This window comes from Agelaius phoeniceus, chromosome 2 (genome assembly GCF_051311805.1).
Source record: "Agelaius phoeniceus isolate bAgePho1 chromosome 2, bAgePho1.hap1, whole genome shotgun sequence".
In the NCBI taxonomy this organism is placed as follows: Eukaryota; Metazoa; Chordata; class Aves; order Passeriformes; family Icteridae; genus Agelaius; species Agelaius phoeniceus.
The window spans coordinates 69,608,933-69,670,680 of NC_135266.1; the positions used below are offsets into that span (position 1 = coordinate 69,608,933).

A 61,748-nucleotide genomic window follows, 5' to 3' on the forward strand; every position below is an offset into this window, starting at 1 on the left:
GCAGATGTAGGGAAATCAAAATAGATTCACAGCTCTCTTTCTTGCTCGTGATCAAATGTGGGCCTCAAATACTTCATCACTCTTTATTTACATATCTGCTCTATTGAAGGCACAAGGGAGTTTTTTGGTTCCTGGCAGATGAACCAACCAAATTATCAAAATAATTTTGTGAAAGAAAGATCTTAATACATGGAAAAAATTCATGCTATAAACATTAAAAACAAATAGTCAATAATGATTCCCAGATTTTCTTTTTCATGCCACAACCTTGCAATGTCCCAGAAAAGGAAACGTCAACCAGTCAATCAACTTTGCAGACCTGTTTAAATCTGCCTGTTACCAAGTGACTTTGAATGCCTCTTCTATTAATTTTCTTTAACATTACACCATTTATAATCCATTTAATTTTCATTAGAAACATTAGTACTGTTCAGGCTCATTAACACAGTTTTGTCCTTAGGTTTCAGCTAGTAACAGTCATCCTGAGTCTTCTAAAACTCAAGTTCACATAGAAGGCTTCATTTCTTGTTTATATAAACTCTTTGTGATCTTTTGCTTGAAAAAATCTTTTTTAGGTGCTGGACTAAAAGGTCATTTGTTTTATGCTGCTGCAGTGTCTCAAAGTCAGAGTTTTGGGGGAAAAATACTTGAGCAAATTATGGCTTTGTTGCCTTCAAAACTGTGGAGACTAAAATAAGAAGTATGATGCTTACAAATACCTCCAGAAACCTTGCAGTAAAACCAGAGCTAACAGCAAGGGAAAAGATGGACTTTGGGACAGCTACTACTACATTTGTCAAACCAGAAATAGAAGTCAAGTCAGCAATCAATCAACAAGTCAATGACTTCCCACATCTAAACAAGCAGTCTAGAGGTACAACACAGCCTGGACTCAAATCTAATCATCTTTTGTTCATCTAGTCTGCCTCCAGAGGGCCCAAGGAGAGATTAAATATCACCAGTTGGAAGCTGGACCTGACTGGACTGAGTTGCAAGATCTTTGGAGAACTTGATAGTGAAATATGTTTTGTGACAGCATCAAGGCTCCCAACCACAAGGTATTCATTGAAACAGCATTTTCCATTTGCACAAAACTAGAGGCTGAAAACTGACCTAACATGAAAGTCAGGACAGAACATGAAAAAACCCCAAAGATTATGCTGCCTTTTAATAAAACTGACAGTAATTACAATTAATGTGATGAATTTATTTCACTGATGCTTAAAGAATCCTGTACTTGGTTTGCAAAGAGCCAGAAGGCACAAAAGGTTAAAGAATGCTTTTATTCAGCTTTCAGCTTTCACAGTTCTAAACAGTAAGGATAATTAACAATTCACCAGCAGTATCAGAGAACATAGTCCTGGTATCAGTAAAATGTCTACTGTATAAGGCACTGGTAGTGGGAAGAAAAAAAGACATAACATGGATTGCTCTTTCTTAATTGGAATTTGAATCTATTATGATTCAAATTCAAATATATGATCTAATATGTGCTTGCTATTCAATGCTTAGAAAACCACAAGCTACATTCACAAACAAATGTTTAGACAAGTTCGGTGATTACCGAGACAGGAATCAGTGGCTCCCCTACTTCAACTCTAGAGCAAGTACTGCTTTTCTTTGGAGTGGAATAAATTTTTAACCTACTAAAAGGAACCAAAACATGAATTACTTCAACAGTATGGCTTTAAGACCCTGTATTTGGTTACAATATAGCAAGCCAAGTTAAATAACAGCATACAAGTGCCATATACTGTCATTTTAAAAGAAGCAGTTTTACAATATAAAAATTAGATTAGAACATACTAAAGCCAGTTTTTTACAAACATTTTTACAAAAATGAATTACTAAAAAAAATTCAAGAATGTTTTAAATATGAATCACACTTTACATGTTGTATACATAAAATTACTTATCTTGATGATATAAATTAGGGATACTACAAAATATTTAAAGCTGGCATTCATATGCTACTGAAATGCACACATCAGAAATACTGATGTGTGCATTTCAGAAATACTGAAATGTTAGTTCTGCAAAAATCCTTAAGAGTCACTTTTATGTTTGCCAAATTGATGCATGGTGACTTGGGTTTCTAAAAGAGCCACAGTGACCTCCCGTGGCCACCTCAGAGATCCCTATCCTTAACCTTCTTTTCCATTTTGTACATGACATTCCACACAAATGCCAATGCCAATAAACTTGTAAGGTACAACAGTGGTTTCATGCCTGGTCCAGCTACTCCAGCAAAGGACAGTATTTCTATCAGAAATGAGCATAAGGAGCACAACCTTCACACAATCTAGCTCCTGGTCACAGAAAAAAAGTGAAGTGTCCTCCATGATTTATGAAGAAACTGTTCCAGAACCTTTTAGAGAACTGTTTTCTGTAAGACAGTGAGAGATGATGTTGAATAGATGTTCAACTCTAATTCAATATTAGGCTCCCAAATACATAAATTCAGCTTTTGAGAAAGCAAAGGAACAGAATGTAAATCGATGCTGCCTGAACCAAGTCCAAAGCAGAACACAGGTAAAGTTGTACAAGATTCTTAAATGTGAGTCAAGTTCATTGGTATACAAAGCCCAAAATAATTCTAAAAAGTAAGCAAGTGGAGGAAAAGAATGCAAAAGTCATTTAAGTGCCTTCTTCCATTGTTCTGAAGGGATGCAACCAACAGGAACAAAACAGTGTCTTCCTATGTCATGAACAGATGAGCAACGTGAAAACAAAACAGAAGTCACAGTAGTGACTGTCTCTCAGCTGTAGAACAGTAATTAACACTTACATTCTTCTACTGCTTATAAATCCTCTCTGTTATATCCAACTTTTTTCCCATTGCTAGACTCTTCTGTGTTTGGTGCCAACCATGTGAAATACACCTTCACTGGATCAATATTCCAATGCTTGTGAAATGATACTGGAATTTGGTGGGAAAGGTAGTCTTTTGGGTAGTCCATTGGCCTTGCCTAAGATGGAAGAATAAAGCAAAAGCACCAGTATTAATGATCAGTAATAATTTTAAAAAGACATCACTGCTCAATGGCCCCTGTGACACAACAATGTGGCGCTGACAAAATACACAAGATGGTAACAAAGGGGTTTTTACATCATTCTATTAAATCAATTGACACACCATTAGATTAAATCCTCAACTCACATGGCAGTCATCATGCTAGGAATGCAGTACACTGACACTAAATATGCCCTGTTTCTCAGGATGAAATGGCCACCATCTCAGAAATCAAGTGATAAACAGTGTAGCTGGTATGAAATCTTTTTAAATATGCAGTTTAGGCTCAATAATGACAAAATTATTTTAAACTATATTCTCTTCCTCCTCTAATGAGAGTTGTCAGCACTGCCACTGTGATTGTAGGATTCTAATAAGGCCATAAGCAGCCAAAATATACAGAGTTTATGACAGGTAAAGGTTCCAAACATGGGATACATTGTGGTGCCAGAAAACTGTGTTGTTATTCTTTATCAGGCTATATCAAACCAGACAGAATTACAACACAGCTACAAGATGCAGCTGCTGTCATGATGCTCCACATATATTTCATTTTCTCTGTCAGTTCAATGACACTGAGTACATCATTAAATGAAAAATTCCCACCTGCAGTGGTCCCTGGTAAAATAACTACATTTTGCCATTAGAGTTTTTGTAAGAAAAATGCATGGAAGGCAAAAATTTGTGTTTTACATCTAGGGGAAAAACCCCAAACAAGAAGAAAATGGAATTATTTGGATAACAAATAATTGATTTGATGCCTAAGCTGGTAACCGAATCAATACTGCACGCTTCACCTACTTATGGTGGTATTTATGAATTCTTCATGCAGTTCTGTATACATTACAGTCATAAAATTAGGCAACAGAATTTGACATGAAATCTGAGTATGTGTTGTTAGCATTTTGGGTCTTTTAATTCTGATATTTAAAACACAAAGTGCTTATTTTTAAAAATTCCACTGGAGAAAGCAAGAGGGAATCTGTATCCCTCATGACTTTTGAAAAACACTTTGAAGAACATTTAGGCTTCAAGAACCTGAAGAATTTATTTTGGATAGAGACCATTTTTACACATCTGAGACCAAGGATTTTTGCTGTTTGAAAATGAATCAGCTTTTTATTAAGCTATAGACAAAATTCTGGTGTTTCAATAATTCTAAAATAATGATACCTACTCTAATAACTGTAATTTTTTTGGGGCTAACATTTGTATTTGGTGTTCTAGAAAAGTCAAATATATAGCTTTAGCCCAGATTTCTTATTTAAGACCAAAATTCTGGATGCTACTCAACATGGGAAGGTTCCTGTTCTCTTTAAGAGTCCGATCATGTCAAAAACCTCTGGAACAGGTTACAGAATATGTATCTACCTCAGCAAGCAGGCAGCAGGAAACCAGTAAGACTGAGCAAACACATCATAGACACTCCAAGAATGAAGATATCTTTGCTTCTGTTTCATAATCTTTGTCTCAGTACAATTTTAGATTCACATACTTCAAGGAACATCACACATCATAATATTTCAGTCAAGTCCTTAGAAAGTTCTTTTCTGGTTGATGGAAAATCCAAAATTGGTTTTCTCATTTTAAATCTTTTTTTGCACAATAGTGAATTTAGTAGATTAAGAACATTCAATTTTTATTCAGTGGTTTTCCCTCACAGGTTAATTTTTGTTCAAGGAACATTAAATTAGAACTTGTTACATGCAACAGTAAAGATGAATTAGAAGTCAAGTGCAATTTTCTGTGTGGAAAATCAAACTGCTAGGATTTCACTTTCAAAGTGATTCAGTATCAAATGCACACTATTAAGGATTACAAGGAGGTCCTTTTTTTTCAATAAGAATAATTCTTACAATTTTGGAGAATGAGTTCTGTTCTGACTCTCCTTTAATTAGGCTAGTTTGTTGTTTTGGGTTTTTTTAACAGCTGTGCAAGCAAATTTATTCAGTAACTGTTGAATTTATAATATGCATGACTTGTTTTCTTTCTATATTGAACAGAGTAAGCAATGATAAACAGAACAGGAGAGTAAACAGATATAATTTTTTTATATGGACAAGGAATTAAAATATTGAATAGTATGTTCTCATCTTCCCATTTCTCTAAATAGTAAATGTAATCAGAAATGGAATCTTAACATAGGAAAAGCTGATCATTTAAATAAGAAACTCCCCCTCTCCATTGACAGCTGCTTTGACCTACAGAGTAATTTACTAATTCTCAAGTAGCTTATTATCCTATTCTCAGCTCATATTCAGATATGCAGGTCTTCCCAGTTTTTCAACTAGATTGACACCTCAAAAACATCAAATGCTACACTGATTTTAAACATTGACTTTTAAAAAAGTTGTGCACTGTTTGGGAAAAAAAAATCTTTAGTGCTTCTTGTTCATACCATGGAAGGATTTGGTTTACTTGGCTTACAAGGAAGAAAATCTCTATAGGCCTAAATGCACCATGCTTTCCACTGTGACACCTCAGTTAGCTTGTTAAATACTGTGGGAGATAGAAACAAGATTCAAATCTACTCCAGCCCTTTTCTCCCAAACTCACATGAAAATTATGTTTTGTAAGCTCTCTTTCCCATGTGCTAGCATAGAGCAATTTATTGTACTTATACCATTCTTCAGAATCCACCATAAAAGTAATAATTTAATATTTTATACCTTCACTAATGAGGTATTTCAGAATAGTAAATACTGAATCAATAGAAAAATCAGGTAAGTAGAGCAGGTGGATTTATTGAAAAATTTTACACTCAATTCTCCATTACCTGCATAAAAACGTATTGTGTTGTAGGTTTCCTCCCTTAGACATATGACAACTATTCAAAGCATGTGGCTCCTAATTCTATTTCTTTTTCAAAATCCTCACCTCTGACTGCATTTCTAATTAAATGTAGTTATAGGTTAGCTAAAATATCACATAAACTAGCAAAGCATTGTAGTAATCCATGGTAAGAGAATGTTCTTATTTGATCAGTCTTGTTCTGCTGAAAATCAAGGTAAAGCAGCAGCAGCATCTTGGTTAGTGTTATTACATATTGATGGAATTTGAATATTTATGACTGTTTTATGTGTACACTTCAAAAATGAAATACATTTTTAATACTCAGAAATAGCTCTCAGACCTGATGAAAGAGAGGACTGTGTGTTATAGGGATTCCTAAGCCACTGAAACACATCCCAAGGACCATATCATCGGGTGCATCCATGCTGTAACACCGGCACTTGCTAGCAAGTAGCTTCTGAACAGCTGTTCTGCTGAAAACCATCCTGAATTTAAAAAAAGCACATGAAATGTATAAAAACTTCTAAAGACACCAAATATCTGTAATTAGTAAATATTGCTAAATTATTAAAAACTGTATGACTGAATGTTGCCCTCTGATACAACACATTTGAAATTCAAAATTTAAGGGGTAAGAACTGACAAATAGTGCAAGAAGCATTTTCTGAAAGACAAATAATTTTTATACTGGAAACTAATTACACCAATTATACCCATTGTTGTTATTCCAACAATAATTTAGCTACAAACCATTTTTACTACAATTTAGAATTCCTCCTAAAATTGGCCTGGACTCAAAAAGGGTGTTCTCCTCTATCTTACTCAAATGTAAGGGAGAAGAGTTGGGGACTTGAGACCAGCATGTGTCACTACACAGAAGGTGTGAGGTAAATTGCACACATTTGGGGAAAACATCACTGTTTCTGTTGAAACTGATTTGGGCTGTAATTTAAAATATTTGCAAAACTCAAACCAGGAACGAATGCAGATCTCGGTAGGAACTAAAATAAATTACCCTCCTCCACCAGTGATATAACTGTATCCTCCTGTTCCCAAGCCGTAGCCATACCGCTCTCCAAGGAATACTGGTTCATTTGGGTCATAGCAGCTGAGCAATTTTCGGAGCCTGAATATACTATAATATGAAAAGCCATTAAAAAAAAAAATCTTGTAAACGTTCTTTTTGCAACAGACATTGCTACCCTCAACAGCATTCTGTTAAATAGCACAAAGATGACAGGAGAAATTCTGAAATTCTACCCAAAAAAACCTGCCCCAGAGATACAAACTGCTAAAGAGAAATTTATGATGGATAATTTACTATGAGATATGACTGTGCAATTTGGTCAAATGATGAACAAATTAGCTTGAAGTATTTTTTAAGTAGGCAGTTTGTCAGCAAAAGTGCATCTCATCTCAGAGAAAACATGAAATGACACTTTCCGAGCAATATGATCTTTGCAAATTATCTATGAACATTTACAAATTGAAAACTGAAAAGGCAGATTTAGTTTTATGAATGTTGCATTACCCACAGTTACATCCTCTCACTGTTTCTTCTTCTGTCACATGATTTAATGTAAAGTCTTGAACCACTGTTCACGACCACATGATCCCGCACACTGTTCATTATGCCTTTTTTTGCTTATGTTGCAGTGTCAGATTTTACGAGAATGGGATCTAATTTTACAGCAAATGCAAGTTCCAAAACACCATTCTGGGCAGCTTAGATAACTGACCTGAGCTTGTGGAACCTTTCTTCTGATACATTTGTCTGAGGAACACATCTTAGAAAGGTTATTAGCAAATGACTAAACCCTATCAGCTCAAATGTACCTACACAGAGGACTCACAAAATGTGGCGTATTCAGACCATATGATCACACAATAACACTGATATGCACAGTTTTAACCAGGCCACAACATTGTTTTTAATATCTGTCAAAAGAATACTATGGGAAGTGACAATGTTTTTTCTTCAAGTAATATAAAGCCACATGACTAATACAATAGCTGTATCTCTTAAATAAAGGATAGGTGAATATTGCTAAATCTCTTATTGACAAAAGAGTGGCAGCTCCTGAAGTAATGCAATATATACCTTATCAGTGTGTCATCATCCACTACAACTAACCAAGGGGTTCTGGGAGAAGTATGATTCAAAAACCTTTCCAAAATGGCAAAAGTTTTCCCACAGTGACCTAAAAAGAAGATAAATTAACAGAATATATACTTAAATAAAACAGGAATTAAATTAAAAATCACCTTTATTCCAGCTATCTGTCAAGCTGTTGAACAATACTGGACTAACTGCTACTCCTAATTTAAAGAGCTGTAAAAATGAGGAGACTATGATAGAAGCAAATGTTCTGCAAAATACTCCAAGACACTGTCACAGCATTTCAAGATGCATCAGGCAGATCCATTGCTTTTACAGAAATATTGAAATCTATTTTAATCTACTGTACTCCTCACTGGCAACTCAGGTCCTGATCACTGCCTCCAAGGAAAGGTCTGAACATTTATCACAAGATTATAAGGAAGTTCAGGAGGTAAGACACCCTTTGCTAGGAGTGCAGAAGTGAAAAACCCTTGTTCAGAATAAGCAGGACCTGAGAAACAAGAAGTTTCAGACTTCTATGGAGTTTTTTTTACATCTTGGACAAACCTCATTTCAGTCTTTACTCATCACAGTTGATTGTCTAAAGTAATTACTGCTATCAATATTACATTTAGTAAACAACCACTCAAAATAACATTATATTTGAAGACACTTTTAGTTAAAATATTCTGTGAGAAAATGCAGTAATTCTATGCTAAAGACATGAAGGAAGTCCTTGCTCTGGTGATTTTGTGAGACTGTGAATTTAACACAGACTGATATCTGAACATATCCAAAATTAAACCCAAGATTTTTATATTATACTCTATTTAAAAATGTGGAAGCTTCCTGGCACCACTAGAGCTACTGGGCATAGCTCCTAGCACTGATCCATGTGTGCCCAGCAGGCTTGCTGCCCCCTGAAAACTCTCATGCTTGCTCATGTCCCACTCCACCTGTGCACACAGAAATCCCTGCCTATGCTCTCTCTGCCTCTAACAGACAAAACAAAGGGGCAGAAATAACCCAGAGGTCAGAACAACTGACCTAGTGGGCCAAGTAAGGCTAACAGGCCACTCTGCCTGGACACCTGTAACTTCTATAATAATAGAAATACTATTTCAGAAATACTAGAAATAGTATTTCAATTATTATAGAAAGAAAATATCAGCCTAAGAACAATATATCAAATGAAAGAAAATAAAAATTAACTTACTCAAGGAAGTCATCATACCCATAGCCTTTTTTATATTCAAACACAAAGTAAATTGATTTAAGTGCTTGTTATTTGCTATAGAAAGGTGTTTCAATCCTAACATTCCGTTTTTATGCTTAAATCAAGACCTGCAAGGCACATGGATATAATATATGAATACCATATGGCAAGCAGTTTATGCTTAGTAACCACTTGGCACTGCCTGAGGTCTTTTGAAATAAATTTATGTCTTCTTCACTGTTAATGATCCTACTGAAAATCATAAATAACTGTAGAGTTATTACTCTTACCCCAAGTAATAAAACCATTTTTTTTCTCTTGGAGTATATCAGTATACCATGCTTCCATAATCTCAGTATCTGGGTTTCTGCTTAAAAGAACATATTATCTACACAGGGGGACTCTGAATGTACTCTCCATCCATTTCCTGTGTGAAGAGCATTCTTTAGTTTAGGCTGCACATATGTGCTAGAGAAAACCAGAATTTCTACATGACATGCTTGACATGAAAAACACGTATCATCCATAAAACTTCACTTATTGATTCAGTCATTTGTGCAAAACTGACAAAAGCTCACCTCTGTCAGTGTTAGGTATGCCTAAATCTATAGTAGGAATGGAGATGTCTGCATAATCACTGTAGTATTCAATAAGGGCAGCTTCTCTTTCCCAGGTCTGCTTTACAACTGGTACTGCAAAACAATGATTGGCATTCAAACACAAGGAACTTGATTAAAATAGATACTTGATCCAAACATTCATGTTAACCACGTTTTGTTGGCCACATTTCTTCACATGGTTATAAAAATGCTGCTTCAAATACAGCATCATGATTCTAAATGTCCATTCTATTTTCATTCCTATAATATTTAGAGAGAAAAAAAAAGTTTTAAATTTTATGAAAGCCAGTCAGAACAACTTTATTTAAATTATTTTAAAATTATTAAAATATGACTATGGTTTCATGATATTATTATTAATATTAATAATTGAAAACTGTCATATTTACATTTTTCCAACCAAAGCATAACCAAAGTATGGAATTCTGCTTTTACACTTGCTATTGTATGATTCATAGAATACATCAGCACAAACACTATCAGAAATTAGTCATTCTTCCAGTATTGAAATGGCACATTTTAATCCAATTGTAAAGTCTGTAACATATTCTGAATCAGAAACAGACCAAATGTACCTTTTGAAATACTTTACTGGTATTATACACATCCTATCTGACAGCAAGATCATATTAATGCTCCAGAGTGTGTCTCTGGAGACACACTCACAAGACATTTTATAACCATTCCTGTTATAAACATATAAATATTTATGTTTCATTTATAAATAAGAAGTATTTGTTTAGTGTAGTTTATAAATATCACACAATCAATTTTAATCCCATGGAGATTCTATTCAAAGGAGGATTGCTTAATGCTTCTCTAAAAAAACCACCTTTTTCTTACCAGTTTGCCATTTCACATCAGGTTTTAGAATTGATCACACAAAATTCTAATAATGATGCCATGAGTGTTTACATTACATTGAGAAGTGAGTAAATTATGGGTAACACAAAAACAATCCAACCATCTGCAGGGTGTTCAGAAGAAAACCATCAGATTGAAATAATGATGTCTCTTCATTCTTAAAAATGAGGAGGTCAGGCCTGAGATGAGCAGGGACTCTGCATTCTGCTGTTACTGCTTCTCTGCTCTACGCTCTCTGACACCATCCAGGAGGTCTCACCAGGAGCAGGTAGTGCTTCAAATGGAGGAAATATTTCCATAACTTCCCTTTGCTGCTGTACAACCCTGATGCTTGTGAACAACTCACTTTAGCCCCTTGCTAGAATCATCCATCATCTAATTTGATGCTTGTTACCTACCTAGTTACTCACTTCCCTCTACTCTGAACACACAGAATTTACTACTCTTGATTGATCAACACTCAGTTTGATAACAGTTACCTTTTAGTGTTAAGACAGAGTAATAAGAACTCAATGCACTAATGGAAAGACTTTAATGTTTTGAAAAGAAAAAAAACCACTTTTGTAGCATATTGCAATGGTCCATACTACTTTTAAAAGTTCTTAAAAAGCATTCTCATTTCTTCATAAAAAATCAAAAAATTAATTACGTACAAAAAATGTATGGGCAGGAAATTAATTTCTTATTTTGTTGAAATGTTTTACTTAAAAATGTTTCTAAGCAGAACAAAACCAGAAAGCTTTCTGAAAACAAGGCTTCAGAACAGAAGAATCACAAATACACAACAGCATCCAAACTTCCCCTGGCAGAAGAGCTGCACCTGTGAAGGTTGTTTTTATCTTTCTCCAAACAAGGACCTGAAACTCAGCAGGGTCCCTTAACACACAGAAATATTTGCAATTACAGCTGAGCTTCTCAATTCCTTTGGTGGAGCCCCCCCTTCTTTCTATAAATGAAGAAAAGTTTATTGAAGCAAGGACTTGAGTGTCATCTCAGTTAAGAGCTCTGGGAAGGGGCTGCTGCCTGAAGTGTCCTTGTCTTTCCCTTGTTTGTCTTGATGGAAGTGTCACCATGCAGATTAATGTCAGTTGTAAACTGAATCCCACAATACTTTGTTATTTCTGGCAAATTGTATCTTCCAAAGAAAACTACTTGAAATTTTGGACTAGATGATGATGCAAATATTTATCAATATGTATTAATACTTGTGATCACACCAAAGTTTGAATACCACTAGAGATATTTAAAGGTCAGCTCTAAGCTCTTAATGACATTTTATTCCTGCTCTTTCTAGAATTCTGATGCATGTTTGCAGTCCTGAAAATTTCTTTTATAACTACAGATGGTATGTGCAAGAAGGAGAGTTGTATCTGAAGTAAATTCTGAGGTAAAATTTAGCTGCTTTTAAAAGCACATCGATTTCCAAGCCTTAGTGCTGCATTAATGTAGTTTTTGGCATACAATAAAGAATGACTTACCAGGTAAAAAGAGCTCTCTGAAGCTGGCATCCATTAATCTTTCAAAATCTGGAGTAAGATTATCCTCTATTGCATAACACTGGAAGCTGTGAGGAAAGTTCAAGAATTTTCCTCAGTCTTCAACAGGTGTTTCTTGAAAGATGTTTATGCTATCTTTTTGAGGCCTTATGTTTCTTTCTGACTTTCTAGGTTTTTGGGTTTTTTTTCTTCTTCTTTTAAATTTTAATGTTAAAAAATTAACATGGATCCAGGAAGGAGAATCTTCAGTGAACTCCAATTACAGGACAGTCAATTTTGTTTTGTCAAAAGCTACTTCAAAGATAACCTAAAAACTACATGACTAAAACACTACAAATGTGCTTTCATCAGGTGTAGTAGCATTAAGAGAATAATTCCATAAATCTTATTATTAAAAAATCCCACCTGTTTTTAACTAGACTTAGTTAAGAAAAGAGCTTTTACTTTCATCTTGTCATCTGACAACAGGTATGGCAAAAACCCCTCAAAATTTGGTACAACTACTACCCAATTACTTGATTTTCAATTTTTTTTGCCAATTATAATCCCTTTAAATTATGCTTATAAACAAACTAAGTCTAATGGAGAGACTATTATGCTCCTGGAGTATTAAAGAGCACACAAAATTCAAGCAAATTCCTGGAAACAAATCTCTTCCTTAGTAACAAAATGTCTAAAAGCAAACTAGAACAGACTGGTAGGTGGCATCAAGTAGGTGGAATGTCTTCTGTTCAATAACTGGATTTGGAATTTTTCCTTCCAAGCTTTGTTGAGACTTGATCTCCCTCAACTCAGCTGAGCATTACTATGTGTTAGCAGAAGCTGAGAGTTTCTCTGTGTCTGTTTTCTGTGCCTCTGAGGAGGAAGTTAATGCTCACTGTGTGTATCTTGTTGGGCTGCACTAAGGCATTTTTGTTTGTTGTTTTTAGCATGGTGACTACAGCTGCTTGTGTAACTCTACAATTTTCACATGAACTTCCAGGTGAAATATGCTATCGTGTTTCACACACTCCTGATCTGGGCCACTGGTTGCACAAAGTACTACATATGACCAGATTTCTGGAAGGGACAGATTTTCCCATTCCAACCATTACAAAGTAGATGTGCATGTGGAACAGCTAGGAGCAACATGACAGCATAAGCTGCTCAACCTTTTACTGGAGAGGAGGGCAGGACAAAAGAAAGGAGGAGATGAGGGACCTTTCAGCTTGTTCAGATTTCTAAGTCAGCCACCAAAGAGCTGCACGATTGTCACTGCTGGCACAAAGAAAAGAAGTGAAGCAATTATCTGGGGGAAACTCACTGAAGGATATTAATAGCTCCTGGATTAATTCAAATTGCAACAGTTCCAGTTTACAACAATATCAGCTAATCCTATGCATGTTTTAATTTAGGTATTCAATTCCAAGTTTTTTGACAACAGTCACCACTTTTAATCTTAAATGTTTAACAGCACTCCTGAGGACTCTGAACAGCAAAAAGATTCTACCTGAAAGATAAGCTGTTTATAATTCCAAAAGTTTCCTGTTTCTGACTCAATTTTGCAAACATTTAGTCCCAAGAGCTGCAGAGACAGCATATATCAGCTTGCTTTTTAAATATTCATTTTATGAACTATATTGCAACAAACTACTACCTTGACCAGCCAACAACTTACTTCTGTCACCATGAAATTTTCGACATGTTTTTACAGCAACAAAAACATCTTCCTTATTCACTGGCTCTCCCTATATGAACAAAACAAAAAATAATCTTTTAAGTGCAGGCTGTGCCTGTAGTATTTTATAGGATATGTATGTCCTTACATATAATAAAACAGGAAATAGCTTTTCATTGTATAGCCTATCAAGCAGAATAGTGTTCTCGTGACACACCAGGAAGTAAATTTTTATATCTTGAAAAAAAAGGCATTGGTTGTTTAAAATTCCTGAAATAACATTCTTGGAAAATTTTTCCATTGATGTAGTACTCTGACAAGAACTAAAACACCTATCATTAGGAAAAGACCGTGAGTAGAAAAACTTGAACTAAGACTTACTAATCTGAAAAAGAATGTTTTCCTAATTTCTTTGAAATCAGTCACTATGAGAACACAAATTGTATCACACTTGGAAAAAACAGCTTAAATGATACACACTAGAAATCTTTTAATTTCCTCAACTGTAATAAACCATTTGACCACTTTGATTTGTTATCCTTTTTGGCACCTAGAATTTTGCTCTCCTGGAAGCATGGAACACGTTCTGGCCACGAGCTACACTTAACTCATAATATAATAAATGTGTTCTCCTAGAGGTGGAAGAGATGGGTTGTACTTTAAGGCAGCAAATATTATATTACATTTTATCTCTAGCCTCAACAAGTTTTAGATTCCCATCTGTGGGGAAAAAAACAAAAAAAGATCATCTATACTTCAGTATCTCACTGTGTAAGGAGTGTAAGGATAAATAATTTATAGATCATGAGCCAACCAAACATTGTGGTATAAAGACTCATTAAAGCATAGACAATATTAGTTGCCAGGAAATATTCTGTGCCACAGAAGCCTGAAAGCATATCCAAATTACATCCTAGATAAATGTCAGAACAAACTATTTTGTTGGGGTATTTTTTAGTTTACTTTAAAATATTTTCTCAAGTTTTGAGATTTTTGAACTCAAGTATTACATGTTTTAGTAAGAGTTTTACTTTTACTAACCAAATGGTATTTAAAATATTGTACTTACACAAAGTGGCAGAAAATTACTGAAAGTTGTTGCACAGTGATCAACCTTATATGAATTCACATCATCTGTGCAGAACTCAGGCACTGGAGTAAGATGTGGTCCTTCCCCTTTCTGCCAAATGTACAGGGCAATCTATCAAAATTGGAAACATCCATATCAGTAACTAAACGAAATAAAAATTTTCACAGCATACAAAGAAATCATATTAACAAAGAATAAGAAAAGTGGAAGATGTGGGATGGTGTAGCAGATTTGTTGCTGAGTTGATTAACTAATTCATATTCTGCTGGTGGCACCATGCTCAGAGCCAGGTATTGGTTGCTGGCTCTTCCTGTCACTCCCTCCAAGTGGAAGGATAGAGAACAGTACTTGTGCTCCTGGGTCCTTTAATCTATTAGTATTAGTTCAGATTTCAGATATTGTATTAGTTCAGATTTCAGATATTCAGAATTAATATCTATCACATGAACCAACAAAGAAGCAATGCTCCTAGACAACAAAGAGTATTTGACAACTGTAACTTATCATTAATTATTTCTGAAAATTCACAATGTGCTAAAATTTCCCACTGAAAAATGAAATTTCAATAGAAAGCCTTAGAATGGTGTGAAACTATTTGATTTCAGAAGTGAGGTCAGAGTGCCATTTTGGGTTGTAGCACAGGATGACACAAGGTTAATAAAACAATGGAAACATATTTACAACACGAAGACAAAAACAGTCTTAGTCCTAGTTCAGACCTAATGCTAGATGTATAAAAAAATCTGTTATTCAATTCCAGCTTTGAATAGGCATCAGGGAATATGCTATATATTGTACAGTTACAAAAAGTCTACTCAACAACCTACAAATGAGCAGCAGCATGACAAAAACACTTTACCACATCTGGAGGATATGAAAGTGATATAAATGTTATGCATATAAGGAATAGGGACTTGGAAAGTAATAAGGTGACACAAACAAAAAAGAAATAACAAAAAGGATGCAGAGCACAATAAAAAACCAAAGACTAGAGGTGTATGTCATTAGGAGTCCCTGAAACTAAAATATTTCTTACAAACTTTAAGATTATACACAATCATAAAAAACAACAGATTATATTCTTTGATTTGTTGTCAATCTCGATTCACACAAGAAGAGCATAGACAAAAAAATTATTATTTAAGACAGAGAAGATGGTGATTTATTAAATAAATGAGAGGGAGTGAAACTGTCTCTAGGGAGACATGAGACTGCGCAGAAAGAATAACTCCAGGGCTGAAGCAGGTTATCAATGGCAATAAATTTGAAATAAAACATATGCAAAGACCTGCTAACAGAATAATAAGTGGATGGAAGTAATTTTGTTGGTCGAGTGATTAACTGTTTCTTACTAAGCAATCTGTGGCACATAAAGAAGCGGCTTTAATGATCTTTTTTTTTATGACAATATGTTTAGATATTTTTTAATGCTGAGGTAGACTGTCATACTGGGAATATATGAATGATTTTGTCTGAAAAATAACATTAAAATAAAATGACATTGTGAAGCCCAAGGTCTTGCATTGAGAAAAATTAACAAGAGGAAGAAAACACCTTCCTGTCTTGTTTCTCACAGCAAAAATGAAAGCTGAGAGGGATTCAATTGTTTTTGAGAAAATGAGGGGAAATTACATAAAAGAATGGTTTTGCATAAAACCAAATTTATTTAAATATGCTACATATCTACACTCTATAAATACACCATAGATTTATGTTGTAAATGAGGTCTATGACCATTATGAGATCTGAAAAAGTAGCAGTAGTGTTATGTAAAGGTGTTTTTTTTTTTCTGGACCAGAACTACAATTTATAGATGCTTTTCAGGAGTGTTAAAATGATTAAAACTACTTCAGGGTCACTCAATTTCAGGCCAAAATCTTAATCCCATTCTTCCTTCCTTCTGCCTCACATTCCTTATCCGAATCTTAATCATGTTCTTATTTCAGGCCAGAAGCTTATTCCAAATTCATCCTACTTACTTCTGAACCCCTAGTTCAGAAGTTCACTTTGGGGACAGTACAAAACCCTGGACAGCACAAACACTTTAAATGCAGAAAAAATAAAAAAGGCCTCCAAAAAAGTAGCACAGAGACTCTTTTAGAGCCTCCTTCTCATGTTCCTTTCAGTCAGTTCACTCACTGTCTGAAATACCTTCTGCCAACCTTTTGAAAGTGTGACACACCAGAGACAAAAAGAAGACTTCCAGACTTCCAAGCTGCAAGTTGCAGCACTCCTTGTTCACACAAAGGTAGATTCTTCAGAGTATTTAATGCAAACCCCACCATATTTATCTCTGAGAGTCTGATTCAGAAGGTGAGACTGGCTAGAATTGAGCTACTACTCACCTCAGCTTATGGTTCATGAATTGGAAGTCCCCCTCCTTCCTTACAGAGCAATCCTTAGAAGATACCTTAATGTATACAACTCATTCTTATATGAGTGCAAGCTTACTAATAAATTTTTCTGTGCTTAAAATATAGTTCTAAAGTATTGCAATATTCTAAAGGAAGGAAAAGAAATCTAGCATGCCATTGCAGTCAAACTTTTTAGCAATGTTTAAGAATAATCTCTTTATTTCCATTATGATTTAACACCATTCAAATATGTAACTTTGAGACCATTTTTTCTTTCATCACACCACTGCTTACCTCATGCTTTAAATCTATTGTAAAGTCTGATTTGAGTGGTTCACTCTTCAACTTCTTCGCAAGCCTATGCAATTAGAGATGAAGAAACTTAAACATAGTAAAAAACCCCAATCACTAGTGCAGGCAGGAAAGTGTGGCTGGTACTACTGACCATCTTATAAGGGGAAAAATAATAATAAATCACATTTCTGTATTTCTTGCCTCAAGAAGCAACTTGTATTTATCATATAAATCCTTTTTTAAAAAAATCTGACAATGTCATGATGTTAACATTAATTTTCAACACACACAATTTGATTCTTCCTACACAAGAAGAAAGTTCTCATCTGGAGAAGGTAGAGAGTCTGGCAAAAATTTGCAACAGATTAAAAGCAGCAGCACATTTGAAGCTCAGTATTGATCAGCATCTCAAACTATAGACAATATTATCTTTCTGTGTATTTCAAAGCATAGTGTTTAAGAACTTTTCAATTCATGAGGACATCGATCCTTGCTATGGTACAACTCTGAAATGATGATTTCAACTTCTGAAATCTATGAACTTTTCAAAACTCATTTGAAAGCACCAAATAAGTATGTAGTTTGTCTGTACAGTATGAGAAACACTTCTAGAGGGCAATGCAGCACTCTACAACCCAAGAATAAAACCACTGTCTGGGGGAGAATACATTCTTAAAATTACAATACAGAATTGAACTACTTAAACAGTTAGTACTGGATTAGCTACCTGATGTAGGCAGAGTGAAGCAAAATAAATCACATGCAGAGCAATGATACAGAAATCTATTTCTGCACTCTTGTTTAATTTTGAAGTGTTTATAATGATTATACTTGGAATGTGCAGAATAATGGCAAATAAATGGGAAGTTACTTAAAATTCAATTCTTACTTGTTAACAAGTGGAATGCTAAGTGCCCAACCAGCAGCAAAATCCGGATATTTAAAGACTGTAGGATTTTCAGCAAAGGCATAATGGTGAATTATTGTAGATTCTTCATCATATAATGCTTTACCTAAAAACCACTCCTGTAAAGGAATATAGGAAACAATTTTGTTCATCTACAGCATCCCTTTAGTGAGGTTGATGACTGCATTCATGCTGAATAAAGCAAACCTGAAAACAAAAACAAGGGAAGCACATTGTTCACAATTAATAATCTGGACAAAAATTGTACTTGGTGAGAAATGAAACTAAAAATTGTTCTCTGAAATCAAATACAGGCTGTATTTTCAAACTCCAGAACATGCCTTGGCTTCCACCTGTTCAAAGAACACTAAATCCCAGAGTCATAGAATGGCTGAGGTGGGAAGAGGCCTCTTGAGATTACCTAGTCCAATTCCCCAGGAATCAAGCAGGATCACCCAATGCAGGCTGCCCAGGACTCTGTCCAGTCATGTTTTGAGTACATTCCACAATCTCTCTGGGCCACCTGTATACCAACTTTTTATTATTATGCAGACTGCTGAGACTTTAAAATGAATATTGAAGGAGCTCTGATATAAATCACCTTGAATTTCCTATCTGATGGACTACTACTGTATATAAGCAACCAGGGATGGACTGTTAAACTAAGATGACAATTACTATGTACAAAATCAAAGTGTTTTATCTCCTTTTATTGTGGGTTGGAATTTGTTATTTTATTAGACTCTGTATGCAATGCAAAGGAGAGAGTAGAACTGGCAAAAGGACAGCATCTAGAACAAAAATGTTCATGTTTCTATTCTGAGAATATCAATTACAAGTAGATGTTTCTTAAACAGAAAAAAAAGGAGATTCCAAAAGTCTTAATATATTCAGTCCTCTGTTTTGAAGACCAAGTGTTTCAAAAGGTAAGACCTCTGAATTGTTATTATTATTGCCATTTTAGAGAAGAACTGTGAGAAAACACATGGCCATGTGCCTGAAAAAGAAGTAAGTACGCTAAAGTGAGTCCTGAAGCAGAATTACAATAAAGAAGCAAAACATATTTCACACAGGAGATTTTGGCTTCTTTGATTACAAGCAAAGGACTGACACCAAGGTGGGGGTTTTTTCTGAACACTGAAAATTCTAAATATTAGCACCTTTCATGTCAGTTGCATTGCCAAATTTGCTTTGCTCCTTGGTAACTGTACTTCTATTTTGTTCTACAAGTCTTTTGGTGTTGTTTTTTTTCCAACAGGTACAGAATATTTATCACCAAGACAGATCAGAAACAGAATGCAAGGAAAAAGCCCTACTATTTTACATCAGAGACAAACTAACATCAGTCATTCCATCTGATGACAATCAGAATTGATAACAGAGAGGAAAATGGGGAGAAGGGACCGCAAAACAGACTATATTAATCTTTTTATTTATGGTACATAATTTTCAGGCTATTCACAGAAAAAATGGTTTCTCTGCTCAATTTTAACAGTTATTCAACAGCTATACAGGCATTTGTACTGCTTCATGTTAAATACCTTGCTTTCAGCCTCAGCAACAGAAATCTATACCCCTGTTTTAAGGTGTTTGGACACATCTTTTCCAGTATTTGGCAAAACACACTCAATCTCATTCAAAAAGAAAGTCAAATCTCTAAATTTTTATTTCACCTTGGACTTGTCAAATCTTCTGAGTGTTTCTACCAGTTTTACGACCTGTATTCTTGTATCTTCTTCACAGAAGAAAATCCATGAGGAGTTCCTACCATAGGTAACAGAGAAGCTAAAAAAAGAAAGAAACATTTTACTAATAAGGTGATTTATGAACAAAAATGGCAAATTCAAGGCACATTCCACAAAATAAATAATTTGTCATCAATTCTTCATTTACAGAGAAGTGAAAAATTTTACAACTGATTTAGAACCACACATCAAAGGACTATTGTGAATGGATAAAGATACTGACTCTGCTGCTATCTATTTATAAAAAAAACAGTTATTCCACAAAGAAGGGAACAGAGATACATAAAGAATTTCCATTCAGAAATGTACAAAATATAAATGTAATGTAAAAACTTCATTAGCTTTTCCAGTACAGTGAACCTGTACAGACTGAAGGGAATCCTCAAAGATAGCAATAATCTCAATGCAGGATTCCCAACTCCTTCAGAAAAATGACATTCCCTGTTTCTCTGTTCCTCTAGCCTTAATTCTTCCCCTACTCATCAAAAGAGAGCCATATTAATTAATAGCATCCTAATGGAAAAAAAAAACCCTACTATATTTATTTTTCCAGTTTCCTTTGCGTGGCTTTTGGGAATGATTCCGAAGGCTGAGTACTTAAGACCTCCAAGAGAGTCTTATGGAGACTTCAGAGCACAAATGTTTGGAGTTCAGACTGCAAGGAGACCTTGGAGATACCATGGTAAGATCCTGTTTTGGATAATTTTTAAAAAAGGGATTTCTTCTCTGCTGAATGAGATGAAATGTAGCAGGCCTTCAGGGCACAGTAAGGATACTCTGTCATGAGACATCCACTGAGTGCATCTTCTGAAATTAAATATTTTGTCCAACTTAACCTGTGCCCAAGAACTAAAAATTAAAATTTTTCACAACTGCTTAGAGACCTCCTTAAAAATGTAGCTGAGAGATACAGGACTGAGAAATCTATTCTTTGGAAGCAATTTTCTGATATAGATGCATCTTATATCACAATTAAAAGCATCATCACCTACTACAGGATGGCCTGAACTCCCTTCTTCCTCTTTTGTCCATTGAGAAAACAAAACAATACAAACTTCAAAACATCAACATACTTCTAAACTCCATGTCTTCATTTCCAAAAGTAGTAAGTGAAACAGTACACACAAGGAAACTCATATTCCAGAAATCTCAAGATGGAAATCCTCTACTTAAGATTCCTCTTCTGATTTCTAAATAATCTGCTTCTGCTTTCTCACACAAATGAGCATTTGTATTTTTTCTTTTAGTTTTGCTATATTATAAGAGCTGTATCTGTAAACCTTATCACCATGACATAAATAATTCAGAAGAGGAACCACAAGGTCATTGAAACAGGAGCTAAGCAGGGAAGATGATTGATAGCTTGAACATCATCTTCCAGTTTTCAATTTACTTCAAATCTCTTCTGCTATTTTTCACAGTTTACATATATCTCACAGACAGCTGCTATACAAGCACTATTTACATTTTTCTACACACAAAGTAATGGAAAGCAGAAGGAAAAGTATGCTGTCCTGCAACCACTCTGACATAAAAACCTCACCCTGAATACATCTAATAAATTATATTAACTAAGTTAAAACTCAGTAGGCTGCAGATTTCAAATGCAAGTTTCAGGCAAAAGATAGTCTTCAGTACCAGGGAGCTTCAGGATTACTAAAACAATTTTCTGACAGTTTGCAAGATACTACCATGTAAATGCAGCATGTCCTCCTTGGAGCCACCTGCATAAGCTAAGAAGAAAAGATATTTGAGACTGCCTGTCTTTTCTTATCATACTAATATGAAAATTTGCCATATAAGCATCTAAAAAGATAGTGAAAGCTAAAACTTCTCACTAGAGAGATATACGGCCTCTTACAAACTCTATAAGCAATAAAAACCCAAAACAAGTATTATGATCTATTTTTTTTTCATTTATTCCACTTTATTCAGTCAAGTAATCTGAAAGATCAAAATTTCTGTAATACCTCACACCTTACACTGTAAGAAGTGGGGACCAAATAGAAAAATACACATTTAAAAAGGCCATTTCTTTAGACTAGCTTACTTCCCTAATAATTTTTAAATGCACCATGATTTGAAGAAGGTTGTTGCTCAGTTAAATTCTATTATTACTGTTCTTTTATTTTAAATAGGCTTCTCTGATTTAATTAAGTTTATCAGAAAATTGCTTTATAAAACAAAAAAAAGTACAGTAAGATAGTTAAAATATAAAGTTGCAACTCTCATTAAAAATTTTTTGCTTCTGAAAACAAAGGTCTGAGTAACTAATACATATATTCTTGGTTACAAAAACTTCTGAAAGTGACTGGCATTCATTACACTTACTCTGTCATTAATGGCAATATTGTCCATGCACCTTCATGCCTGTCGATCTGATGTATAAGCAGAACCGTAGGCAATTCCTTTAAGAAAAATAAAAATATTCCCATGAAACTTGAATTATATGTACTTTCTTCCTAAACATCAATCAATCTTTAAAAAATTATTCTGGAATAATTAATTAGTTTTCCAGTTAGTTTCTAGGTTTTGACTGGCAAGCAGCCCTGAAGAATAGATAACTTAGGATGGTATGAAACAAGGTGAACTGCAAGTTAGGGATGGTGCTTCTTCCAACGTGTAATTTTGTAATTGCCTTTTCGTTATAAAGCTAACAGACTTTGAGTTCAATGCTTTGCATAAGAACCCATGTAATCAATAGATCATAGTAATCTCCTTTCCATACTATAAAATCCCATGAAGAAATAGTTATAAATAATGAAGGGTGTTCTACAAAGACTCCCATTGGACAATCACGTTACACACAGCTTAAGTGAGAGTTCCAACGCTCTTTACTTTGAGCTGAGCTTTGACTTGTCACACTAACATCACCACAAAACCCGATGGATTTACAGAAAAATCAAAATGAGGAGATAGCATTTTTTTCTTCCTGAAAGATCAAAGAAGCTTTCCTACAAAGGCAAATACTTAAAAATTCCTTTGCTCTTTTGTTACTTGAAACTTCTTTGATGTGGCAGATCCCAGTGTCTAGCAGATAAGCTAGAATTCTGAGGTAGTTTCCAAGAGAACACCATTTAAACGCAGCCTTCCAATAAACCAAAGTGCACAATTTGTAATACATGTGAAAAGCTGGATGCAGATACATCCCTCAATACACAGGCAGTACCCTACTCCTTCAGTGAGTGCAATCCCCCACTGCAGCATCATTCTGTCCAGGTGTGACACCAGCTAAAGATAAGGGAGAGGTTCCCTGCTCACCTGACAGCCTGACAGGGGCTCACTGCCCACAGGAGCATGGGACTCACCACAGCTTTCAGGGGAACAGCACTTTGGGTTAGCACAAAATGTCACATGAGATGCTTAGGAAAGAGCACAAAGTCAGGAAAAGAGGGATCATGGTGTTTGAGGAGTGATTTAAGCCCAGCTGGAAATTAAGCACCATACAGCTGCTCACTCAACCCTCCTCTTACCCTACCCAAGCTGAAACCAAGACAAGGAGGAAAAAATCTTTGTAAGTACAGGGAAAAAAGGGAGGTGGTCACTTCTAACAATTTGCTGGGCAGGACACTTGTCTGGCCATGGCCTGCTCTGATCACTGCACTCTGTCCTGTCTTCTCCTTAAATTCCATTTCTCTCGTATTAGCGGGGTGCCCCATGGCAGGAAGGAAATGATGAATCTGACTCCATGTTCTTAGCAGGCTAATTTATTATTTTATGGTACTAGAATATATTAAAGAATACTAAACTAAACTATACTAAAGAATACTAAAAGGATACAGACAGAAGGCTAGAAAGATACTACAGAAAAACTTGTGACTCTTTCCAGAGCCTCGACACAGCTTGACCCTGATTGGTTATTAAGTCTAAACACTTGACATGAAACCAAGGAAACAACCACCTGTTGGATAAACAATCTCCAACCACATTCCAAAGCAGCAAAACACAGGAGAAGCAAATGAGATGATATTGTTTTCCTTTTTCTCTGAGACTTCTCAGCTTCCCAGGAGAAGAATCCTAGGCAAAGAGATTTTTCCAGAAAATATGATGGTGACACATTTCTAATTCCTGGGCAGGAGGCTCCGTGTATCTGTGTTTGGAGGTCTGTGCTCCCACAACCAGAGAAAGGACCATGAGTTGTAGGGGTCCACCTGTCTCTCTAGGCCCTAATCCTTTTCCACTTACAGCTTGTGTGTGCCAAACATTCCTGATTGATGAACGCTTTTTCTGAATCATGCCATTAACATAAAATTCACACGTGAACACAAAAATAATTTATTTTCTAAGAAAAGCTCTAAGATAAAGTTTGCACTATTTTCTGACTCTGTCAAGTTTACTTTAAATCCTTTTTAGGGGTAGTTAAGCACCTAAGTTAAGCATCTAGAAATATATAAAACCTCCACATTTCATGTACTAAAGAAAACATCTCTACTGCTCTAAGGAATAACATAATAATGTCTCTCAGGAATGCATTAATCTTATACAAAAATAAGGATTTATGCTATTGGAATGACCCAAATTGAAAAGAAACAATGCCAAAACTCCAATTTGTAACAGGATATTCACCTGCATCTCAAAAATCAGCATTTCTGATTTATGGTTCCAGTTCAAACTAACCTAACAAATACGTTTCTGCTTGTTTTCAATTTACTGAAAAACCAAAAGTTCAGAGCTTTTAGTGGAAGTGGCAAATCTTAGTCATAGTATTCTCAACACCTTGTATTTCACTAAAATGTGAAAATGGGAAAAATTTACTTGGGTATAGTTTTATCTTTATTGACTTTATTTACTTGGATTTATTTATTTATTTTTATTTTTAGTATAAGTTTATGGTAAAACCACAAAATTAGGCTTACTTAAGGGGCTGTAGATAGGAAGATAAAAGGGCAGACCTCTGTCTTTACAAGAACATTTATTTTTACACGCATACAAAACCTGCTAGTATTTGTAGGAAGCCATGTATTTAATGCACAAAAGACAAAGAAAATAGTAGTTTAACAATAATATACTCAGTGTCTCTATTACACTGAAGGCTGAAACTGGATTAATTTTAGATAAAAGCAAAAGATTTAAGTAAATTAAGATGCAAAGATGCAAAAGATTTAAGTAAATTACATAATCTAAGTAGCTGTACCCTTATACTCTATTTACTTTGTGCAGAGCAAAGGAGTGATGATAAAGAAAAAGCACTCTCTCTTGAGCTAATCCAATACTCTTGCAAGGTATCTTTTCTCTTTGACATTGTCATAAATCTGCTCTCTTTCTCTACCCAACTTCCTCTAAAACATGAAAATACATGTCCTGCAGGATCCTCTCCTTCCACTCACCTCTAACCATGCATTAATTTTAATTTAATAAAGGCAATGCTTAAAACACACTCTAGAGATCTAAAACAGCCACTTTCAAAAATACAGGAGCATTTCTGCTGCTTTTCCTTTCTCATTTTTACGCTGAACCTAGTGGTACTGGTCTGACCTATTCATTTTATTTATTCCATCTTCAGTACAAGGACAGAACAAAAAAGAAAAATGTATCTGGTGTCAGCTTTGAGGAGTGGAAGGGCACATGCAGTCAAGGTAATGAAATGTAACTTGCACACTGTGCCTATCTCATAAAACTCTCCTACAAATGCACCCATGTCTTGTATTGCATTCACAGGTTATTCTAGCTTGGAACTATTGTTTCCACAGTTACAAACCACATGTGTCTTCACACTTACCAACATTCTACATATGACACAAGTAAAGTATCTTGAAATATAAATAACATAATTTAACCACTTTTTGAAGACTGAGAAACTACTCTCCCCACTTATACAACTGAGCTGACTTTAAAGGGCAAAACCAAGACATGGAATTGCTTGTGGTCTGAAATACAGTATGAGATGTTTTTACTCCAAATACCACCTACTCTATCAGCACAGTGAGATCAGCAATACCTGTTACAGATGACAATGGCAAACTTTACACAAATGAAAAACTAAGTGTTAATAAAGGGGTTAGAGCCACATTTTCAAGCCAATTCCAAAGAGACAGACTCACACAGCCTCATTTGTACCTTAAAATCATCTAGTATTTTTTATGCAAGTTGAAGTATGAATATTCTAATGACACAATCAATTTCACACTAAATCATCAAGAGAACTCTGGTTTTTGAATCTAAATATTGAAAGTTCTCTTCATTAACATGAAAAAAACTTGGAGGACTAGCATATCCAATAAAGAAAAGGCAAGTCAGAATAAAAGAATTAAGAAGTAAGTAAGAGAATTGTTAACGTGAAACAAGTATCTGTATTCTTTCTGCACTACATGGAATTTCATATCAATCTACCAAACCCTATATGAGAAATGTGCAATTTATATAGAATAAAACTGTACAGGGTAAAACCAAAAGGAAATGCTATGGTTTCATAGACTACAAGGCCAAAATGGGCTTCTGTATGCACCCAGGATGGCAGAGATCCAGTTAAAATGGGATTTCCAGGCTAGGTCACATCCTCTATGATCCTCCAGCAGAACTGAGTTTGCTTTGTTTTTCTACAAAGTAGCTCACTGAATTTCATCTAAGCATAACCAAACCTTGCCCTAAGTGTATTCTTTTGTGAGAACACACTTTATTAGGACACAACTCACACTAGATCTGGCTCAGCACTATTAATTATATGTCCTGTGTGACATGATTTTGCAAGTCAGGCATAGAAACAGATCCGGAACTGCAGTGAAATGCAAAACACGATGGTAATCTGCTCGTTGTTATATTACTGAGTCACCTAAGCAGAGCAAAAAGCCATCTTGTAATACACCAGAGAAAAATAAAGTAGAGTACAGGAATTTGCTCCTAATGAGTCCAGTTTGCTCATATGTGTAGGTGTCTTGCATTTATTATCTCTGTGCTTTGTGAGCTCATTAAACTGCCTTTTAAACTCCCCCCAAAGCTGAGGGGTAGGAGTGGGGTCCTTAAACCCTGAGCACTGCTGCTGCTGCTGAACTGCACAGCTCCAGACTCAGAAATGTTTTCCTATCTCTACATACCCTTCAAGCACATAACAGCATTTTCCCTCCTCTCTTATCTTCTTTTCAGTAATCAATCCTAAGACACATTCAGAGCTAGCCTACCTTCTCAGCCTTCCCTTGGGAGATGAAATAAGCCAAGCTCTTACAGTCATCTGTTATGACTACTTTGACAAAGTAGAGCTGTGGAATACATACTGAAGTCTCCCCACAGCTTTATTTTCAAAAACATGCCAATTCTGTAGACATCCTGAAGGATTTCTAAAATAAAGTAATACCAATAGCAATAGTAAAAGAAAGTAATAGCAAATCTCCTACCTCTAAGCCTAGCGGGTCAGACAATTTACTGGGAATTTCCAGCTTCAAACATTGCACCAAACACTTCATCTTCTCTATATTCTAACAATTTCCTTAAATATTGAAAATTACAATACATATTTAAAGTATTTTTCATGTTTTAAAGACATGAATATAAATTTTATCAGAGCCTCATTTCCAAGAATCCAAGACAAAATATTATTTCAATAATCCCATTCAAATAAAACTCATGGATGATTTAAAGTACTATTATACATTACCACTGTAAAAGAACTTTGCTTCTGTTTAACATATCTGGTATTTAGGAGCTTCTCCAAAGTTGTCCAGTCCTTTTAATTTTTTGCTCTATTTCTTCCTTTAGGCTTCATTCATAGAATCCTAGAACAGTTTTGAGTTGGAAGGAACATTTAAAGCTCTAGTCCAGGCCCCTCCAGTGAGCAGAGACACCTTCAGCTACATCAGGTTGCTCAGAACCCCAACCAAAATGATCTTAAATGTTTCCAGGGATGGGATATCAACCACCTCTCTGGCAAAATGTCAGTGTTTCAGCAACATCACTGTAAAAAATCTTCCTTATGCTGAGTCTCAGCCTACTCTAATTTAAAAACTCTACCCTTTCCTTATTATTACAGGCTCTCTAACAAGTCTGTTCCCCTCTTTCTTTACAACCCCCCCTTAAGTACTGAAAGGCCACAATAAGGTGTAAAAAACTCCCACAACAACAAAACCCATGATTCTCATAAGGCACAGTTTTTAATAATCTTTGCTCCTCAGGAAGCCCAAAGTAATAAAGCATAATGTACTATTTTCCATTAGAGAGAATTTCTCCTTCTGTTCTACTCTCAGATGCCTGGTTATCGTTTTAAAAAAGAGCTGAGTTTTCATAATATATTATGTGTAATTTCAGAGAGTTCAGTGAAAGGCCATAGCTTTCACAAATCAAGAGCAAAAAAAATAAAGCAAGTACTGTGTGCAAAAAACCACAGCAAGTACTGTGTGCAAATTAACAAATCAGACCTTATTTTGTAGCAAGACAAATAAAAAGGTGTGGAAAAAAATCTGGAAAAGTTTTGAGTGCTTATTATAAATGCTACCACAGATGTGTATAATAAGACAGTAGCCTAGGATGACAACAACATATTGCAGTAAAGTGTCATTTGTTTGCTCTTCACTTGAGTGAATAAAAAGCAGTGAGGAATACTTTCTCAGCAGCTCACAGTTTACAAGAATTCTAAATAAATTCAATCATGCAAAAGAAAGATGTGTGCTATACAGTACATAGCTGTAAGTCATGAAAGCCAATATTAAAGATGACCACTATAATTATGTTGCCTGGTCTGAGTAAGGTCTTTGTTTAGAATGGGTTTAAGATAGGATTTTAGTATTGTAGTTGATAATATTCATGTGTAAAGTGAGTTTTTACTTAAAAGCAAAATCTATATCAATAGCAACTAGTGCATAAAAACACTTCAGGTTGGATATTGGGCCAGATTTCTTCACTGAAAGAGTGATTAAGCATTGGAACAAGCTTCTCAGGGCAGTGGTGGAGTCACCATCCCCAGAAGTATTCAAAAAATTGAGCAGATGTGGCACTTCCTGATATGGTTTAGCAGGTGTGGTGGTATTCAAAGACTTGATGATTTGGAGATCTTTTTCAACCTTGATGATTCTATGATTGAAGCAACGAAATTAAGCAATTTATGGGGTTCAGATGCTTCTTTAAATATCAGCAAGATTAGCAGTATAAGCAGATTTATATTAATGGAAAGCCTGAAGCATCTTTCACTAACAGCAAGATTGAGACAGTTGTCTCCCAAGCTAAATCAGTGTGATCCATGGGGGAGCAGGTCCCTTCCCCACAACAGGCTCTGGCCAAATAAACCTAATGTACCTATTTTAACTAGGGAAGAAGAGAAGGAACAGGAGAGCAGAAAAAAGCTTCCACAAGGCAAGAAATTTGGTGAATGTATTTCAAGTACCAGTATAGATGCTCAGGAGAATATACAAGAACAAAACAACTGTCACTAGGTAATGATTTTAATCTGATGATTTAGTAATTCTAGTCTCATGTATACTAGAGCATTCTATTCAAAGATGACTGAGCAATTTTATATAGCCAACAATAGTGGAGGAGGAAGCAATCTCTTATTCTTTATAGCAATCTCCCATTTTTTACTGGGAAAAGAAATACCTTAGTAAAATGGGTTTGTTCAAATCCTATTAAGCATGCAGAAATTGCTGCTGAAGGGGCTGAGACACTTAGCCTAAAGCATTTTAAACTTCTGAATTTCTTGTTTATATTTTGCCCTGTCTTGTTTATATTTTGCCTGTCAATTTATATTTTGACATGTCAAGACATCTCTGTGAGGTGACAGGTCCTATTTTCTGCATTAAAAAAGTGAAGGAAGCTACCACATATTTGATTGGTAAAAGCAGTGATATAAAAATGGTCTGTGATTGCAAGGCAGGGCTGAGGGCAGCCCACTCATCACTGCTAAAACATTTAAAAGATCTCATTAGTGCAGAATTATCCAACTGCCAAAAATTCCTTCATATCTGCTGAGCATCCATTAGAGGAAAATGATCCTGTTTACCTTCCAGCACAAAGTGTAGGTAACGTTTACAGTTCCTACAGCTAATGAGCAAGGCATCAATTCTGCTGATAACAAAGCCTAGCAATTGTCAAAAGGATGCCAGTACCTTTGCAGAATGAGAAGCAAGGGCATATTAAAAAGTCAAAGATAAACAATTAGAACAAAAAGCTAGGAGAACAGCTGGAGGAAAGCAAAGATAAAACAAAAGTCACTCAAATGTGTAAAGCCCTGCAAGCTGACCTTGAAGAGATTTAAGACAACTCTGAAATACATTTTCCAAACTAAGCAGTATCTTTTGTACACTTTTCCTGGACCACTTTCAAAAGGTTTTATTTTGAATGCACCTCTCCTTTCTACAGAACAGAGTTTAGAAGCATTTCACAACAGGAGCACCCAAATATTGAAGCCCCAGAATGAGTAGTTGCACTTTAAAATGCAAATCCTAAAAGGAATGAAGCATTACAAAGAAAAACAAAGGAAAGTGACCAAGAGCATACTGATAGTAGGCAATGTATGCAAGCAGAATAAGTAACACAACATAAAACAAACACAGGTGCTAACATGGATAAAAAAGTAGAAATAGGAACTTCATACACTGACCACTTAAATGCACACTCTTATTAGGGTTTTGTACTGCAAGCTCTCCCCACATAATACAAATGTAGTTTTATGGACAGATTTGGAAAATATATGCAAATATTAAAGTTGTGGATGATATTGCAAATACAAGAATGAATAAATCCTTGTAGGGAAAAAAAAAAGTTGTTGCTAGGAAAGAAATAAAGGGCACACTATTATTTTACACAAAAAACCAAAGGGAATCAATCTAGTAATACTGAGAAATTTTGATGTTAAAACATACCTGTTTTAATTTAAAAATAGGGTTGATCTTGATATGGTGGAAAACCTTTCCATGAAGAAAAACTATTGTAGACATGGAGAGGGAGGGGCAGGTCAGAATATAGCCTGACACCTCACTTAAATATAATCTGTTAAACCTTGTTAAAACTGCAGGATCAAAAAATGAATTGCCTGATCAGTCTCGGCTGGAAAGAGGCTTCCATGAAATGGGAAGCCATTACAGGAGGGAGAGAAGTAAACAGGATTTTCATACTAGAATCCTGAATTTGAGCAAGTAACTGAAAATTGAAGCAAGAGGTATATTACAGATTGCATTGAATTTATGACATTAATTTTGGAAAGTCTCAAGCAAATTATGTCTATTTTATCTAAATATACAAATCAGTTAAAAAATAACTCAGTTGCCTTGAAAAAGGAGTTCTTCCACTAAATCCTATAACCACAACATTATTAATAGGACCCCATTTGATCTTTAGACTTTTCAGGAAAAATTATAGTTTTTTGAATTGGCCAAGGGTGTTCAATGCAAGAACCCTCCAGGACCCAAAGCAAAAAAAAATCTCCTACTCTACTAGACCAGTTTTCATAGGGAAATATACAGACTTTTGTCTTCTAAACAGTGTCACAATCACAGGAAATTAAAGAGCACTGACTGCACCTAAACTGATGATTTTTCAAAAACTTTATTTTACCTCTTTTCTCATTTTGAAAGTAATAGCAAAAAAGTAATCCTGATTTTGACTTTTTTAGACAGAAAGGGCATAGTCCCAAATATTACCATTTTACACTCCCAACAGCTTCCTTATTCTTATTTGGTGCTTCTTATGAAGGTCTAATTTACAGAGGTTAAATGTTCCATAATCTCAAAAAATTAAGAAACTGAAATGAATTTTTGCCATTGCTAAATTCTAACTGAAGAGTTTTGGCTAATATTCAATAAATCACTATGGAAAATGTTTTTTAAGCAAGAACAAAATACTGACATCTACTGGTGACCGGAATTACAGTTTGGTTTCACATTAAAAAAAATGTTTTAAGTGCGCCATAAAAGAAAATAAATGGACAAATCACTTGTTAAGATTAATGTCAGTTACTTAATCCATTTTGAAGTGAGGCATATGTGCTGGTTTAATGAAGTAACACAAATCCAGCAGTTGGGTTCATTTCTCATTTCAAACTAGCAGAAAATAACTAATGGAACCTTAAAGACTAAACATCTATTGCTTGGGCCTGTAACAACAGAGGAGTGAACCTGATGATTCAGTCTTTTGTTTTCATACAGCAGTTGTCCTTGAAAACGCAAGGATTTAACTTGGCAGTGAAAAATGCCAACTTCAAATGTTGATAGGCAGGATTGCCGAGATGATGTGCCCCATGTCCATAATCAGCATTGCTGGAGAGTGTCTCTCAGTGGCATTGTGAGTTGACCAAAACAATCAAGATGTACCAAGAACCTGCTGATTATGCCCGTTTATTTTTTCCTCTACACTGTTGGCTTTCCCCTTTTCCCAAATTTCAGATATGAGATTATTGGTGGGATTTCCATCACTGCTTGTCTTAAGACAACATGACTGCAGTTCAAGAGGTAACTGTTAATACTGGAAAAGCATCACCATTTCAACATTTCCATAAAAGCATCTTCTCAAATAGGCAATAAAGGTTTTTAGAAGCCAGGTCAATTTCAGGTACAACTCTGATTACAAAATTATTTCACCTCTTTCCCACAAAACATGCTTATATTCTGGCCTCACTGAAACCATTTGTACTTCTACTTGCTGAACTTTTTATTACTCATATTCTGCAACATCAGTTACAGAACTCAACTAAAATCCTTGGGTTTAACAACTGACACCATAATCCTCTCTGCACACATCGTATCTGAACACTTGTCTCAATTCCAAAGAGGACTCTGAAAGAATAGAACTCTGCAGAACAAAGGCTGTTCACATGACTGATTTCATTAAAGGATCAAAAATTGCATTTAGAATGGATTTAATTACAACAGGTTTGATAAGCTTGGATAAATGAAGCCTAAAACATCCAGCAATCTGATTTAGGCACTACAAGACTAATGCACATAAGACAATTTACACCAGATTTCTTTGTCCTTTACAACAAAGAACGTGGAAATGAAAAATAGGTCAAGTAACCTCACAGCAAGCTATTTCATATGAGGGGATGTATGCCACTCCTAATTTTTTCTTAATTTTATAAAACACAAAGGAAATAAAGAATTGTTTATGCACACTGAACTTTCAGTGTAAGTTTCTTAAAAACCTCTTCTCTCTAGGCTTACACGTTACAAATCCAATTTCCCATTAGAATGTAAAGTACAACAGGCAGCTCTCAGGTCAGTGTGACCCACCAGCAGGTCAAGGGGAGACTCTGCAGAGGAGTGGCAGAGGAACAAAGAATAGTTAGGGAAGGAAAAACAGAGGTGTGAAGAACTGCTGCTGCAGGAACGGGGTGGGGGGGAATCCTGCCTTAGGAATTTAATGTCCACACACATTTCCGTTCTACTGCCACCATGTCACAACTATGCAATGGAATTCTGACAAAATCTACATTACAGCACATTCACTGGCTCTATCATAATACTCACCTAAAATTATTCCAACTAATAATTAAATTGTTATGTTTTTCACTTCATAAAGAATGCATCTTTTTTTTCTTTGTAAACACACTACAGTCATATTGAAAAACTGCCTTCTTCCAAGTCTTTCTTATCATTTTTGCACCAAATGCCATCCAAACAAAAACAGCTGTTACACAAAAAGGTTGATAGTTGAAATTAAAGTAGTGATAAATCACAGTGTACAATCAGTAGATAACCACTGAAATAGCTTTCTATAAGCACACAAAAAGCAATTAGAAAAGAAATAGAATGGATTTGAAAAAAGGCACAACAAACCCCAATATTTTTAGTAAAATGCGGCAACAGAATATATAACAAGGTGCACTTAATATTATCTCAACTTACCTTTCCAAGATCTACAGCCTGTTTCAAAATATCTCTTTTTAGATCTTCTGCTCTCTTGGAATGAAAAGAATTACTTTGACTCTGGATGACAAATACAATTCCTTTTAATTCTGTAAACAAGAAAATAAGAAGATTTAAAGATAAAAGAAATTATTTTCTGATTTGCTCCAAAGTTATTGAGAACTCAGGTGTATGTAGGAATCTATTACACAGTAATACTCCTTTAATTATATAAATATTTCATGAAGTAGTAAAAAGGCATTATTTAACACACACACACACAAAAATCCAAACCAGCCCTTTTCCAGTTTCATTTAAAAAGAGCATGGCATGACTGGAAGATGTGCAGCAGTTAACAGCAGCCACATTCATGAGGTTGCTTTTTCTCCAAGACACCAGCACTCCTTGTAACCAGAGTTAAAAGGTGTTTGTCACAGACCAGCATCTCCCCTCACCAGGAAACACATGAACATGAAACAGAAAAGCTGCTTCCCAAACAAAGAGTTTAAAATCCTCCCCAGAAACAAACATCAGGTTGAGAGACACATACACAAGAACACTGAGCTGATACCCTTATCTAATATGACAGCACCAATATATCACTTGTGTCTTCACAGTGTTTAAAGGAATCATAACTAAAAAGTTTAAACAGGAGAGAAGACTGAGAGAAATTTAAAAGAAAATAGTGAAGTAGCTTTGCAAACATTTATGGATTATAAAAGTGCCTATTGTAAAATACAAATAGATGATGAAGCAGGTAGCCAAATTTTCTTGATAATAATCCTTCAATACTTGGAAATCAGAAAACAGGAAAATATGATCCCATTCAGAAGCAGAGCACAGCAGACAACAACAGAGGATGAGACGATAAAAGGAAGAAGACAGATGCCTTTTCCAGAACTCTTAGCAAGTTTGATCTATGCTGTTTAACCCACTCAAGACCATTAACTAAGCATCAATCAGTGAGGAGGATTGCTTGGTCACAAAAGGCTGAACTTTACAGATAATGTGTAGAAAGTGTCAGAAAACTCAGGAAATAATAACTTGAGACAGTGCCACAAGGAAAGAAACTAATGCCCAGGAGATCTGTATAGAATGTTGAAAATTGTGGAGAGGGAGAGAATTAAGTTCACACCAAAAAAAAAACCAAGGAAGAAGGAAAGTGCTAAGAAGGAAAGAAGTAATCACAAGGAAAAAGAGTAAAACTGAGTCCATGAAGAAGGATTACAAGGAAAACATTGTGAACAGAAAGAGCATTAATTATGTGCACTAAGGTTATGAGAAGATTGCTGTGTCCAACACCTGAGGATTGATTACATTGCTTTGTTGCTTTGAACAGTTATTTGTTAATTTAGACCTGTGACAGCTCAAAGCTGCAGTTAGATGTTTTTCTACTTTTCACTCAATATTATTTTCCCTCAATTTATTAGCTTATTCATCAAGACAATTGTCAAATTGAATGAGGTTTCTGGTGATATATTACAGAGATGGAATAAGCATTAGTTTAGATATCAGTATTCATTTCACATTTTTCCCACACAGTGTAGGAATCAACAGTGTTCATGCTGTGAACCACCAAACAAACTGCTTAAAAATCCCATGCATAATAAAAACTTCTGAATAGCAACTAATTGCTACCTAGCAAGATCTTTGCTACATTTCCTGTGCAAAAATTAAAATCAGTGTGAAAACTGAAACTACACTTTGTTGATGCTAATGAGAGTCAAAGGACTAAATCTACATGCACAACCCCAAAAACTCCTACAGAGACAAAAAGCAAACACTACCTTGTTTTTAGTAATTGCTGTTTTAGTACCAGTATATTTACAGATATGGAAGCATCTGAACTACACTTAGTTTCCCTTATGGCACATTTAACAACACCTGTGATATTCCACACTAGCATACTTAGTAGGAGTGAGATAACATCTACTTTGATGATTAAATCAAATAGAAATAGTTTCCTGTGCTATAGGTAATTTAAAGTACTTAGTAAAAAGACATATTCAGTGTATGAAAATGTCAACAGAGAATAGTTACAATATTGACTACCTCAATTGTTTCTCAAGTTGAGAAACACCCAATGAAGCAAAATAAAGAACAGTCTTTTGAAAGATTAATTTCCAAAAGTGCTACTGATCTGTATATAACAGTTGAAAAGAGAAGAATGAAATATCAGAGGAACTAAGAACCCTCAAGAACTACATTGTTTCAAGCCTCTACATTTTACCTATAGAAATGGGTTAAAAGACCTAAAAAAAAAGAAAAAATCCAAAAAACAAACCTCAAACCAAAAAAACTTTATTATGAAGAGGCAAAAAAAATGATGTATTGCATCAGACCAGCAGTCCTTCTAATCCCCTACATTTTTTTAACAGTAATAATAAGAAAGACACCACAAAACCCTTCACTTTCTCCAGTGCTCCTCATACCCTCACAGCATTGACAAATACTACATTAGGAAATGCCAGAAGACAGTCATAATTAAGCTGGGTCCTTTTAGAACAGGCAGAGCCAAGTCCTGAGGGTTTAGCAGAGTGAAAAGTCCACAGTTACAGTGCAAGTCAGGTCTGTTAACTTTTTGCCAGAAAGACATCAGACTGGTCTTCAGAGAACACAGAACCTTGCAGAATTTTTATTTTCATTATTTATCACTTGTCCAGCAGCAAAAAGTGGTTTTACCGCTATTCTACCTATTAATGTTTGATGTGTTTCTTAAATACTTGCTCCTAGATATTACAAAGTAATTATAATTTGTTACAAGCAATTTACAATAACCTTAGTTATTACAAGTACAGTTAGAGCCTAGCAGAATGGTAAAATTCAGTTTCATCTTAAAGTGTTACAAGAACAGCTAAGTATAAAAAAATTTTATTTTAAACTATAGTGCACTATAAAAAGCAATTAATCCTTTTCACAGTGCAAGTGCACATGTTCACAGAAAACTTAACTACAAGAACTGCAAGTACAATTAAAGATTTAGAATTTTCTGTTTGATGAGACTACATGAACAAAGAAAAAAAAAAGTATTTGTGAAACAGCCCTATACTCTACTTACCTCTGCCTATTTTACTAATTGTTCTACTTTTTTCAGAGTTCTAGAAGAAAGAAAGAAAAAAAAAAACCAAGTAAGAATATACACAAAGCCTCAAATATTTCTACAGAAGCACACTGGGAGTCAAAGCACTCATCAGATTATAAATGTATACATAGAGGTTTTAACTCAAAAACTAATATGAAAAATAAAGTAAAATGTTATTCATCATCAAGAATTGCAGGAGATATCCTATATGCTTGCATACTATTACTCAGAAAATACAGTAAGAGTAAGAAAAAAAAAAGAGAAAATGCTTTTCCATTAATCAATTTATACCAGAGCTCTTTAAATTATTACTAACAGTGTCTTTTTTTCTTTATTATGTATCTCCTGAGCACTAGGTTTGGAATATGGAGTTCTACAATAAAAACACAACTGTTCAGTGTGGGAAAAAACCCAACACACTCTATTAATTTAATCTACTATCAAGCTTCTATCAAAACTAAAGGAATCTATCAAGTCTATCTATCAAATCTATCTTCTGCCAATTCTTAAAGGAAGACTCAAATGCAATTCATATCAAGACAAATATCAATAGGTTGTTGCACATAACATCACTCCACTGGAATTTACTCAGGTATGACAAACATCAGGTATCTCTGCACTGCCTTAGAAAGTCGTAGGAAGGAAAACAGAGCCTCCATTTGTTGCACAACCTATCCCAGGTGACAGCAGCCCAGTGCTCTGGTTTGTCCACAGGAAAATCAAACTCATCTTTACAAATTGCATAAGAATATTGTAAGACCTATCTCGGTTCCAGGGTTTTAAGACCTTCAGATAGAAATGCCATACATTTCCTCAGTAATAAGCTCATACATGTTTTCCTACCCTTGAGACAAGTTCTATTTCTAAATACTGAGCCCTCTTCGTTTTTTTAAATATCAGATGTATGTAATCTTCTAGCTTTACTTGCATCAGATGATCTTTCCTCTGACTTTTACACTGAAATGAATAAGCTCCAACTTCCCTGGTAGCCATCTGTAAAACCTTTCCAAAAATGACTGCAACTGCATCCATTCTTATGATCCTTTTCCTGCTGCCTGGGTCAATAAAGTTTAAAATATGTGTTATAAAATTAACTTATTTTGATATCTATATACAACACTGTCGTTATATAGCACAGTTAACATTCAAAGCTAACCTGTATCAGAAAAAACACAGGAAGATTGATTTTCCATGCAAACAAAAACCTATGTGTTTTGTGGTACACTGTGTGAAGAATAAGCCATATTTAAAATGACTTTTATTAAAACACAAAACAATTGTTGCCTGTTATAGTCCGGTTAGTATTATTTTTTTAAAAAAAGGAAAAAAAGGTATTTTGGCCTGAAGAAGTCTAGGAAGCACCTCTGAGTGCTTCTCATCTGAGGGGAGGTTTTGAAACTCTAAAATATTAGGAAAGCCTTCATAAATTATATCCTATATAAGAAGGTAACAGCTGGATTGAGACAGTAATGGAATTTAACAAACAGCAATCTATCAGTAATGACAACAGAATGACAACAGAGTTTCCCAGACACTGTGGCAGATCAGCAGTTTGCAATAGGGATATTTTTCACCTAGAAAAATTACTGTAGTTATAGCAATCATCATCAAAACCAAAAATTATTTCAAAATATATACTTCTGACTATCCTGCTATTGTACTTGATGTCAAATCACTAGATCTAAATGGCAGCTATAGATTCTAACCATTGATTCATTCCAGTTTTTTTATTTTCCTCTCTTACATTTATTTTATTCATACACAAATATCTGTTACAAATATGTACTCTTATAAAAATGGTAGTCAGAAGTCTGTGAAAGGACATGCATGCATACACACCTAACACTCAGGATGCTATTTAAAGCTAGGGCTAGCTCTGACCATTAGCTCTCCTCATCTGGTTAATTTGAAATTTCATACATGAGCTTTGCTTGAGCCGTGACCTGAGTGGTAATATGTAATAATGCTAATTTGGCAGAGAGGCAGCCATTTCCCTCTCAATGTATTCTATATTTAACAAAACCAAGAAGGAAGGAAAATGAATTAATTTGAATTAATAAAGTTTATACACTCAAAAACTTTGAATTAATAAAGGTTATGTATTCAAAAACTTTTCTCAACAGCTATAGTACTAAGAACTTATATGACCTAGAACAGAAAAACATCACATGAAATTTGGTACTACTGAAGTCAATAATTAAAATAATCAATGCCACAGATCTTAGGCTTTTTGCTCAGGTCTACTCCAGTTTATTTTATAATGTCTGTAAAATGTTCCTGCTCTAGCAACTAAAATTTATTACCTGCAGCACTGGAAGTTCAGTCTCATCTTCTGCACCTTCAGAAACTACACTTACAGCAAAAGCTGAAAGAAAAAACAGACTTCTTTCATATTACAGGAGCTCACTTTCACAACTGATGAAGTTCTGCAGCAAAAAAACCCAACCCCTCTCCCCCTCCATCATTTAGGTAGATTTTTCACATTAAATTATACTGTATTTGTAATAATCTTTGTGAACATGAGAGTCTGTTCTTATGGAATTTATATATTTGCTGCATGACAAGTCCCACACCATCACTGAAAAAAATCACTCTGATATGAAGCCAATTTTTCTTGGCTTCAAGGCAAATAAATCCCTTAAAAAAAATCTGTTCAGTCCAGTAGCTCACTTGGTAACAGCCTAATGTGCTACCACATGGGAGACCTGCAGTGCACTGTTTTTAGGTTAAAGTTTGGATTACCAAAGCTTCTCTTGGAACCACAGAAACTTACAGTGGCTGACAGAAATTTCTATCAAAAGTGAAGATGCCTATCACAGGCTTTAAAAGCCACCTTTAAACAACATTCAAACTTGCAAATGTATGAGAACCCAAATAAATATTTACAAAAAGAAAAGGGACCCCACAGAACTAATCTGCACAGAGGTAGCATTATCTTAAACTATTTATAGTGACACCACCCTTTGCATACATTTCTGGCTTGTATTAGAAAAAGTAATCATAAAATGGGTTCTGGTGCTACTTTTTTTGTTGTTGATGTAGTCACTTAATTTGTCTCAGTCTGCTCATTTGTAAAAGTAGCTCCATTTAACATAAGAAAGCCTTACTAAGATTCTTCTTAAGAAATCCTTTCCTTAAAAGCTCTAAAGAGATGCAAATGAAAGCAAATTGTTACAATTTGGAAGGAATTCAAGATACTATTCTTCATGGTCAAATTGATGGCTTTCTTAAAAACTGGGGGGAAAACAGATTCAAGTGGATTGTCTCACGACAAATTTAAATTATTTATTGCTTGAAATTGACTTCAGAGTGAATTGTTAGCCATTATCATTCCCTTGATGCGCTAGAAACCTACACTATAAGACAGCAAGACAAGATTGTCCTGGGTCTAGGGTGCCCCATCTCTGAACACCTACAGCATTACGCTCTTCCAGCTGGAGATCAAATTTCATCAAGTGTCCAGGAGCTGAGGTTCACAGTGACATCTCAGATCCTGATTAACCTGCATCTCAAACCACACAGCTAGATCCAGACATTCCAAAAATCATTCTACCACAGCAGACTCATGGTGGTCATAAATCAGAATCACAGAATATTCTAACTTGGAAGGGACCCACAACTCTCAAAGGAATGGCCAATACAGGGATTGAATCCATGTTATGAGCAGCAGGAACTAACCAACTGAGCAAACCTCAAGGTCATTTTCCTCCTTGTCTCCCAATATAACAGTATTTACAGATTCAGACAAGGAATAACTTCCCCTACACAAACCAGATCCACACCTTCTTCTTGGCACAATCCTAATTGTAAGATCAACACATAACATCCTTATTCCAGGAAATGTATTAATTATGTAGCATTAACCTGAAGAAGTGTCACCTCATGAATTCAGCTTATTCACAAGCCTAATTTTCAGTTTTTAATATGCACCTGAGGAATTACACATGAAACCTAAGACAACTGTGACTGACAAGAGATGCTGCCTCTGTCACCACAGTGCATTCAATAACCCATGCCATACTGCTCCTAAGCTTTATAAAAGATTAACACACGTGATCCTTGAAACAAATCAAACAATAATCAGATCACCTATTTCACATCACATCTTTGAGAGCACAGATAAAGCTCTTCAGGGAATTAATTAAACAACTTATTCATCCTGGTATTACAGAACCACAGATTTGTTGAGGTTGGAAAGGATCCCTATTCTTTATTGCATCCCACCAGGTATTTACACATTGGAACTTCTCCTTGAACCTTTTTTTCTCCAAGCTAAACAGCCCCAGCTCCTTCAGCCTCTTCTTGTCTATCAGGGGTCCCAATCTATTAATGATGTTCACGGTCCTTTCCTGGACTCACTCCAGTATGTCCATGTCTCTCTTGGAGAGCCCAGATCTGGATGCAGCACCCCAGGTGTGTCACACAGTGCTGAGCAGACAGGAGGGGTCACCCCTCTTGCCCTGCTGCCAACTCTTCCCCCTGCAGCTCAGGGGGCTGCTGGCCATCTTTGCCCCGATGGCACACTGCTGGTGCAGGACCAGTTTGCTGCATGCCTGGACTCTCAAGTCCTTCCCTGCAAAGCTGTTTCCCAGACAATGTGCCCCCCATGTGCAATGTAGCACGGGGTGCCTCTTTGTCAGAGGCCAGGTTTCATATTTCCCTTCACTGAACTCGGTTTCCCAAGTTTCCTGTCTGCCTGCTTCTCCAGCCTGCTGAGCTCCCCCTGAATGGCAGCACCACCAGCTGGTGCCATCAACTCCCCCTGCACATTTCATATCCTCTGCAAACTCCCTGAGGGTGCACACCCCACTGTTGTTAATGAAAGGTTAAACACTACTGGAGCCACCATGCCACTCATCAGAGCCCACCAAGTCAGCCAGCTTTCTATCCACTTCATTGTCCACAGGCATAGCCCATACTTCCATCAGTTTGTTATGACATTACAGGAGACAGGATTGAGCTCAAACTCCTTGCTGAAGATGAGATGAAGAACACCCACTGTTTTCCCCACATCCATGAAGGCAGTCATGTCATCACAGAAGCCCTTTGGGTTGGTAAGCATGAGTGCCCATTCATAAAAATATGGTGGCTTCTCCCAGTCACCCTCTTGTCCTTCATATGTTTGTCTTATCCTTCCTTGTTTGGCAGTGATACTGAGGATTATTTGCTCCACCACCTCCCCAGGGACTGAGGTAGCACTAGCCAACTTACCCTTGCCCTTCTAGAAGACCAGGGCGATGTTCTTCTAGTCCTGAGGAATCTCCCCCAGTCACCACCACCTTTCAAAGATTATCAAGTCTTACACTGACATCATCAAACTCTGCCAGTTCTTGTATGAGCCTGCCATAAGGTCCTGTGGACTCCTGTATGTCCAGTTTGTTTAAATGTTCCCTAAACCAGTCTTCCTCCAGTGAGAGTAACTCTTCTTTGCTCCAGACTTTCTCATGAGTTTCAGGGGCCTGGGTTTGCTGAAGGTGAGTCTTAATAATATCGATCAAGGCAAAGAAGGTTCCAAGTTCCTTGCCCTCTTTCATGTCCTTCTTTTAACCTTGCCCTCCATTCATAAGAAGGCCTATTATTATTTTCCCTAGTCTCCCTTTTGCTGATACACCTGCAGGAGCCCTTTTCCTTACCTTTCACAAGTTGAAATCTCTGACCAGGTTCAACTCCAGGTGGGCCCTGGCTTTCCTAATGGCATACCTGCACTCTCAGACAGTGTCTCCATGTTACCTGACTGTATTTCCATCTCTTGTGTGCTTCCTTTCTTATGTTTGAGCTTTCTCAGGAGCTCCTGTTTGTGCATGTGGGCCTCCTGCCATCTTTGCCTGCCTTCCTGCATGTGGGGATGGATCATTATTGTAGAACAAGAGCCCTGAAAACCAACCAGCTCTGACCCTGTCACACAGTGCAATTTCAACACTCACACATATAATTTATTCAACAAACCTATACAAGAAATGAATGCTAAAGTCTCTTGCTATATCATTATTCTTAATTCCTTGTGATTTCACTAAGGCAGCTTCCCCTCCTTTTTCAACAATTAAACACATTAAAATGACTTGGTATCTTTTACATTAAGTATATCAGGAAGACTCTTTCCAGCTAATACATTTTAATAAGACAAGAACTGTTCAGACTATTTTTAAACTACTGAGAAACCATTCACAAAAGAGACTAACAGACCCCTGAAGACACCACCAAAAAAGCCTCAAGAGTCTTCACCCAACAGTAGTGAAGTTTTTCATGCACAGAGACTGCATGAATTTATCTTAGCAACACTCTTCCACCTGATTAGCAAATCTGTTGTGCATATCTAATTTGATAAAGCAGTCTTCAGCAGTCAGCTGTGGCCAAGACTCTTCTGGCTAAGCAACCAGATCTCTCAGCATGGAAATAAATATCCTCTTCTAAGGATTTACTGGGAAAAGGGCAGCAGGAAAAGAACATGGTAAGTTTATCTGGCCTACAACATATCAACAAAGGGACCACAGGGTAGGTAGAAAATACAGTGCCTTGGCACAACTGGACAACTCCAAGATTAATTCATTCACATGCAATTCACTTTCAAGAGGTTTCTGAAAAAGATGTTCCCAGGAGTGGACCACTGATGCAGCTCATGGCCAGGCCACTTGTACAACACAGGCAGAAACTATAAATTCTCTGTAAGAAGGATATATTTTTGTTGTGTGCAAGGCATACATGGACAAAGAAGGATGACCTATGTCTAGGAGCTATCAGATGCTACTATAACAAACCAGTTATATGCCCAAACGTCATTATTAATTCAGACAATTGTAATGGATTTCTTTCAGTATAACACCCTAAAGCATATATCAATCTCTGGAGCTAGAGGTACCTTTGAAAAATCCAGAATTTCCCCAGGCCCTTTTTGTGTTTCCTAATACAAAGTAAGCATACTTCAGTTGGACTTGCCACAGACCACAGAGAAAATTCATTGCAGGAAGAAAGTTACAAGCTGGTAAAAGTTCAAGCCCTGTAGCTACCACAGTAACCAAAAGACCAGGGTGATTAACTATACAGTTTCTTGCAAACAAAGCTATCCAAAGCAGGGAAAAACCAGCAAGGCATCGTCTTAAATGCAACTGTAATCTTGTATTTGCCACTTCATTATTTAATGCATTGTGTACTCTGAAGGTTAACACATGTTAATGTGCATTAACATCGTGTCATCCGGCACAAGCAGAATGTGTCAATCACCAGTCCTCCCCTCCTATTGCTAAATGGCCAAGAACTGAGGATAAGAAAAGGAAAGAAATTTTAGACAGACTTTAAAGTTCTATATTACCACCAGTCTTATCTTTATGTCTTTTGAGAGCATGACTAGAATCCACTGGAAAAGCTAGACAACATTTTTGGATCCATTCAAAACCTGGACATGTAATATGAGAATTCCTGTTCAATTCTTTCAATTCTTATTTATTTTTGTCAAGTGTTCCATTATTTCCATTAAAATTTTAATAAGTAAATAGACTTGCTTGTAACACTAGAATGTAAAACTCAGCAATTATTTTCATTTTTCAGCAACCAAACTGCAAGAATATGTGCAGGATAGAAAAATGGATGTAAAGACTGCAGCATTAAAACACAATACACTGTATAAATGCATACAATTATACAAGATCACATTTTATATGTAGAAGCAATCCTTTCTTTGGTAATATTCTTTCATGCATAAACAACTTCCAAATGTTTAAAATTATATGTCCTTGAAGTACCAAGGATGTTAAAACTGAGGAGTTAACTCTTTGCTTTCACAGACTAATCCACCTGAGACAGAAAAGCAATACTCCTGTTATATTCCTCTTTCACAGTGTGATTCAAGGTTGACTGACCCCAGTGTTGTTCCAACCACCTCGCTGAGCTGGGGGTCAGTTTCAATGAGCTACAAAGAAATAACAATTCTATGACAATGTATGGCAAAACTGTGATAATAAAAACCACTTCAAATAATGACAGACAGAAATTACATTGTATGCAGTAGAGAAAACATTTAAAACAGAATTTCTTTACACTTCTAGTAATAATTTAATGAAAGGCCTATTTTTGTTTTGGTTGGGTTTCTTCCCCCTTACAAGTTTTCAAAGAACATAACACTATATGAATTGACATGATTGCAGACAAAATCTGCACTGATATTGTCAGTCAAAGAGATGGGATCTTCCATTATGAGACAGCCTGCGAGCACTATAAATTAATTCTGTGTATTTATATGCAAGCTTTTATAGTATTTCTTCACAGTTGCCACCCTATCAGCATCAAAGACTCTGGTCTAGCCAGATAAGAATGTATTACAGATTCATCAGCACAAAATGGGGAGAGAGCAGGGGGAGGAGGAAGAGGAGAGGGTGATGCAAGCAAATTTGCAGCATCTGAAGCTTTTCATAAAATAAAAGCAACTACTTATATTTCTTTACACAAATGGCACATATGGGAAGAAGGCAGCTGAAATCACCACTTTGAACCACTGGAATGGCTAAATGAGTGCTGTGTACACCACTATCTTTATAAAAGGCAAGCAAAAACAGTAGAAGAACAAGCATCATCATGATCCCTTCTGATTGCCTAGAAGCTACTCCATACAAAATCATCTGAATACATTTTCCCATTCTTAAGCTGCCACTTGCCAGCTGGAATTTATGAAATTACCCAACTACTGACAGACAAACTGTTTGCTTCTGTGGAAGGCAATTCCAATTATTTCTGTTTTCGAAGAACAAATTTACTACTCAGGCCATCTCAAAAGCATGGGATATTTGGGAAAGGACAGATCAGTAACAAAAACCGGTATTAAAAAACCAAAAGAAAACCACGATACTGCAGGAAGCTTCTGGTGAATAAATCCCATACAAGGATTAATCAAGACCTACTAAACAAGAGCACAAGTGTTTCCATTTCTGCTTTCTACCTGCATGTAGGTAGGTATCTATGCATGTACAATAAATACGGATATGGGAAAAACTGAATCTGCTATTCTCTGTGATTACAATCTGTTTGCCATCAGAAGTGCTATAGTACCTACTGGAGCAAAACTACTCATCCTGGAAAGAATGAAATGCTGCTTTAGGAAGAGCTGTAGAGTATTAGCACTCCCCAAAAACTAAGCTGTGTCTGTGAAAGGAAAAGTGTTTAGCAGAAGGAAAACCAAAATATCACAGTTTTACTTTGCTGGAATTGTGATTTATTAGCACCAGTTTTCCCCTGCATGATTTTGATGCACAAGCCATAGCAGTGGAAGAGAATCAAATCCAAAGGCTCACAATAAGCTGACAAGCCTACGCTGAAAGAGATGGAAATATTCAGGAATAGAAATAATGAGAAAGAGAACAGATGTAAACATTTACTTCTGCCTTACACTCACACCAACAGCTCCCAACTCCAGGAGCCTGTAGCAACCCAGTCTCTGGCATTCTAATAATCCTTCTCTTTTCATCTTCTCCCAGCTGACTAGACACATGAAGAACATCTCTAAAACACAGTAATACGTTTCCTTCCTCTCGGCTGGCATTTTAGGCGGGCGGTTTTACCTTTCCCCCCGCCCTGAGCAGAGCACTCCGTCAGTGCGGCGCAGACACAGCACGAGTGCTCCGCGCTGGGCTCGGCAGCTCCGCGAAGCTGTTCCGGCTCCCAGGGCCGGTTTCCCCGGCGCGGGCTGTCCCTGCCCGCACCCCTGGCCCCGCACCCCGCCCCGGGGGCGGGAGGCGCTCTCGGCGCTGCCCCCGCAGCCGGGGCCGCGCAGGGACCCCGCGCCGCCCGGCCGCGCTCCAGTCCGGATCGCCAACAAACTTCGGGAACTGGGCACCTCGGCTCCCCGCCCGCCTCCGCGCCGGGCGGGACACAGCGGCCGGGAAAAACAGCGGCGGCGGCGGCTCCGGCGCCACTCCGAGCTCTCCGTGCCCTCCTCCCTTCCATCCCCTCCTCGGAGGGGCCGAGCGTCCCGGGTCTCCTCCCTTCACCTCGCCATGGCGTCCCGGCCCGGCCCCCGCCACTCACCCCGGGCGCGGAGCGGCGGGAGTAGGAAGACGAGGTGGGCGCAGGCAGCGAAGAGGAGCCAGCGGCTGCAGCCGGGCTCCCGAGACATCTTGGCGGGGGCCGCGGAGCCGCACGGCGCGGCCAGGAAGCGGAGGGCACGGTGCGCCCGGCTGCCCGCCTCTGCCGCAGGAGCGCGGGCGAGCGGCCTCCGGCTGGTGGCGGTGCCGCGGTCGCCGCCTGCCTGCCCGCCCTTCTCCTCCTTCTTCTCCTCCTCCTCCTCCTCCTCCTCCTCCTCCTGCTGCTGCTGCTGCTGCTGCCGCTGCCGCCTTCCCGTTCCCTCCTCCCGGCAGGACCGGCCGCCAGCGCCGGCAGCGGGGGGAGGCGCTCGGCGGCCGCGGCGCCCTCTGGCGGCAGCAGCGGGAGAGGCAGCGCCCCGCGCTCCCGCGGCTCCCCGCGCTCCCGGGACGCTCGTCACGGGACACCCGCCACCCCCGGGACCGGGAGTGAGCATCCTGCCCCAAATAAGCACAGTAAGCACAGCTCTCCTTAGCCATCAACTCTTCTTAACCGGCCGTTGGAACGGGCTGCCAGGGAGGTGGTGGAGTCACCGACTTTGGAGGTGCTTAATGAAAGACTGCCGTGGTGGGGTTGACATGGTGGTGTTCAGTCGTGGGTTGGACTCAATGATCTCAGAGGTCTTTTCCAACCTAATTGGTTCTGTTATTCTGTGAAATGTTACCCAGCGCTCCAACAGGAACCTCATCCACCAAAGTAAGGGACCTAATTCATCTCTAGACCAACCCTCACAAACCCTTACCCAAGAGAGCACACAGCACCTTCAGATAGCCTTTCCTAAACTACCTGTGTGACCAGGAGTGTGGACATGCAGCATGGAGTACAGGCATGGCATCTGGAGCACAGCCTTGGCACTGGAGACTCCACAGCTAAAATGACTCGCCCTATTTGGCTAAAGAAATGCAGACCTGGAGCTGCACAAAACTGGTTTTAGGGGCAGCACAGAAGACAAAGTAGATTCTAACGTGCATATATGTCATGATTCAGACAGTAAATTTGGATATAAGAGAGCCACAGACCTAAGAAGAAAGATCAATATCAAGAATGTGAAACCTTGCTAGTAAACAAAAAACTGACCCAACATGAATTCTGGTTCCAGTAAGAAGAAACCATCCATGGGAATGTCAGATTTGTCCTAGTGAAGCATGTTAACAACTTGCTATAAGTTCCCCCATACACCCCAGAATTAAACTGCTGCCCTTCAGACCTAGAGAAGCCTCAAAAAGGCAAGCAGTGATAGGGCTAGAAACTCAGCAGTGTGTAGAAAAATTTCAGCGCAATGATATTCTTTCTTTTTTCTGTAACAATTAGATCTGTATTGATAATTATTAGAATTTCACACTTCAACTATAGTAGCAAGAAACAAAAAGTTCTTGACATATAAGGTGTGCTTCTTCTTTGCTCTTAAACATGATTTTGAGTGTAACACCTAGTGTCCCTATGTAACAATTCCTTTCATGCTGGCTACATGTAAACATGAATTCCAGCCAGGTCTATTTCTACACATTTTCCCATCAAATACTTTTCACACAGACCCCTCCTAGCAACCCAACCATTCAATATGCACTGACTTCACTGGAGAAAAATGGTGAAGAGTCCAAGTCAGGAATGAACTATTTTTAATCCAGCAAGGCCAAACAGCACGGGATCTTTCCTCAAAACACTGCAACCTTTAGATCTATGGCATTCCTTTCCTCAAGGTCAAGTGGTTACAACAGGATACCTTAAATATGCCAGGGAAGTGATAGTGAAGATGAATGGAAACCTTTTCACAGTGATGAACACACTCCCACTGCAACCTCAGGCAAGCACATCTATATCACAGTAACTTGGTAGCAGACCTCACACTTTCCTTTAAAACTCTCGCAATAGAAACATGTTAGCCAGACTTCTTTGCAGTTCTCAACCTGCTTTATGTATTTTCTAAACACACACCCCTGATATCCCAAGAGAAGGGAAAATGAGGCACAAGCATGAACAACAGCTTGTTATGTGCCTTACAGTACAACTGCTTGTTGCTGACATTCCAACTCACTAAATAAATTACCGGCCTCAAGAATAATAATTCTGATGCCAGCTAAGTAGAAACTTACATACTATTTCTGATTTTATGTGCATGCTCATCATTAGGAGGAAAAAAATAAGAGGAAAGTATAAAGTTATCCTTCAATTTCCAGAACTACAACAATATAAAATACATGAAACCTTTTGCTTAACATGTATATCTGCATTTACTTGGTTTTCCTTGTAAGTTTCAGCAGCATTTCCCACCCTTTCTTCCACTTCTCTGTTTTGTGCTTCTTTCTTTAAGAACTTGCATGACAAGGATCATGCCTACAACATCTGGGATAAACATAAGACTTTTCACTTTCAAAATGGTTAAGATAATCCCATGTTCCAATGTTTCCCCATGCAGTGAGTCTGTAAGGAAAAAAAAACCCCAGCCTTTTGCTTTGATGTAATAAGTGTTTTGACTTGTCACAAATGTAAGAAAAATTCCATTGTAACAACCCCCAAGAAATATGAAACTCTACCATGAAACATGATGTTCTCCAACTGTTAAGAAAAATAGCACTTAAGTGTTTTAAATCTTATATTTAGATCTGTGAGGAGGAAGTATGAAATAAAGCTTTTTCCTGCCTTGTACTCTACTTACACTCTCAGATTGTGTTTGTTATTCTTACTACCCCACTGAGAATTTCCATCTCAGGAAAGTTGAAAATAATGAACTTTCTGTTAAGGAACACAGAGGTTTAAAACACCAGCAAGCCTCCTTTCTTTATAGTATTACATATATTTTAGATTCCTAAATATACAAATGTAGCACTGCTGCTGTCTCACCTCTGAGATTAGAAAAGGGGGGGCTGCAAATACAAATAAATGCTGTCAGATATAGATAGATATAGATAGATAGATAGATAGATAGATAGATAGATAGATAGATGATAGATAGATAGATAGATAGATAGATAGATAGATAGATAGATAGATAGATGCATATCAAATGCAAAGGCTGGCATGTGGCTCAAAGGCAGCTTGCTCTTTGTGCAGGCATTGCAGCAGTGCCTCCAGATACCCTTGTGGCTCTGTCATCTCTTTCTATAGAAGGACTAAAATGTGGGGAAACAGAGAAATTATGAACCAGACACAACAGCAATTATTGAGTTAGAGATCTTGACTGCAGCTACTTTGTTCTTTTAGCCATCTAGAAAGGTTTCATCCAGGAATGAGAGTTTCTGTAGTTTCTTTCAATAGGTTGGGCAGAAAACCTCTCTGTCAGAGACAGCCCTGCAAATCACAAGTGAAGTTCTGTTCCAGCTCTTCTTCAGGCTTCTGCAATTGGATCCCTCTGTCCTACTGAGGAACTTACCTAAGGACGGGCATAACTTTAAGTGATGACTAATCCTGTGGAAACGAGCAAAACCAATCCCAATGAGTTTGGAACCACACAATTACTTTTTAAATTACAACATACATCTGGAAACAGAGATTCTCAGCTTTCAGGTACTCAAGGCAGTAATTCAATGCCAGTTCCAGTCCATTATTATGTACCCTAAAATACTGATACCCTCGAAATACACCTACATTTGTCAAACACTAGGCAGTGGGCTTGAGCTCTGATTCTCTGCAGCACTCAGATCTGAACTACACTAGCTTGTCCCCTTTGGACCACTCCAAACAGCTCTCTCTGGGAGAAACCTGCAGCAGCAGGGAAAGCCCCCTACACTCCAAACATGACTCAGTATTGGGACTTGCCCCATCTTGCTTGGGAGAACTGATAACATTGCAGTACCAGCACGTGCATGCTGTAAACCTGACAACCAAATCACTGAGGGAACTCAGTGCTCCTGTCAACCCCTGTGGCAGCCCACAGTGTAGTCTAAGTTTAGTCTCTCTTCTTCCTGGGTTAACCTGGGAAGGGCTTGTTCTTAATTAAAATTTGAGGACTCCATTTGAGCCAAGTCATGGAGCCTTCAATCAAAGCTTTATAGAGAACTGGTGTGAGGCTGCAGTGAGGAATCCCAGGAACAGAGTTCAACCAAGCAATTTTTCACGATAGAGACTGCTGTTATTAGATCACACACTCTCTAGAAAGGACTTGGAAAAACACTGGGTGTGAAGCAATCAGCCACAGATTCTTACAAGATGGTAAAGATGGATCAAAGACAATTCCTTTCCTATGGGGTAGTTATGAGTGCTTAACTGTCTCTGCCAGTCAGCTCCTCTGTCTTCTGGCAGAGAAACAGTGAAAATACCATCTGCAGCATATCCTCTGGTGCTCATTTAGTGTTGTCCAAGAGGCAGAATATATGCACTAAGGGGACGGGGCAGGACACAGGAATTTCAACTTATTTGAACTATTACAGACCAAGCTCCAGATAAGAAACAGATCTATCAAGCTGTGGAACTTAACACAGGTCCCCAGAGTTCAGGTGATGAGATTATCAGATGCTCCTGTCTACTGTACTGCAAACAGTCAAGGAGAAAATTCTATAGGCAGGTGGTGCAGAGGACTGAAGCTGTTCAGTCTTGATTATAAGCCAAGGGCATGTTTCCCACTCCCTTGGTCAAATGAGCAGCTTGTCTAGAGAACTGTCAGACTTGCTGCTCTCTCCTGTTTGGTCTCCTGCTGCTTCCATCTGACACATAACTGCCTCTACCAAGCTTATCTGAGCTCTTTATATTTTCCCTGCTGAAATGTAGCTATCTAAAAACACAAAAAATCTGTCCTAAACTACCTGATCCTATCTTTTAATAAATTAGTGGAAATATTATCTTGTCAACAGACAAAGTCAAAATATAGAAGAATAATAAGGGATTTAACTGAGCAAAAGAACATATGAACAAAATGCTTCCATAAGTCTTAGAGAGCTTAGTGGCTACATTAATTTCTTTCCCCAGCTTGTAATTCTTACAAGAAAAGAAACAGTGGTGTAAAGAATCACCCACTTTTCTCAGCCGTGTACTAAGTCATAGTGGCAGGGAAAAAGAATGAGGCCAGCTGTTCAAGAAACACTGAAGTAGGTGGTTAAATAATGTCCTATATATTTGTCTTTAACATTTCTGCTGGTTTGTTGAGCTGTAAATATCATGATCACTCAAGCATTGATTAACCTGCATCATCTCCTGGCATTTGTGCCTCAAGATGTCCCATACCTCACAAATAACTTCCATATATTTTGTTTTGCCTTATTATGGCTGACCTGTAAACCATGACAGTCCAGAAACCAAGTCAAACCTTGTTATGACATCCCAATTTAGCAGCCAAAAAAAAGAAAAAGAATCCCTGAGAGGGGAAGAGACAAGCAGTCACAGTAATATCCAGAGGCATTCAGCCAGCATGAGGCTGAAGCCTTAATGAGGCTTTAGACACTGGAAAAATCCATCCTATAAGATGGTGACACAAAGATTTTGGGGTATGTCTGTCTTACAGCTTTTAATTCCAGTAATCTCCAGAAGCAAAGGGGCTGTATACTTAGATGTGAACACTCTAAACAGTGGCAGGTGCATAACAGCTAGTTTCTTCAGCTGAAGTAGTCTTCTTTTGAACCAGCTCAGGTGTGCACAGTAATCATGCCACTGAACAAACAGAGCTGGAAAACTGTGCCACTTCAGAAGGAGCTTTGAGCTGGGTGTTGGACCAGATGACCTCAAATCTTCTTTCCCAGCTTAGTTATTCTCTTATTCTGAGGTGGTAGGGAGAAGAATAAAAAAAGACAACACCCACCTGACACTCACCTGTAGACAAAGCCAGTCAACTTTGGATATGTAAACTCATTCTCACTACCAACAACAGAAGTTGGTATTTGCTGCCTGCTCCCACTTAGGCAAAACAGCAGTTGAAAGTCATTATATCAGTCATCATTAAAGGTAAAATTATTCAATTCTTAACTTGCCAACTGTCCTTGTTTATGAATAAGTCACCTAACAACTATCCCTTGATATGAACAAATCCACATGAAAAAAAAAATAGATTTAATTATCTGAAAAGAACTTCTGCATTCTGATTGTCTTCACTCAAAGACATCTGCCTTGTCCTTTTCAGTGACATAAGGGGAAACAAGGGCTGGGATAGTTAACCAGATGAGTGATCAAAACTGACAGTAGGAACTGGAGCACTTCTCACTCAGAAGTTTTCAGTTATGCAGTGGCCCTTAGGAGCCATTACAGCCTGGTGTCACTTCAGAGCAACTGCACTCATCACAGCCTGTATTAGCCTCAGAGCAATTTTAGATTATGTCCACCCACAATTGCTCCCTTAGGACTCTTTCATTCTGCTGGATCAAAACTGGATCAAAAAAAGCACAGAATGACACATCTGGTACTGAACCATTCAAGTACAACAACGCCAAGTCAACATGACACAGGGAAATGACAAAAGTCAGAAGAAGTTTCAGAGTTTGATGGCAACATCATCTAGGAAAACATTGCCCAAACCCTCAAAATACACAGTCCTAAATCAGAACCACTCAGTTAAGAGTCTGGAAAAGGTGCTTTGTGACCAAGCAGTATGGCACACTGGTTATAACAGCAGTACCAAGTTTTTACACAGCTCAACAGAAAACCAGTCCTAAGAAAATGACCATGATATGCACAGCCATAAATTAAAAATTAATGGAAAAACTGCATTTCTTTTTACTGGTTCATTACTGGGCTACTTCCACAATAGTCACTGCTTTGTAACTGGTCAGAAAACTTTCAAAATTCAGTATCTGATGGTTTAATTCATGTGAAGACAAAATACTGTTGGTTATCTACTGAGTAGATACCTACTTTGGTATCTGAGATACCATCTGAGATTACCTACCTGAGATATCTACTTTGTACAATAACTTTAATGAAGCCCGGGAAAAAAAATCCATACAGGTGTAAAGAAAAGTATATTTGTTGTAAGTTTTTATAACAGTCTCCTTATTGGGAGCAAAGCTTTTGTCCCTGCCAGGAAGGAGATCAAGGTCCAATTAAAAAGACCTAAATACAACTTAAAAGTAAACCTAGAGGAATCTTGACCTTAAGAAGCACATAGTGGTATCTGATATATCAGCCCTGCTACAGACACAAATCAGCTCTGAATTTAAAAATTGTTTTAAACTGAATTTTATTAAAGACAATAAACCACACAGGTGCTATTCCTGCTTTTTGCATTAGTGTAAAGCTTCATCACAGGCTGGCTGGTGCACATGCACATGAAAGCAGTTTGGCTGTACAGAATATCTTTCCATTTCAGCACTTGAAATCAAAACACTACTGCCCCGAACTGCGCAACATCAGTTCTTGGTTAAAAATCTGTTACTATTTAAAGCAAGACGATTACTTAAAATCAAACTAAAAAGGAAAAAAAAAAAAAAGAGAGAGAGAAGAAAGAAAGAAGGCAACCAGTTCTGTGTTCTGACTTGCCTTATATAGTTATGCTAAAGGAAAAAAGGAGCAGAGCCAACACTGTGAAGGCTTATATGAGGCAATGGTGCCACCCAATGTCCAGAAGTTATACATAAATTGGTTTTATTGATCCAAAAACAAAAAAAATCCCAAACTCAACAAGCTGTGTGTAATGTTATTAGTAATCATAACTGTATGTGAAGGCTTGGCTCAGGCATAAGATTAACAGATGTGGTAAATTTCCAATCAGGCAAATATTTTTTTAGTTTCAGCTTGAATTCTCTGTAACATGAATATTAGCATAGCTCAGGTAAATCCATTCAAGCTGTCAAAATACCTACCAACATTTTCCCAAGGTCCTCATTATTTCATTTTCTCACTTTTTGAGGCCTCTCAGCTGGGGCCTCTCACAGAGATCAGTTTCAGCCTGTTTCAAGCAGGGCAGGGACTTTACTATTGCACTACTAAAATGAAAATTCTTGCACAATAACACAGTTTTAATAAACCAATGTATCTAGCCTGTGTTCAAAGGACAGTAACTTTTTAGAAAGGCACCTGTAACTATAAATAAAGACTTTATAATACTGGAAAAATTCAGCAGGAAATCATTAATGACAATTACTGTTAAAAGTGTACATCCCACTTTTGTTTGGAATTTTGCCCTCCTCCCTCTACTAGAGGAACATCATGTGACTTCTTCTGAAATTAAGAAACATGCTTTAATGAGCATATAATGAGTAATTCTAAGTCTATAAATGTTCACTTATACCACTTTGCAGATCATGTGTTCTATGCTATAATGCATTCTGCCAGCTCTTTGGGCTCTCTTTGACTCTTCCAAATCATCTGTAAATGTAAATACCAAACTACACGTGCCAAGTCATGCGTGTTTACTAAAGCACTCACATCACAAAAAAGTATTATTGTGTTAAGATCTATTTCCCTGTACAAGAATGTTCTGATATTTTTTCAAATATTACTTCTTTCTTTGCACTCCCTGGTTCATTATGCAAGTATGGGTTTGTGCTGCCTTATTTTCACCATATTCATAACCAAGTCTTATGTTCATGGGACAAATAAACAAGTTCCTTTCAGAGGCCTTTACTTTTCAAAGTGCACATAATATTTCTTTGTCAAGCATATTGGTTTTATTTCCTTAAGAAAAATTCTGTAGTTTTAGATGCACCACCTTTGACACATTCCTTGAAAAGGAAACTATTTCACCTATTAATCACTCAGCCTGTTCATTTTTAACTCTCAGTTTTTCATCTTCCATCCAATAGATTTTTATAGTTTTCATATGAAAACAGTGTGAAGTTTTCAACTCTCGGAATACATTTTATTAACAGGTTTATGTTGTAGTATATTTAAGATAGACATATATTTATAATAGTTGATAGGTTCTAAGTATAGATATAGAGGTACTATACACACTCAAAAGAAAATTTTATAGTCCTCAATTTGTGGCAATTTTTGACTTTATGAGAATGAAAGTGGGGAAATTGCATACATACATTTCTTTTTGAAAAAAAAGGTGTTTGATTTGTGTATGTATAGACACAGTGCAATGCACATACACTTTTAAAAGATGCTTTATTACTTGATCTTTCTAAGCATGTTTACTATAACCTGTAGTGCATATATATTTATGTACTTCGTTAACTTTTCATGCTGTCCAGGCCTAACCACTCAGTCAGTAGATTTTGAGAAAGTCACTGGAAAAGCAAAAGTAATTAATTTCTTAGTGCCTGGACAGAAGATCCTGGTGTTATATTCGTTTCTTTTTTGGTTTCTATTTTTTAAATAAGTCAAAATCTGAACAGTCTTTGAAGTGCTTTGGATACTTTCTAGTGAAAAGATGGTTTGGATTACTGTCAGAAATTCATAACAAGTCATTCATAACATGTCATACTAATAATGTAAGTGATATTTTTAAAACATTCTATCAATGTTGAAAGCACAAGAAGTCTGCATAATCCATGCACATCTAATTAGCACTGAGTCATATAAATGATACATAATGATCTGGCAGCATATTGCCAGATGGTTTGCTATCAGATCAAGTAGTAATAACTTAGCTTATTTATCTCCATTCCCCTCATCCCTTATTTTCATTTTCATCCCTTTGCATTTCCCTACTTAAAAATAGCATTCAGTTCCTTTCATTTCATATACAAAAACCAGTCAAAATCCCACTGATACTTTTTTTTTAATCCAGACCGTCTAAAGAGGATTTGCAATCTTTCTGCTTTTACAAGTACATTTATTTTATTAATTCCACTTAGGCCTCGGAGAGTTTATACAGTCTAGTTCCATATTTACTTAAAAAACATCCATCTCTCTCCTTCTTCCAATTAGAGATGTTCAGCTGGTCACATAAATTAATTTTGTTTTCAACCATAATCACATTGCCTGATTTTCTTATTTAAAACATATCTCATGTCTAAGCAACAGGAGAAAAGTGTATGAGGGAAATATAAACATATAATCACTCAAATTAGAGTATTTGAGATTCATGACCACTCCAGGTTGAGTACTATTTGAATGTGCCCAATCTCCATAATTTTGGATCTTAAAGCATTTATGGTATACCTACCTTGCTGTGTTAAGTTTATTAAATACAAAGTAAAGAAAGAGTAAATGTTCTTTTTCCTAAAATCTTAACATTTTCCAGTGGGACAATCCAGTTGTTTAAGTGAAAGGATGAAAATATCTGTATATCCAAGGGAATAAAACTAAGAATTTCACAATAACTTTGGCACTGTAACTTTTCACTTGCCTTCTCCACCTTTGCGTTAGTTTCATTCTTAATTTGTGCTTTTCTAAATACAAATAATGGTTAATCAACATCAGACAGTAACAGTAGTTTCCCAGCCATCAAAGCAAACATTCACAGCTACAGGTTTTGGGGAATTCATGTTAACCTCAAAAATAAAGTTTGCTCCATTTTAACTCACATTTTATAAGAACACAGATATATTAATAGGCATGAAAATGAAAAAAGTCACAAGAAAAGGAACATCCTTGTATTCAGATTAAGAAGGTTTCTTTGGGTTAAGAGTCTTTTTCAGAGTGTGAGGAAGATAAAGCCATCATCACCCTGTTGGTTACTCTGGGATTTGGATCCATGCTGTGCTGTGTGTACAAGTGCTGACACATGGCCAGAGCCACAAAGAGCCTCATTAGAATTTGCCAAGTGCTAAAGCTCTTATCAGGAAGCATGAAAAAATCTATCAAGTTAAGTTTATCTGCCTTACCCAAGAGCCTGTGCATTTTGTACAAAGTGGATATTCCCCTCAGTAGGGATGCTCTGAACAGCTCAGCTCAGATTTCAAACACTCAGAAAGCAGTGCCCATAGATTGCCATGCTTCAGGCTACTCACACTACCACATTGGTGACATATCCTCTTCAATTTTCCTCTTTCTCCAGGATAAGAATGTGAATAGAGGTATTAACAAAGATAATTCTGTAGAAATTATCATTAACACTTCCTATACAGAAGAGACAAAAAAAAAATTAAGTGAAAATACAAGCATCATATGTTGGATCCAACTCACATAGTTGGATAGACTTTTGGCAACTTGTATTATTTTCCTTGACACAATCCTCTTTTTCACTTGATTTACAGCATGCTTATATACATGAAAATAAATACCATACAGTGATAACACAGTGGTATGAAAATCAGTGTAAAGCAAGAGCTGAAGTACCAGATTGTACTGCAAGGGTGAGACTACTGGAGCTGTCTAGTGAACTAATTCATATTTCCAGAGAACCACAGCTTGATAGGAATGGCAGTCCTTCTTTGGAATAAGCAATGACCTGAAATGCTCTTTACCCTTTTAAAACTTAGCTGGGAACCCAGGAACAAATGAACCCTAATCTCATTAGGTTGCATTAAAGACCTTCTCAAATGATGAGAGACAGAAGCAGTGCAGAAGCTTTGATTGACCAGCATGTGCTATCACAAGGGCCAACTGCTCACATTTACAGAGAGGCAGCTGCAGTAAAGCTGGCACAGGCAACTTCCAAACAGACTAGAACAATAGCACGGGCTGGAATGCAGCTCAATCCCCAAATGGAAAGTGAGAACAAATATAAAGTCCCCAGATAAATGACAGAGACCTATTTGCTTGGAGTGCAACGTTTCCATGTTGCCAGCCTATACTGGGATGGGTTTTCCTGTTTTCTGTTTCTATTAAAATACGATGATTATGTACAAAGAACACTGCCTCTACTGTCCCAGCAGAGGTCCTGTAGATCTCTGTTTGGGCCTCTGGCAACACAGCAGAAATTTCAAGTACTCAATTGATTCCTATGTTAATTTGGAATAAGTGCCTATGCTTGGCCTTCCACAGGGACATCAGCCCATCCTCTGGCTGACTGAGGTCATGTTTTATAATGGTAACATTCCCTGTATAGACACTAATGTCATTCTATCTCTGCTCCCCATGGCAGGTTACCAACACTAGGACTGGTTTAACAGATGAGATAACTCCTGTTCCCAAGTTAAATTCAGTTTCTGAACACCCTTATCAATGCTCTGGTAGAGGCCACAGTATCAAATATGAAAATAATTTTTAAAGGCCTGATCAGCAACCATTTTAAAGCATTGCTTGCACTGAAGAAGGTCAGATTGCTCTTTCCTCCAGGTCAGAACGTGAGCATGTTTACAGAAGCCATTAAGTGCCACAGTAAGAGCACTTAGAGAGCTCAATTCCCTGCATGTACTGAGGGGTGAGGAAAAATCCACCAGAGGCACCTTTTTGTCACCAAACTCTCTCTCCATTTGTCATAGGTTAAACACCAAAGTAGAAAGAATATTTGGGTAAACTGAGCAACACTCATCCTAAATGTGCAAGGCAACCTTAAAAATTTGAAAAACACAGCTCAGTCATTATATTCTGGTAACAAACTACAATAGTTGATGCTTTGCAAAACCACAAAGGTTAAAACAGAGCAGCCATATGAAAGAACCAAATACCTCATTGAACACTGAGAAAGCAGGAGGAGGGGAACTCTCCTCTGCTCTTCCCAGCAGCATTAAGATCACAGATTACATGACCAAGGAGAACATTAACAGAAACTTCACATCAGGCCAGCATTACTGTCCACATGGACATCCAGTAAAGGCTGATGTGACACCCAAAAAGAAGGGCAGCACACTGGTTAGTCTCAGTTCTGAAACTCACAAGCTTTCCAAGGCTAACAAACACCAGCAGAGGTTACAGTGTTTTCCCACCCACCCCTACAAGAGGATTGACTGTCCATATGTAACCTTTCCTGTCCCTAGTTTAGAAGGAAGACACACACACAGTCTCCACATTGCTGGAAGAAAGAACCAAGACTTTTCAGAATCTTTTCTTAGACTTTTGAAATAAAGCTTATTGTCTCATTTCTACAGCTGTTGGTAAATCAGGGTTTTAAGGATTCCAATCCTGCTGGCTTTATCCAGAGCATCAGTCTGGACAGACAGATGCAAGTGTTCTCACTGGCAGGCCCCACCAGTGTGTTAACCTCAGCCAGCCAATGTCGTGTCATTTCTTGATGCCTTCTTGATCTTGTATTTCTGATGAACACCAGGGGGTTCTTATTCACACCATAACATTCAAACTTAGCCCTGCACAAAGCACTTCCTGCTGGCATTGGACTGTGCCCACAGCCACAGGGTTTCAGCCCACAGATCTGCTGGCAGCATGCAGCACTGGCCCATCCTTTCAGAGCAGCCCTCACCATGGCCTCAGCTGCCCCAGGCCCAGAGGCAGGAACCATCTCTAGCAGCACCTTACCAATTTTACCTCCCTCAACAGTTCTTATCTCCTCTCTACTCCTCCTCAACACCATTTACAGTTCCATAGTGGGAACGCATAGCGAGTCACTACCAATATGTGCTTCTGCTCTAGGCTGAGTAAAAATAAACTTTATTCCTATACTGGGATTCCAGTTCATTGGAGGCATAACTCAACCACTGCACTGCACCATCAGAGATGGTGCCAGCAGAGCAACTTCCAAATTCGCTGCTGATCTTTTCCTCCCTTTAGAGAGCAGCTGCAAATCTGGGCAAACAGTCAAGTTTTCTTCTTTTTCTATTCAAGGATAAACAGTTTGTAACAAAAGAGAAAAAGCAGAAAGAATGTTTGGTATCTACTTTTATCATCTATGGCAACGCTTTAACCACCAGATATGCTGCATGTCCATAATTTGCCAGAACAGGAATTCCTAAACAATCACTGAAAATGCTAGGTACCCCACTTCTTGTCAGGTAGGGTGACAGGTGGCACACAGGTGAACTGATAAATTAAAAGACTGGTTTTTCACCTTCAAGTTCTACAGAAGTGTTATCCAGGATACAAGGACTTTGGATGCTCATAGAGGCCGCTTGAGTACTTTAAGCATTTCTGTATTAGGATATTTAAGCAGCTAAATACTTTGATGAAGTCTGTCTCCTCATTCAAAGCTGGAAATACATTACCATGAATATTTACCATGTCAAGTAAGGACATGAAACTTCACCAGCTCACACACACACATCTACCAGGCCAACCTATCAGCTCATTCTGAAGTTAGAAACTGCATCCTTAGCTAGTCACGCTGGTCTCACGAATTTTTCAGCCCCGTGTCCCTCTGAAACAGGCAAACACTATTTTAGGACACCAAATCCTCCCCATACACCCCCAAGAGGGGTCAAAATCCAGCAGAGCTGAATGCTACTCAACACTGAAGCAAAGCTTTATCAGAAATTGCTGAATCACAGTTCCTAGAAAGGGGTGTTGGGGGTGGGGGTGGAAATATTTTGCCTCTTCCATGCAGGGACCTTCAGGACAATGAATGCTATCATCTCTCCCTGCCCTTTGTAACAGCCAGGACCTGAAAGGCAGCCCCTAACATGCAGAGAGTACATAGCTTTAGGCTGTGCCTGGGGGATATGAGGCTGGACATTAGTAGGAATTTCTTCACGGAAAGGGCAATTAGATATTGGAATCGGCTGCCCAGGGAGGTGATGGACTCACTGTCCCTGGAGGGGTTTAAGGAAAGACTGGATGAGGCACTCAGTACCAAGGTCTGGTTGTTATGGTTCTGTTACGTGTTGGACTCGATGATCGCAGAGGTCTTTTCCAACCGGATTGATTCTGCGATGGATGTACTGCTGACACCCGAAATCAGGGTCTGTGTACCCACCACACCTCCATACGGAATGCAGAAGGTTAAGACTTCTTCTAATAGGGATGGGGTCCTGCACAAAAAGCTAGAGCTGGACTGCTAGGAGGCAATAGAACATTTATGTTATAGCGGATTGTAGCATACCG

The 61,748-nt window shown here is 37.3% G+C and overlaps 1 protein-coding gene across 4 annotated transcripts; it reads right to left on the minus strand.

The window, feature by feature from the left end:
• Positions 1-1,264: 1,264 nt before the first annotated feature.
• Positions 1,265-47,235, minus strand: B3GLCT (beta 3-glucosyltransferase). 4 transcript variants are annotated; one of them, XM_054654968.2, is made up of 15 exons: positions 47,007-47,235; positions 39,299-39,360; positions 36,972-37,011; positions 33,914-34,023; positions 22,482-22,558; positions 20,079-20,190; positions 18,388-18,524; positions 17,499-17,562; positions 14,830-14,961; positions 13,761-13,830; positions 9,702-9,815; positions 7,908-8,007; positions 6,822-6,941; positions 6,147-6,291; positions 1,265-2,969 (listed from the first exon to the last, which is right to left on the minus strand). In XM_054654968.2, the coding sequence occupies exons 1-15, from the start codon at positions 47,092-47,094 to the stop codon at positions 2,802-2,804; spliced, it is 1,539 nt and encodes a 512-aa protein (XP_054510943.2). In that variant the 5' UTR covers positions 47,095-47,235; the 3' UTR covers positions 1,265-2,801. The 4 variants fall into 4 exon arrangements, with proteins under 4 accessions (XP_054510943.2, XP_077029931.1, XP_077029933.1 ...); XM_077173816.1 differs by lacking the exon at positions 47,007-47,235 and adding an exon at positions 46,541-46,940; XM_077173818.1 differs by lacking the exons at positions 36,972-37,011; positions 39,299-39,360.
• Positions 47,236-61,748: the final 14,513 nt, after the last annotated feature.

What these genes read in the sequence shown, in the direction of transcription:
- B3GLCT (XM_077173816.1), bottom strand. Translation starts at nt 46,925, where the DNA reads ATGGAAGGGAGGAGGGCACGGAGAGCTCGGAGTGGCGCCGGAGCCGCC. An exon ending in AGGCTGTAGATCTTGGAAAG is followed by an intron (nt 22,559 to 33,913) that starts GTAAGTTGAGAT and finishes TTTTTCTTAAAG; the next exon opens with GAATTGCCTACGGTTCTGCT. An exon ending in ATATTGCCATTAATGACAGA is followed by an intron (nt 20,191 to 22,481) that starts GTAAGTGTAATG and finishes TTCTTTTTTTAG; the next exon opens with CTTCTCTGTTACCTATGGTA.